The sequence below is a fragment of the Somniosus microcephalus genome, unplaced genomic scaffold (genome assembly GCF_052327205.1).
Source record: "Somniosus microcephalus isolate GS21.2 unplaced genomic scaffold, FLI_Smic_1.0 unresolved_chr4, whole genome shotgun sequence".
Classification (NCBI taxonomy): Eukaryota; Metazoa; Chordata; class Chondrichthyes; order Squaliformes; family Somniosidae; genus Somniosus; species Somniosus microcephalus.
Window position 1 is genome coordinate 15425438 of NW_028225182.1, and position 72089 is coordinate 15497526.

At 45.8% G+C, this 72089-nt stretch overlaps 10 non-coding genes across 10 annotated transcripts; 3 read left to right on the top strand and 7 right to left on the bottom strand.

Annotated features, from left to right (window-relative positions):
• The first annotated feature begins 13271 nt into the window (after window positions 1–13271).
• Window positions 13272–13343, top strand: trnae-cuc (transfer RNA glutamic acid (anticodon CUC)). The gene has a single exon. It is a non-coding gene; the product is annotated as a tRNA-Glu (tRNA).
• A 1877-nt stretch (window positions 13344–15220) lies between these two features.
• Window positions 15221–15292, bottom strand: trnaq-uug (transfer RNA glutamine (anticodon UUG)). The gene has a single exon. It is a non-coding gene; the product is annotated as a tRNA-Gln (tRNA).
• A 1960-nt stretch (window positions 15293–17252) lies between these two features.
• On the bottom strand, window positions 17253–17324 carry trnaq-uug (transfer RNA glutamine (anticodon UUG)). Its single transcript has one exon. It is a non-coding gene; the product is annotated as a tRNA-Gln (tRNA).
• A 606-nt stretch (window positions 17325–17930) lies between these two features.
• Window positions 17931–18002, bottom strand: trnaq-cug (transfer RNA glutamine (anticodon CUG)). The gene has a single exon. It is a non-coding gene; the product is annotated as a tRNA-Gln (tRNA).
• Window positions 18003–18599: 597 nt separating this feature from the next.
• Window positions 18600–18671, bottom strand: trnaq-uug (transfer RNA glutamine (anticodon UUG)). The gene has a single exon. It is a non-coding gene; the product is annotated as a tRNA-Gln (tRNA).
• A 1279-nt stretch (window positions 18672–19950) lies between these two features.
• On the bottom strand, window positions 19951–20022 carry trnaq-uug (transfer RNA glutamine (anticodon UUG)). The gene has a single exon. It is a non-coding gene; the product is annotated as a tRNA-Gln (tRNA).
• A 1285-nt stretch (window positions 20023–21307) lies between these two features.
• Window positions 21308–21379, bottom strand: trnaq-uug (transfer RNA glutamine (anticodon UUG)). The gene has a single exon. It is a non-coding gene; the product is annotated as a tRNA-Gln (tRNA).
• Window positions 21380–46815: 25436 nt separating this feature from the next.
• On the top strand, window positions 46816–46898 carry trnal-cag (transfer RNA leucine (anticodon CAG)). The gene has a single exon. It is a non-coding gene; the product is annotated as a tRNA-Leu (tRNA).
• Window positions 46899–49295: 2397 nt separating this feature from the next.
• trnak-cuu (transfer RNA lysine (anticodon CUU)) lies at window positions 49296–49368 on the bottom strand. Its single transcript has one exon. It is a non-coding gene; the product is annotated as a tRNA-Lys (tRNA).
• Window positions 49369–63676: 14308 nt separating this feature from the next.
• trnav-uac (transfer RNA valine (anticodon UAC)) lies at window positions 63677–63749 on the top strand. The gene has a single exon. It is a non-coding gene; the product is annotated as a tRNA-Val (tRNA).
• The last annotated feature ends 8340 nt before the right edge of the window (window positions 63750–72089 follow it).

The following is a 72089-nucleotide window of genomic DNA, read 5'->3' on the forward strand; positions in this document are numbered from 1 at the left end:
CACTCTCTCACACACCGTCTCTCAGGCTCTCTCTCTCACACACTGTCTCTCTCAGACTCACTCTCTCACACACTGTCTCTCTCAGGCTCTCTCTCTCACACACTGTCTCTCTCAGACTCACTCTCTCACACACTGTCTCTCTCAGACTCACTCTCTCTCAGACTCACTCTCTCTCAGAAGGTTGTGGTTTCAAGTCCCATTCCAAAGACTTGAGCACATAAAGCTATGCTGACACTCCAGTGCAGTGCTGAGGGAGCTCTGCACTGTCGGAGGTGCAGTCTTTCAGATGAGACGTTAAGCCGAGATCCCGCCTACTCTCTCAGGTGGGTGTAAATGATCCCATGGCACTATTTCGAGGATGACCAGCGGTCCTGGCCAATATTTATCCCTCAACCAACATAACAGAAACAGATTATCTGCTCATTATCACGTTGCTGTTTGTGGGAGCTTGCTGTGCACTAATTGGCGGCTGCGTTTCCCACATTACAACAGCAACTCCACTTCAAAAGTACTTTCTTTGTTATTATAGCTATTGTCATACATTCCTATCGCACTTTTGCCCTGAATTACATTGAATTTACAGCACAGAAACAGGCCATTGGGTCCAACTGGTCTATGGCGGTGTTTGTGATTGACACAAGCCTCCTCCCAGCCCTCTTCACCTCACCTTTCAGCATCTCCTTCTATTCCTTTCACCCTCAGCTGCTGATCAAGCTGCCCCTCAAATAGGCCTGTGCTGTTCGCCTCAACTACTCCTTGTGGGAGCGAGTTCCACATTCTAACCACGCTCTGGGCAAAGAAGTTTCTCCTGAATTCCCGGTGGGATTTATTAATGGCCGGCTTGTATTTATGGAGCCTAGTTCTGGTCTCCCCCCACAAGTGGAAGAATCTCTCCACATCTACCCTATCAAACCCTTTCATAATCTTATAGAACTCTGAGCTCAGCCCTCTCTTTTCTACAGGCCTGTGTTCTGCCTTTCCTGATAATTATAACCTCTTAGTTTTGGTATCAACCTCGTAAATCTATTTTGCATCTTCTTCAGTGTCTCTCCATCCTTTTTATAATATGGAGACCAGAACTGTGAAATTAAAGTTAAATGTGGTATAACCAAGGTTCAATACAAGTTTAACAAACCTTGTCTGCTTTCAATTCGATCCCTTTAGAAACGAACTCAAGGACTTGGTTTGTTTTTTTTGGCCTTATTAACCTGGGTCGCTACTTTTAGTGATTTGAGTATCTGTCCCCCAGATCCCTTTGCTCATCTGCCCCAGTTAGACTATTAATTTCCAAGCAGTCTGTGGCCTCCTTATTCTTCCTTTGAAAATGTAAAATCTCTCGCTTATCTATATTGAAATTAATTTGACAATTACACGTCTATTCTGCAAGTTTATTAATGTTCTCTTGTATTTTGTCGCAGTCATTCTCAGTATTAACTAAACTCCCCCAATTTGGTGTCATCAGCAAATTTTGAAATTGTATTTCCGATTCTCAAGTCCAAATCGTTTGTGTAAATTGTGAACAGTGGTCCCAGCACCGATCCTTGTGGAACACCACTTCCCAACATTTTCCAGTCAGGGTAGCTCCCCTTAACCCCGACTCTCTGTTTTCCATTCTGCAGCCAGCTTGCTATCCATTCTGCTACCGGTCCCCTGACTCCACATGCTCTGACCATAGTCATGAGTCTACGATGCGGTACCTTATCGAAGGCCTTTGGAAAATCCAAATCTATTACATCTACTGTATTATCCTTGTCTTCTCTTTGTTACTACTTCACAGAATTGAATAAGGTTGGTCATGCATGACCTTCCCTTTTGAAATCCATCCTGACCATTCTTTATTACGTTTTCTGTTTCCACATGTTTTTCTACTGTGGGTACATTGCAGGATATTGTCATACATGCTTAGTGGCCATATGTGGGGGTATCATAGATATTGTTGACATGAATCAACTGAGCGGCCTGTGGTTGGCGCTGTCCAGGGAGAGTATGAAAACTCGGGCACGGGCCCAACTTGCGCAGGACATACGTAACAGGAACTAGTGAAGGACACAACTGGACATCCATCTTGTAAAACATTTGATTAAAGCTTTGTTTAATGCTTAGACCAAGTGCCCAGTAGTTTTCTTACATCAATTATCATATTGCTTTCCCTGTTCAGTGGAGGTATTGTATGATATGGGATATACCTCAAACATCCATTGTCTTTATTACCTCTAGACTTGACGATTCCAACGCTCTCCTGGCCAGCGTCCCACCTTCTCCCTTCCGTAAACTGCAGGTCATCCAAAACTCTGCTGTCCGTGTCCAACTCGCACCAAGTCCCGTTCACCCATCATCCCTGTGCTCGCTGACCTACATTGACTCCCGGTTAGGCAACGGCTCAGTTTAAAATTCTCATCCTTGTTTTCAAATCGCTCCAGGGCCTCGCCTCTCCCTATCATTGTAATCTCTTCCAGCCCCACAAAAATCCCTCCGAGGTATCTGTGCTCCTCTAATTCTGGCCTCTTGAGCATCCCTGATTTTAATCACTCCTCCATTAGTGGCCGTGCCTTCAGCTGCCTCGGCCCTAAGCTCTGAATTTCCTCTCTAAACCTTTCTACCTCTCTTTCCTCCTTTAAACCTTTGAACAACATTTTGGCCACCTGCCCTTATGTGGCTCGTTGTCAAATTTTGTCTGAAATGCTCCAATGAATCATCCTGGGAATTTTTTACCATTTTTAGTACGTTAAAGATGCTATATATATACACAAGTTGTTGTTGTATTACCCTCATGTCGAAGCTTTCTAGGATATTGTCATATATCCCTATTGCCCTTATTGAGGTATTGTAGGACATTGTCATATATCCCTATTGCCCTTATTGAGGGATTAAGGATATTGTCATATATCCCTATTGCCCTTATTGAGGTATTGGAGGATATTGTCATATATTCCTATTGCCCTTATTGAGGTATTGTAGGATATTGTCATATATCCCTATTGCCCTTATTGAGGTATTGTAGGATATTGTCATATATTCCTATTGCCCTTATTGAGATATTGTAGGATATTGTCATATATCCCTATTGCTCTTATTGAGGTATTGGAGGATATTGTCATATATCCCTATTGCCCATATTGAGGTATTGGAGGATATTGTCATATATCCCTATTGCCCTTATTGAGGTATTGGAGGATATTGTCATATATCCCTATTGCCCTTATTGAGGTATTGGAGGATATTGTCATATATCACTATTGCCCTTATTGAGGTATTGGAGGATATTGTCATATATTCCTATTGCCCTTATTGAAGTATTGAAGGATATTGTCATATATCCCTATTGCCCTTATTGAGATATTGTAGGATATTGTCATATATCCCTATTGCCCTTATTGAGGTATTGGAGGATATTTTCATATATCCCTATTGCCCTTATTGAGGTATTGTAGGATATTGTCATATATCCCTATTGCCCTTATTGAGGCATTGGAGGATATTGTCATATATCCCTATTGCCCTTATTGAGGTATTGGAGGATATTGTCATATATCCCTATTGCCCTGATGTGGAATATGAGAAGCACAGGACATAGAAACAGGAAGAGGCCCTTCAGCCCATCGAGCCTGTTCCTTCATTCAATGAGATCGTGGCTGATCTGTGTCCTAACTCCATCCACCCGACTTAGCTCCAGATCCCTTAATACCCTTGGCGATGATAAATCTATCGACCTCAGGTATGAAATTATTATTTGCGCTGACTTCTACTGCTTTTTGTGGGAGAGGGTTCCACACTTCTACCACCCTTTGTGTGAAGAAGTGTTTCCTAAATTCTCTCCTGAATGGCCTGGCTCTGATTTTAAGGTTATTACCCGTTGTTCGAGACTCCTCCACCAGTGGAAATAGTTTTTCTCTGTCTATCCTATCAATTCCTTTCAAAATCCTGGAAACCTCAATCAACTCACACCTTAACCTTCTATATTCCAGGAACAGAAGCCAGGTTTATGTAATCTCGCCTCATACTTTAACCCTTGGTCCCAGTTAACATGCTCCAAGTCCAGGATATCCTTTACCAGGTGCGGTGCCCAGAACTGTACACAGTGCCCCAGATGAGATCTAACCAGGGCTTTGTAAAGCTCTAGCAATCCCCCTTGTATTCTGGCCCTCTCGATATAAAGGGGGAGAAATTGGGTGAGTAGTGCCACCTGTTAGCGCCTAAAGAGGCAGGCAGTGGCTGTTGCGCCACTGGCTGCACCTCCCGCGATATTCAGGAGGGGCGCTAGTGGTGGCGTTAGCCTGTTGCGCTGCGCCGCCACCGATGACGTCATCGATGTGCGCAGTGCCCCGTTCGCGATATTTGGTAGCACCCGGTTCACGGGGCCTTACTGTGCCGGCAGTGGCGCAAGTTAAGGTGGAGGTGCGGGGCGGCCGCCTGTCAGCACCTCCGTCCCCGGCCTCCTAACCCCACCCCCCGCGGCATTGCCAGCTGTTTCCCGAGAGCCCGGCACTTCTTGGTGCCGGGCTCATTTCCCAGCACTCGCGATTGGTGTTCGCGCTGTTGCAGGCACCTCCCCCTTAACAGTGGGAGGAAGGCCTGCAGTACCGCAGCGTGCCATGCCGCAGCGTGTGGCACTGCGGCACGTTGCACTGCGATAATCAGTTTCAGCGCCCTAAGAGGGACGCGGAGCGCCTCGAGTCTCGCCCCGTGTCCCTCGAGGGGCACTGAAACTGAATTTCTGGCGATCGGTATTACTACGATCGCTGCGCTAAATCCTGCGCTCAGGCGACTTTTGCTCCACTTTGGCGCCCGAACCCAATTTCTAGGCAAAGGCTCACATTCCATTGGCTTTGTTGATTATTTTTTGTACCTGATCACTATATTTTAGTGATCTCTTTACACAAACCCCTAAATGTCTTTGGACCTTCACTGCTCCCAGCTTTCCAACATTTAAACAATACTCACATCTGTCTTTCTTTGGTCCAGAATGGATGACCTCACATTTAACTGTGTTGAATTCCACCTGCCACAGTTTTGCCCACTCAGTTAATCTATCAATGTCTCTTTGTAATTTTATGCTCCCCTCTGCACTACTTACTGTGCCACCTATCTTTGTGTCATCGGCAAACCTGGATATATGGCTCTCTATTATGTTATCCCTGTCATTAATAAATATAGTGAATAGTTGACCCCCCAGCACAGATTCTTGTGGACACCACAAGTCACTTCCTTCCAATTCGAGTACATTTCCACTGTCCCTACTCTCTGTCTCCCACCGCCTAACCAATCTCCTAATGAGCCCAATAATTTGCCTTCAATTCCATGACCTTTAATTTTAGCTAACAGTCTCTTATACGGAACCTCATTGAATCCATTCTGGAAGTCCATATACAACATATCCACAGACATTCCTCTGTCTACTACTTCAGCTAATTCCTCAAAATTCAATGAGGTTCGTTAGACATGACCTGCCCTCTACACATCCATATTGCCTCTCTCTAATCAACTCACATTTCTCTCCGTGCTCAGTCGCTTTGTCCTTGGCTGTAGGAGATTGTCATATATTCCTATCTCCCGTGTGGATGTATTACAGGATATTGTCAAACATCCTTTATCTCCAATACAAGTTCGAGGTGAAGGGAAACAGTGAAAAAACCTTTGACTTCGTTCAATAAAGTTATAATCAATCAGATACTGAAATATAACCCCTTCCATGCAGTGTATATGAGATATCGGTACCAATAAAACTCACACACCCCAGAGATACCGGCTTTGCTCCTCAAAGAGTCGATTTGAAGAGTTCCCCTTTTTTATTACTCTGAGCTTCAGATTGCTGTATTATTATATTTTTCATATTGGGACACGTGTGGGAATCATAAACCATCACTCCCTCCCTGTGTGTACCCTGATGATACAGTGGTTCTCATTTGTTCGGGAAGCCTTGGATGTTTGATCGCTTCCAACCTTTATTACAAAGACAACGTTTGTCTCTTCTCCACACGAGCAGTCGAAATTCCTGCTTCACACTCCCCTCTGCTGTGATAAAAGTCTGTCTCTTTCAGTGTGTGTCTTTCTCTCGTGTGTTTTAAACTTGCTCCATCCGGATGGACGACCCGGCATCAAACTCGGCACCAGCTAAGAACACGGCAACGGCACACCCAGCCCCGTTGACCCTGCAAAGTCCTCCTCACCAACATCTGGGCAATTGTGCCAGAATTGGGAGAGCTGTGACACAGACTAGTCAAGCAACAGCCTGACATAGTCATAGTCACAGAATCTTACCTTTCAGCCAATGCCCCAAACTCCTCCATCACTATCCCTGGGTATGTCCTGTCCCACCGGCAGGACAGACCCACCAGGGGTGGCGGCACTGTGGTATACAGTCGGGAGGGAGTGGCCCTGGGAGTCCTCAACATTGACTCCGGACCCCATAAAAGTCTCGTTGCTTCAGGTCAAGCATGGGCAAGGAAACCTCCTGCTGATTACCACCTCCCTCCCACCCTCAGCTGATGAATCAGTGCTCCTCCATGTTGAACACCACTTGGAAGAAGCACTGAGAGTAACAAGGGCACAGAATGTACTCTGGGTGGGGGACTTCAATGTCCATCACCATGAGTGGTTCGGTAGCACCACTACTGACCGAGCTGGCTGAGTCTGGAAAGACATATCAGCCAGTCTGGGCCTGTGGCAGGTGGTGAGAGAACCAAAATGAGGGAAAAACCTACTTGACCTCGTCCTCACCAATCTACCTGTCGCAGATGGATCTTTCCATGACAGCATTGGCAGCAGCGACCACCGCACAGTCACTGAGGAGACGACGTCACGTCTTCACACCAAGAACACCCTCCATCATGTTGTGTGGCACTACCACCGTGCTAATTGGGACAGATTCAGAGCAGATCTAGCAGCTCCAAACTGGGCATCCATGCGGCGCTGTGGGCCATCAGCAACAGCAGAATAGTATTCAACCACAATCTGTACCACCAAGGCCTGGCCTGGTTCAATAAGGAGTGCAGAAAACCATGCCAGGAGTAGCAGCAGGCATACCAAAAATGAAGTGCTAAAAAGCGGAAACAGCATGCTATAGACAGGGTGAAGTGATCCCACAATCAATGGATCAGACCAAAGCTCTGCAGTCCTGCCACATTCAGTCGTGAATGGTGGTGGACAATTAAACAACTAACGGGAGGAGGAGGCACCATGAATATCCCCATCCTCAATGATGGCGGAGCCCAGCACGTGAGTGCAAAAACACGGCTGAAGCGTTTACCACCACGTTTATCACCATCTCACCCCCTCTCACTCTCTCTTCGCCCTCTCTCTCTCCCTCCCCTCTCTCTCCCTCCCCTCTCTCTCCCGCCCCCTCTCTCTCCCGCCCCCTCTCTCTCCCGCCCCCTCTCTCTCCCGCCCCCTCTCTCTCCCGCCCCCTCTCTCTCCCGAACCCGTTCTCTCTCTACCTCCGTTCTCTCGCTCATCCTCTCTCTCACTCCCTCCCCGCTCTCTCTCCCTCCCCCTCTCTCTCCCTCCCCACTCCCTCTCTTTCTCTCCCTCCCCCTCCCTCTCTTTCTCTCTCTCCCTCGCTCCCCCCCTCTCCCACCCTACGATTCACACTGTTGTCTCCCTATTAATGTGTCCAGTTTTAGATGTGGCCGTGTAATAATACTGAGTAATGTCGATGTAATGAGTACAGACTCTGAACACAAAGCTTCCTGTGGGTAATTGGGGAGAGGAACACCAGCAGACTCTGCAGGAATTCCCACTGGGAGCACAAATTCATAACATCAACTAGTTTATGTCGATTAGATTTGATTGGCTTTCAGGGATATATTTTTACATCAATTTAAACATCAACCCACAGCTGTACGATGGGGTTAATTATGAGGTCATTGTGATGAAATATTCCATTCATCACTGCCTGTGACTGTGGTTGGTTTCAGGTTCCCCCTTACCATTGTATTGCCTGTGACTGGTTGGTTTCAGGTTTCTCCTCACCATTGTATTGTGTATTGGAATGTATTGAATGTGTTGTGTGTAGGGCTCCGCCCATACCTGGCCTCTATGTAAGCCAGCTCAGTCTGGCCTCACAGCCAGTACTGCAGACCTCCAGGGAAGATACCTCTCTCCACTGCGTGTTATCTTCTAAGTTAATAAAAGCCTTGTTTTGTTTCGCTAACATCGAGTCTCGGGATGATTGAGGCACATCAATGTTATTAACTTATTTTTCAACACAATGGATCAACTCCTGAAACCCGAACGTTTGGATTTGGATCAGCATGCTCCGGACGCATCAGCACGCTTCGGACACTGGTTTATGTGTATGGAATTCTTCCTGGACAATTCCGCAGCCGTCAAAGACGCTACGGACGCTGCGAGTATGAAACTCGGAATTCTGCGGAATTGGGTAAGCCACCAGGTTTACCCCCTCATCCAAGACGCCGACACGTACCTGGCCGCCTGCGACATCTTAAAGGCGCATTACCAGCAGCCTACGAATGAGGTGTATGCTAGGCATCTGCTCGCCACTTGCGCACAGCGACCTGGGGAATCGGTGGAGGAGTTCCTAGGCACCCTGAAAATGCTTGGCAAAGACTGCAAGTGCCGAGATGTAAAAGCCGCAGTGTACACCGACGAGCTTGTTCGCGATGCCTTTATCACAGGCCTCAGCTCCACTTACATCCGGCAAAGACTGCTGGAAAAAACGGGATTGGACCTGAAACAGGCTGCGGACACCGCGCGATCACTGGATGTGGCCCAGAGAAACTCGGACGCCTACTCTTCAGCCCGTGCCATCCACGCCGCCACGTGTGCACCAAGGGCGCCGCCATCTTGGAAGCCATCTTCCCCGCCCGGCAGCCCGACACCGTCGGGGCCCCGCTCTCCCCCCCAGAAGCCCTACGACAGCCGCGACGCGTCGGGGACCCAACTGCTACTTCTGCGGGCAGCCAAAGCACACCAGAAACCTGTGCCCGGCGAAAGGCACCACCTGCTTTAAGTGCGGTAAGAAGGGGCACTTTGGGAAGGTGTGCAGAGGGAACCCCGCTGGAAAACCAAAACCCGCCACCGCCGCGTGTGCGCCGTGGGAGCGGCCATCTTGGACGCCATCTTGCCCGACCTCGTGGGGTCGCCATCTTGTGAGCAGACAGCGCGGACGCCATCTTGTCTCGATCAGGGCCCTACAGTGGCATCGGTCACAGTGGACCAGACCAGGCCCCACCCGCTATCCAAATCAATGGTGGACATCGAGGTAAACGGGTGCGGGGTTAAATGTTTAATTGACAGTGGAAGCACGGAGAGTTTTATCCACCCGGAACTGGCACGACAACTCTCCCTAAAGGTGGTCCCTACTCGGGGTACCATCTCTATGGCTGATAAAACCCAGACATCGACCATTCTGGGTTACTGCATGGTACAATTGTCCATTAACGGGACTGTATACGATAATTTTAAAGTATTAATCATGAAGAATCTATGCGCGAGCGTGATCTTGGGCCTGGATTTCCAGTGCAACCACCAAAGCATCACGCTCAAGTACGGTGGGTCCCAGCCGCCCCTCACAGTGTGCGGCCTGGCTACCCTGAAGGTAAAGCCGCCTTCGCTATTCGCGAACCTCACCCCTAACTGCCGGCCAATAGCGACCAAAAGCAGGAGGTACAGCTGGGAGGACAGGCGGTTTATCGCAACCGAGGTAGACAGGCTCCTGAAAGAGCGCATTATTGAATGCAGCAATAGCCCGTGGCGCGCCCAAGTGGTGGTGGTAAGGGGTAGCGAGAAGAAATGGATGGTGATCGACTATAGCCAAACGATCAACAGGTACACCCAACTAGACGCCTACCCGCTACCCCGCATATCAGAAATGGTGAACCAAATCGCCCAATACCGGGCGTTCTCCACCATCGACCTCAAGTCAGCGTACCACCAGCTCCCTATCAGACCAGAGGACCGCCCGTACACCGCCTTCGAGGCGAATGGACGCCTCTACCAATTCCTCAGAGTCCCCTTTGGGGTGACGAATGGGGTCTCGGTCTACCAGAGGGAGATGGATCGCATGGTCGATGACCACCACTTGCAGGCAACCTTCCCCTACCTCGACAACGTCACCATCTGCGGTCACAACCAGCAGGATCACGACTCGAACCTCGAGAGGTTCCTGAAAACCGCACAAAAACTCAACCTCACCTACAACGAGGACAAGTGCGTTTTCAACACCACGCGCCTCTGCATACTAGGCAGCGTGGTGGAGAATGGGGAAATCGGACCAGACCCCGACCGATTGCGCCCCCTACGGGAGCTGCCCCTGCCCAACACTCCCAAAGCCCTGAAAAGGTGCCTGGGGTTATTTTCTTATTATTCCCAATGGGTCCCCAACTACTCCGACAAAGCCCGCCCCCTCGTGAAAGCATCCTCTTTTCCGCTCTCTGCTGAGGCCCACGCCGCCTTCAAAAGCATTAAGCAGGATATTGAGCGGGCCACGCTACAGGCAGTGGACGAGAACACTCCATTTCAAGTGGAAAGTGATGCGTCTGACTTTGCCTTGGCGGCCACCCTCAACCAGGCGGGGTGGCCCGTAGCTTTCTTCTCGAGGACCCTCCAAGGGCCCGAGATCAGACACTCCTCCGTGGAAAAGGAGGCCCAAGCCATCGTGGAGGCAGTGCGCCACTGGCGCCACTACCTAGCCGGCAAATGCTTCACCCTACTTACCGACCAGCGGTCGGTAGCGTTTATGTTCAATAACAAACAGAGGGGGAAGATCAAAAATGATAAGATTCTTAGGTGGCGGATCGAGCTCTCCACCTTCGAGTATGACATCATTTACCGGCCAGGGGCCCTTAACGAATCCCCAGATGCCCTCTCATGAGGGATGTGTGCCAGCGCCACCGGGATTCGGCTACAGACCCTCCACAACGACCTCTGCCACCCAGGGGTCACGCGGCTGTTCCACTTCATAAAGTCCCGCAACTTACCCTACTCGATTGAGGAAGTTCGGCCTCTGACCAGGAACTGCCGCACTTGCGCCGAGTGCAAGCCTCAGTTCTACCACCCTGATAGAGCCCACTTAATCAAAGCTACACGGCCCTTTGAGCGGCTCAGCTTGGATTTCAAGGGCCCCCTCCCGTCCGTCGACCGCAATGTTTACTTCCTGAACATTGTGGACGAATACTCCCGGTTCCCATTCGCCTTCCCCTGCCCAGACATGACCAGCGCCACGGTCATTAAATGCCTCAACAGCCTGTTCTGCCTGTTCGGTATGCCGAGATACATCCACACGGATAGGGGGGTGTCCTTCATGAGTGAAGAGCTACGCCAGTACATGCTGTCCAGGGGTATCTCCACGAGCCGTACCACCAGCTACAACCCCCGGGGTAACGGTCAAGTGGAGCGAGAGAACGGGACAGTATGGAAAGCAGTCACTCTAGCTCTAAGGACCAAGGGCCTCCCTATCTCCCGCTGGCAGGAAGTCCTCTCAGATGTGCTCCATTCGATACGGTCGCTATTGTGTACTGCCACTAATGCCACGCCTCATGAACGAATGTTTAGCTTCCCCCAGAAATCCACCTCAGGCGTATCCATGCCGTCATGGCTCTCCACCCCGGGTCCGGTATTCGTGCGAAGGCATGTGAGGGGCCATAAGACGGACCCTCTCGTGGAGCCAGTGCACCTAATCCACACCAACCCCCAATACGCGTATGTCCGGCACGCCGACGGAAGGGAGGACACCGTGTCAATAAAAGATGTCGCCCCAGCCGGTAACGACAACAACCACGGCAATAGCAGCAACAACGACCACAGCAACTCTTACCCACCCACTACTCTTTCATCACCCCCAGAAGAACATCGACCAACGGCACCCCCACCAACTACCCCTTCAACAACCCTGGCGGTACCCCCGGCAGAGACCCAGGAGGCCACCGGGGACACCCAGCCGACACCCGCGACACCACAACAGCCACGTCGGTCGCAGAGGACTACCAAACCCCCGAACAGACTAAATCTATAGAAGGGGTGAATGTGATTAAATATTCCATGCATCACTGCCTGTGACTGTGGTTGGTTTCAGGTTCCCGCTTACCATTGTATTGCCTGTGACTGTGGTTGGTTTCAGGTTTCTCCTCACCATTGTATTGTGTATTGGAATGTATGGAATGTGTTGTGTGTAGGGCTCCTCCCATACCTGGCCTCTATGTAAGCCAGCTCAGTCTGGCCTCACAGCCAGTACTGCCGACCTCCAGGGAAGATACCTCTCTCCACTGCGTGTTATCTTCTAAGTTAATAAAAGCCTTGTTTTGTTTCGCTAACATCGAGTCTCGGGATTATTGAGGCACATCAGTCATCATCAGCAGTGAGGTCATCAGCTGGCAGGTCAGGTGACCGCTTGAGCCACAAGGCATCACAACCCGATCTGTGACTGGATTCAGAGCCCAAACCCTGTCACAATGGCCTTTTCAAATCAACTTACTGGCTGCTGGAAAACACAGCAGGTAAACTTTGTGTTTGACCGCGAGGAGAGCGAGTGAGAGATTTACAAAACACAATCAACTCTTGTGAAGATCAGTGAGTAAAGGCTGAGAGCTCTGTGCTCGAGCAGACCGTGAGTTTATCAATAGGAGATAGGCCGAGAAATTCCTTTCCCCGAGAATGGGTGCGGGGATCGGGATGGGCTCGCAACACAGGCCCGTTCGGAGGACTGCAGGCTGTTTGCCAACTTCGTGCTGCCGACTCTGCTGAGCACTGAGCACGGGGGGGTGAATAACGCCAAGGGCGCGGGTCCGATCCCCGTACGGGCCATCAGCCTAATTTTATGGTCTTTCCGAAAATATAAAATACAAACTTTAGAAGGAAGCCAATGCAGACAGAATCTCACGGGGGATTTATTTGGATTAACATCCACTGCACCTTTGCCACCGGGGCTGAGAGACACATCTTTCTGTTTATTTGTCTTTCTGGGTTTGCTGATGAAAGTTGAACAGGCGGCCTGTTCCCGATAATGGTCACAAGCAGGTAAGAGACAGACAGAGTGGCTCTGACCCCGCGAGATGGGCAAAAGGCTTCAGTTCAGGAGAAATGCATCAATGAATTGTTCGTCCAGCACCGAGAGAGACAACATCCAGAGAAAAACACAGGAGGAAATCGATTTCAAGTGGATGCCTACCCGCACTTGGTGCCGTGCTTTCGCGAACACGTCTTTTGTGTGCTCGTCTAAAAAATGTCATTTTGTCCGAACAGTTTGCCTGTCGCGAAAGGATCTGAATTGCAAAGGAGCAGGCAGGAAAAACTGCATTGCTGTGCTTGCTGCAGCTTCCCTGGTGGTCTACTGGTTAGGATTCGGCGCTCTCATCGCCGCGGCCCGGGTTCGATTCCCGGTCAGGGAACAGTGCGTTTTGGGGCTGTTTGAATTGCCCGATTTGTAGAGCCTCTCAATCGAGCTTGAGCGCACCACAGTCCGGAAGGGTCAGCGCGCTACCTGCTTCCAGCACGATTTGCTGGAACCACAGTCTCTCCCGCAATTCTCCAAACACCGATGGATTCTTTGGGCGGTTGCCCGTGAGATGATGCCACACTGCAGGTGAGTTCGAACTTACTCGTCGCCACTGTAAAGTCTGCACCTCAATAATACACGCACTTCGGGAGAACAGTTTAACAGGTACTTTACTGAACAAGAGGCAGCTTGAAACTGAAACTACAGAAGCCTGCTAGGGCCTTTTATACAGGGGTGGTCACTGCCAGTACTGCAGTCTAAGACCAGTTATTCCCTTAAAGGTACATACACAACGGAGAACAATAAATCAACCGTCATTGATTCAGGCAGCAAACGGTCCAGCAACCGTGGTTGGTACGCAGATGCCTTCACCCTGTATGTCCGAAATTTCCAGCAACTGGGACAACAAGAATTCAGGTTCCACAGAGATTTGAACTCTGATTGCTGGATTCAGAGTCCAGAGTGCTAACCATTACGCCATGGAACCGTTGCTGAAGATTTCATTAGCTCTTTTCTCAAAATCAACAACATTAACGTCTCCACCATTCAACTTTGTCTCGGCCTGGTCTCATCCTTAACTTCAGCTTGCCCAATTGCCCCTCTGCTAAGCCTCGGTTCTGAGCAAATCACACAGCCGCCTTGATGGATCTTGGTTCTCAAAACGCTGCTTCTTTCTCACACTGCTCAGAGCAGCTTGTATTACAGTCCTGCCTGATAAAATGTGTTTCAACCTTGCAAGGCACTGCTGCACTAAAGAAATGCAATTATTAACTTTTTTCGAGAATACGAAGTGCAATGCCTACGTTTCAAGAAGCTCTGCTTTCAATTACAACAAGTATGCCAGCCGAATGCAGCTTGCAAAGAAAATGTTGAGCAATCTGCTGTGCAGTGAAATGAAGCACTGGACAATACACATCTTTCTCCCCCGCTTATTTGGAACTGGGAATGAGAGATTGAGCCTATCATCTGATGTCCAGAACAATAAATCAACCGTCATCGATTCAGGCAGCAAACGGTCCCGTAACCGTGGTTGGTATGCAGATGCCAATCTTGTATGTCCCAAATTTCCAGCAGCTGGGACAACAATAATTCAGGTTCCACCGAGATTTGAACTTGGATCGCTAGATTCAGAGTCCAGAGTGCTTACCATTACACCATGGAACCTTTGCTGAACAGTTCCTTAGATTCTTTTCTCAAAATCAACAACATTACCATCTCCACCATTATACTTTGTCTCGGCCTGGTCTCATCCTTAACTTCGGCTTGCCCACTTGCCCCTCTGCTAAGCTTCGGTTCTGAGCAAATCACACAGCTGCCTTGATGGCTATCGGTTCACAAATCTCAGCTTCTTTTTCACACTGCTCATGGCAGATTGCATTGCAGTCCTGCCAGGTAAAATGAGTATAATCTTTGCAAGGCACAGCTGCACGAAAGATAAGCAATTGTTAACTTTTTTCGAGAATACGAAGTGCAATGCCTACGTTTCAAGAAGCACTGCTTTCAATTTCAGCAAGTATGCCAGCCGAATGCAGCTTGCAAAGAAAATGTTGCACATTCTGCTGTGCAGTCAAACGAAGCACTGGACAACACACATCTTTCTCCCCCTCTTATTTGGAACTGGGAATAAGAGATTGAGCCTATCATCTGATGTCGAGAACAATAAACGAACCGTCATTGGTCCAGGCAGCAAACGGTCCCGCAACCGTGGTTGTTATGAAGATGCCAAGCTTGTATGTCCCAAATTTCCAGCAGTTGGGACAACAAGAATTCAGGTTCCACCGAGATTTGAACTCGGATCGCTGGATTCAAAGTCCAGAGTGCTCACCATTACACCATGGAACCTTTGCTGATACATTTATTTGAATCTTTTCTTAAAATCAACAACATTACCATCTCCACCATTATACTTTGTCTCGGCCAGGTCTCATCCTTAACTTCAGCTTGCCCACTTGCCCCTCTGCTAAGCCTCGGCTCTGAGTAAATCACACAGCTGCCTTGATGGCTATCGGTTCACAAATCTCAGCTTCTTTTTCACACTGCTCATGGCAGATTGCATTGCAGTCCTGCCAGGTTAAATGAGTATAATCTTTGCAAGGCACAGCTGCACGAAAGATAAGCAATTGTTAACTTTTTTCGAGAATACGAAGTGCAATGCCTACCTTTCAAGAAGCACTGCTTTCAATTTCAGCAAGTATGCCAGCCGAATGCAGCTTGCAAAGAAAATGTTGAGCATTCTGCTGTGCAGTCAAACGAAGCACTGGACAGCACACATCTTTCTCCCCCTCTTATTTGGAACTGGGAATGAGAGGTTGAGCCTATCATCTGATGTCGAGAACAATAAACCAACCATCATTGTTCCAGGCAGCAAACGGTCCCGTAAACGTGGTTGTTATGAAGATGCCAAGCTTGTATGTCCCAAATTTCCAGCAGCTGGGACAACAAGAATTCAGGTTCCACTGAGATTTGAACTCGGATCGCTGGATTCAGAGCCCAGAGTGCTTACCATTACACCACATAACCTTCGCTGAACGGTCCTTAGATTCTTTTCTCAAAATCAACAACATTACCATCTCCACCATTATACTTTGTCTCGGCCTGGTCTCATCCTTAACGTCAGCTTGCCCACATGCCCCTCTGCTAAGCTTCGGTTCTGAGCAAATCACACAGCTGCCTTGATGGCTATCGGTTCACAAATCTCAGCTTCTTTTTCACACTGCTCATAGCATCTTGTATTGCAGTCCTGCCAGGTAAAATGTGAATAATCTTTGCAAGGCACTGCTGCACGATAGATAAGCAATTGTTAACTTTTTTCGAGAATACAAAGTGCAATGTCTACATTTCAAGAAGCACTGCTTTCAATTTCAACAATATGCCAGCCGTATGCAGCTTGCAAAGAAAATGTTGAGCAATCTGCTGTGCAGTGAAATGAAGCACTGGACAATACACATCTTTCTCCCTGGCTTATTTGGAACTGGGAATGAGAGGTTGAGCCTATCATCTGATGTCCAGAACAATAAATCAACCGTCATCGATTCAGGCAGCAAACGGTCCCGTAACCGTGGTTGGTATGCAGATGCCAATCTTGTATGTCCCAAATTTCCAGCAGCTGGGACAACAATAATTCAGGTTTCACCGAGATTTGAACTCGGATCGCTGGATTCAGAGCTCAGAGGGCTTACCATTACACCATGGAACCCTCGCTCAACAGTCCTTAGATTCTTTTCTCAAAATCAACAACATTACCATCTCCACCATTTTACTTTGTCTCGGCCTGGTCTCATCCTTAACTTCAGCTTGCCCACTTGCCCCTCTGCTAAGCTTCGGTTCTGAGCAAATCACACAGCTGCCTTGATGGCTATCGGTTCACAAATCTCAGCTTATTTTTCACACTGCTCATGGCAGATTGCATTGCAGCCCTGCCAGATAAAATGAGTATAATCTTTGCAAGGCACAGCTGCACGAAAGATAAGCAATTGTTAACTTTTTTCGAGAATACGAAGTGCAATGCCTACGTTTCAAGAAGCACTGCTTTCAATTTCAGCAAGTATGCCAGCCGAATGCAGCTTGACAAAGAAAATGTTGAGCATTCTGCTGTGCAGTCAAACGAAGCACTGGACAACACATATCTTTCTCCCCCTCTTATTTGGAACTGGGAATGAGAGGTTGAGCCGATCATCTGATGTCGAGAACAATAAACGAACCGTCATTGGTCCAGGCAGCAAATGGTCCCGCAACCGTGGTTGTTATGAAGATGCCAAGCTTGTATGTCCCAAATTTCCAGCAGCTGGGACAACAAGAATTCAGATTCTACCGAGATTTGAACTCGGATCGCTGGATTCAAAGTCCAGAGTGCTCACCATTACACCATGGAACCTTTGCTGATAAATTTATTTGAATCTTTTCTTAAAATCAACAACATTACCGTCTCCACCTTTACACCTTGTCTCGGCCAGGTCTCATCCTTAACTTCAGCTTGCCCACTTGCCCCTCAGCTAAGCCTCGGTTCTGAGTAAATCACACAGCTGCCTTGATGGCTATCGGTTCACAAATCTCTGTTTCTTTTTCATACTGCTCATAGCATCTTGTATTGCAGTCCTGCCAGATAAAATGTGAATAATCTTTGCAAGGCACTGCTGCAAGATAGATAAGCAATTGTTAACTTTTTTCGAGAATACGAAGTGCAATGTCTACATTTCAAGAAGCACTGCTTTCAATTTCAACAAGTATGCCAGCCGAATGCAGCTTGCAAAGAAAATGTTGAGCAATCTGCTGTGCAGTGAAATGAAGCACTGGACAATACACATCTTTCTCCCCCGCTTATTTGGAACTGGGAATGAGAGGTTGAGCCGATCATCTGATGTCCAGAACAATTAATCAACCGTCATCGATTCAGGCAGCAAACGGTCCCGTAACCGTGGTTGGTATGCAGATGCCAATCTTGTATGTCCCAAATTTCCAGCAGCTGGGACAACAATAATTCAGGTTCCACCGAGATTTGAACTTGGATCACTGGATTCAGAGTCCAGAGTGCTTACCATTACACCATGGAACCTTTGCTGAACAGTTCCTTAGATTCTTTTCTCAAAATCAACAACATTACCGTCTCCACCATTATACTTTGTCTCGGCCAGGTCTCATCCTTCACTTCAGCTTGCCCCTCTGCTAAGCTTCGGTCTGAGCAAATCACACAGCTGCCTTGATGGCTATCGGTTCACAAATCTAAGCTTATTTTTCAAACTGCTCATGGCAGATTGCATTGCAGTCCTGCCAGGTAAAATGAGTATAATCTTTGCAAGGCACAGCTGCACGAAAGATAAGCAATTGTTAACTTTTTTCGAGAATACGAAGTGCAATGCCTACGTTTCAAGAAGCACTGCTTTCAATTTCAGCAAGTATGCCTGCCGAATGCAGCTTGCAAAGAAAATGTTGAGCATTCTGCTGTGCAGTCAAACGAAGCACTGGACAACACACATCTTTCTCCCCCTCTTATTTGGAACTGGGAATGAGAGATTGAGCCTATCATCTGATGTCGAGAACAATAAACGAACCGTCATTTGTCCAGGCAGCAAACGGTCCCGCAACCGTGGTTGTTATAAAGATGCCAAGCTTGTATGTCCCAAATTTCCAGCAGTTGGGACAACAAGAATTCAGGTTCCACCGAGATTTGAACTCGGATCGCTGGATTCAAAGTCCAGAGTGCTCACCATTACACCATGGAACCTTTGCTGATACATTTATTTGAATCTTTTCTTAAAATCAACAACATTACCATCTCCACCATTATACTTTGTCTCGGCCAGGTCTCATCCTTAACTTCAGCTTGCCCACTTGCCCCTCTGCTAAGCCTCGGCTCTGAGTAAATCACACAGCTGCCTTGATGGCTATCGGTTCACAAATCTCAGCTTCTTTTTCACACTGCTCATAGCATCTTGTATTGCAGTCCTGCCAGGTAAAATGTGAATAATCTTTGCAAGGCACTGCTGCACGATAGATAAGCAATTGTTAACTTTTTTCGAGAATACGAAGTGCAATGTCTACATTTCAAGAAGCACTGCTTTCAATTTCAACAATATGCCAGCCGTATGCAGCTTGCAAAGGAAATGTTGAGCAATCTGCTGTGCAGTGAAATGAAGCACTGGACAATACACATCTTTCTCCCCGGCTTATTTGGAACTGGGAATGAGAGGTTGAGCCTATCATCTGATGTCCAGAACAATAAATCAACCGTCATCGATTCAGGCAGCAAACGGTCCCGTAACCGTGGTTGGTATGCAGATGCCAATCTTGTATGTCCCAAATTTCCAGCAGCTGGGACAACAATAATTCAGGTTCCACCGAGATTTAAACTGGGGTCGCTGGATTCAAAGCCCAGAGTGCTTACCATTACACCACATAACCTTCGCTAAACGGTCCTTAGATTCTTTTCTCAAAATCAACAACATTACCATCTCCACCATTATACTTTGTCTCGGCCTGGTCTCATCCTTAACGTCAGCTTGCCCACTTGCCCCTCTGCTAAGCTTCGGTTCTGAGCAAATCACACAGCTGCTTTGATGGCTATCGGTTCACAAATCTCAGCTTCTTTTTCACACTGCTCATAGCATCTTGTATTGCAGTCCTGCCAGGTAAAATGAGTATAATCTTTGCAAGGCACTGCTGCACGATAGATAAGCAATTGTTAACTTTTTTCGAGAATACGAAGTGCAATGCCTACGTTTCAAGAAGCACTGCTTTCAATTTCAGCAAGTGTGCCAGCCGAATGCAGCTTGCAAAGAAAATGTTGAGCATTCTGCTGTGCAGTCAAACGAAGCACTGGACAACACACATCTTTCTCCCCCTTTTATTTGGAACTGGGAATGAGAGGTTGAGCCTATCATCTGATGTCGAGAACAATAAACGAACCGTCATTGGTCCAGGCAGCAAATGGTCCAGCAACCGTGGTTGTTATGAAGATGCCAAGCTTGTTTGTCCCAAATTTCCAGCAGCTGGGACAAGAATTCAGGTTCCACCGAGATTTGAACTCGGATCGCTGGATTCAAAGTCCAGAGTGCTCACCATTACACCATGGAACCATTGCTGATAAATTTATTTGAATCTTTTCTTAAAATCAACAACATTACCGTCTCCACCATTATACTTTGTCTCGGCCAGGTCTCATCCTTAACTTCAGCTTGCCCACTTGCCCCTCTGCTAAGCCTCGGTTCTGAGTAAATCACACAGCTGCCTTGATGGCTATCGGTTCACAAATCTCTGTTTCTTTTTCACACTGCTCATAGCATCTTGTATTGCAGTCCTGCCAGGTAAAATGTGAATAATCTTTGCAAGGCACTGCTGCACGATAGATAAGCAATTGTTAACTTTTTTCGAGAATACGAAGTGCAATGTCTACATTTCAAGAAGCACTGCTTTCAATTTCAACAAGTATGCCAGCCGAATGCAGCTTGCAAAGAAAATGTTGAGCAATCTGCTGTGCAGTGAAATGAAGCACTGGACAATACACATCTTTCTCCCCCGCTTATTTGGAACTGGGAATGAGAGGTTGAGCCTATCATTTGATGTCCAGAACAATAAATCAACCGTCATCGATTCAGGCAGCAAAAGGTCCCGTAACCGTGGTTGGTATGCAGATGCCCATCTTGTATGTCCCAAATTTCCAGCAGCTGGGACAACAATAATTCAGGTTCCACCGAAATTTGAACTTGGATCGCTGGATTCAGAGTCCAGAGTGCTTACCATTACACCATGGAACCTTTGCTGAACAGTTCCTTTGATTCTTTTCTCAAAATCAACAACATTACCGTCTCCACCATTATACTTTGTCTCGGCCAGGTCTCATCCTTAACTTCAGCTTGCCCACTTGCCCCTCTGCTCAGCTTCGGTTCTGAGCAAATCACACAGCTGCCTTGATGGCTATCGGTTCACAAATCTAAGCTTCTTTTTCACACTGCTCATGGCAGATTGCATTGCAGTCCTGCCAGGTAAAATGAGTATAATCTTTGCAAGGCACAGCTGCACGAAAGATAAGCAATTGTTAACTTTTTTCGAGAATACGAAGTGCAATGCCTACATTTCAAGAAGCACTGCTTTCAATTTAAGCAAGTATGCCAGCCGAATGCAGCTTGCAAAGAAAATGTTGAGCTTTCTGCTGTGCAGTCAAACGAAGCGCTGGACAACACACATCTTTCTCCCCCTCTTATTTGGAACTGGGAATGAGAGGTTGAGCCTATCATCTGATGTCCAGAACAATAAGCGAACCGTCATTGGTCCAGGCAGCAAACGGTCCCGCAACCCGTGGTTGTTATGAAGATGCCAAGCTTGTATGTCCCAAATTTCCAGCAGTTGGGACAACAAGAATTCAGGTTCCACCGAGATTTGAACTCGGATCGCTGGATTCAAAGTCCAGAGTGCTCACCATTACACCATGGAACCTTTGCTGATGCATTTATTTGAATCTTTTCTTAAAATCAACAACATTACCATCTCCACCATTATACTTTGTCTCGGCCAGGTCTCATCCTTAACTTCAGCTTGCCCACTTGCCCCTCTGCTGAGCCTCGGCTCTGAGTAAATCACACAGCTGCCTTGATGGCTATCGGTTCACAAATCTCTGTTTCTTTTTCACACTGCTCATAGCGTCTTGTATTGCAGTCCTGCCAGGTAAAATGTGAATAATCTTTGCAAGGCACTGCTGCACGATAGATAAGCAATTGTTAACTTTTTTCGAGAATACGAAGTGCAATGTCTACATTTCTAGAAGCACTGCTTTCAATTTCAACAATATGCCAGCCGTATGCAGCTTGCAAAGAAAATGTTGAGCAATCTGCTGTGCAGTGAAATGAAGCACTGGACAATACACATCTTTCTCCCCGGCTTATTTGGAACTGGGAATGAGAGGTTGAGCCTATCCATCTGATGTCCAGAACAATAAATCAACCGCCATTGATCCAGGCAGGAAACGGTCCCATAACCGTGGTTGTTATGAAGATGCCAAACTTGCATGTCCCAAATTTCCAGCAGCTGGGACAACAAGAATTCAGGTTCCACCGAGATTTGACCTCGGATCGCTGGATTCAGAGTCCAGAGTGCTTACCATTACACCATGGAACCTTTGCTGAACAGTTCCTTAGATTCTTTTCTCAAAATCAACAACATTACCATCTCCACCATTATACTTTGTCTCGGCCAGGTCTCATCCTTAACTTCAGCTTGCCCACTTGCCCCTCTGCTTAGCCTCGGTCCTGAGTAAATCACACAGCTGCCTTGATGGCTATCGGTTCACAAATCTCTGGGTTTTTTTCACACTGCTCATGGCATCTTGTATTGCAGTCCTGCCAGGTAAAATGAGTATAATCTTTGCAAGGCACAGCTGCACGAAAGATAAGCAATTGTTAACTTTTTTCAAAGAATACGAAGTGCAATGCCTACGTTTCAAGAAGCACTGCTTTCAACTTCAGCAAGTATGCCAGCCGAATGCAGCTTGCAAAGAAAATGTTGAGCATTCTGCTGTGCAGTCAAACGAAGCACTGGATAACACACATCTTTCTCCCCCTCTTATTTGGAACTGGGAATGAGAGGTTGAGCCTATCATCTGATGTCGAGAACAATAAATCAACCGTCATTGATTCAGGCAGCAAACGGTCCCGTAACCGTGGTTGGTATGCGGATGCCAAGCTTGTATGTCCCAAATTTCCAGCAGCTGGGACAACAAGAATTCAGGTTCCACCAAGATTTGAACTTGGATCGCTGGACTCAAAGTCCAGAGTGGACACCATTACATCATGCAACCGTCGCTGAAGAATTCATTAGAATCTTTTCTTAAAATCAACAACATTACCGTCTCCACCATTATACTTTGTCTTGGTCTGGTCTCATCCTTAACTTCAGCTTGCCCACTTGCCCCTCTGCTAAGCCTCGGTTCTGTGCAAATCACGCAGCTGCCTTGATGGCTATCGGTTCACAAATCTCAGCTTCTTTTTCACACTGCTCATGGCAGCTTGCATTGCAGCACTGCCAGGTAAAATGTGTATAATCTTTGCAAGGCACTGCTGCACGAAAGATAAGCAATTGTTAACTTTTTTCGAGAATACGAAGTGCAATGCCTACGTTTCAAGAAGCACTGCTTTCAATTTCAACAAGTATGCCAGCCGAATGCAGCTTGCAAAGAAAATGTTGTCAAACGAAGCTCCTGATTCTTATGTAACTTATGTAACAAGTTACGGAGTTGGGGATAATTGGTGTAGGACTTCCAGACATCATTGGGTCCCCATTTTAAAGTCCCCACATTGTGGTTTACAACAAAGCTTAGAGTAATATGCCAGGCAGCTACAGTGGGTTGAACCAGAGAATGGTGGACAATGAGAAGCTGGGGCAGGTAAATCTGGACGGCTGCAGTGCCACCAACTGGTGACATAGAGAGTTGCCTTTATCATTATTATTATTGACAGAGCAATTTATTACAGAAAAGTTGGCACAGAAGTGTGACAAAATAGGGACAGGAGGTTTTGTAATAAGGAACTGGCGCAGATGAAATGTTTTTGTTACATTTTATTGAACCGATACATATATGGAATGAGTGATACAGTAATTTGATACATTTGAACATATATAAAATGCACGCGGGGATATTGAGAGTATTTGGATATAATCATTCTTGCATATTATGGACATTGTGCCCGGGTACGAGAACTAATTCAAGCAGGTTATCGTTCCCCAACATGTAAAGGAAATCAAATGTAATTAGTCCTGCCTCTCGTCAGAAGTCAATTCAAAGTGGATTTGTGTCATATATATGTGTGTATATATAAATCAATTTAATATTTACTTAATAGTTGTTTCAAGACCAGCAAAACACAGAACACTGGGCATAACGGCATGAGATCATGGGGCAACCGTAACTTACAGGATATAATAGTTAATCCATCCTAGGATCACAGCCATCTAACAACTCTGCCCAGAACTGAATACAATACTCCAACTGAGGCCTAAACAGGGCTTTGTATAGCTGCAGCATAACTTCTGCCCCGTTGTATTCTAGCTTTCTAGATATTAAGGCCAGCATTCCATTTGCCTTTTTGATTATTTTCCATACCTGTTCATGAGATTTTATTGATCTATGTACATGGAACCTCGAGTCTCTTTGGACAGCAAAGGGGTGCAAAAGCACTGTAGAAAGGGAATGCAAGAATAAACCTGTGAAAAGTTTTTACTGGTATAGTATGATAAAGAGGGAGGCGAAGGAGAATGTGGGCCCCTTAAAGACAGAGTCCTTTCTACAAAAATTCCTATCACTTTTTTGTCACACTTCTGTGCCAACTTTTCTGCAATAAATTGCTCTGTCCATAAGAATAATGGCAACTCTCTATGTCACCACTTGGTGCCGCTGCAGCAGCACAGATTTACCAGCCCAGCTTCTCAGTGTGCACTCGTCTCTGGTTCAACCCACTGTAGCTACCTTGCATATTACTCTAAGCTTTGTTGCAAACCACAATGTGGGGACTTTAAAATGGAGAACCAATGAAGTCTGGAAGCCCTACTCCAATTAACCCCAACTCCCTAACCCTGTCATGTAAGAAACATAAGAATCAGGAGCAGGATTAGGCCTTTCAGCCCCTCAAGTCTGCTCCGCCATTCAATTAGATCATGGCTGATCTTCGACCTCAACTACACTTTCCCACCCGATCCCCATATTTCCTGATTCCCTCAGGGCCCAAAAGCATTGACAATTGCAGAGATGAGAGACTTACTCCTCACTTTTATATTCCAAACCCCTTGCAATAAAGGCCAAAATGCATCCACCTTCCTAATTTTTTGGTGTACCTTCATATTGTAGGCAGGCATTCTTTACCTGCTTTATGGCAATTTACCTTCCTTTACCTGGTTTACGGTACTTTACCTGGTCAGACAGCCTTTTTGCCACTGCACTTTGACCAGCTCCAAACAGCGGTCTCGAATCGCTATAGCCCTCCTTCGAGTTCTGACGGGAGGAACTTATAATTAATGATATATTAAAACGGACAAATGGTCTGGATGCAAGAAAGTCAAACTTTATTAAAACTAAGAAACTACACCACACGATCTTGTAATCACGCTAAAATTGCTTAAAGAGGGGAGGAAAAAAACGGACACAACGAGGGAAATCGACTAAAATACAATTCTAATGAAATCCCCACCTTACTCCCACCCCTAAGCCTATCCTAAGTTGCCTTGTGGAAGACCAGAAAAATATATGCTCACCACTGCAGTGCCAGCTGCGTGTCCCACGAGATCTTCACTGTCCTGAAGTAAAGAAACACCCCAGTGTTTTAAAAGCAAACTGCTGGTGTTACTTCTTCAGACAGACTGCCACACTGTAGAGAGCACATGGAGGCAAGCCAGAGAGAGAGAGATGCCTCTGAGAAGCTATCTCTTACACCCCGTTTTGGGGCCGAAATGTTCCCGCCCAGATCCGGAAGTTTCTGGGCTAAAGCAAAAGGGATCCAACTGTCCCCATTGTCCAGAAATGGGTGCTTCAAACCCATTCATTTTAAACTGTTCCCTTCCTCAGTTTAAGTGTTTCTTTTCAAATGTCTGTGCTGAGCCTTCGAACCATCTCCATTCACCCTGATGGGTTTTGAATGGAGTTGTATTACTATGTAAACAGAAACCCATTATCTTGTGGTCACTGCAACTGCAGTCAATTGGTTTAATCCCTTGTGCAAATAGCCTTTTGCAGTTTCTGTAAACAAACATCGATTGTCTCTGCAGGGAGGGAACCTCCCCTTCTGATTGACAGAATTTGACTGCCGTTGCTTCACAGACACAGAAAGCTGCTTCCAGGCCCTTTGTCCTTGGCCACGCAGTCTGACGGCCATTTTATCCCATGGCAATTTACCAAACTCAAGAGTACCTTTTTTTAATAAAAATGTGCTGTCTTAAGGTGTGCGATTTTTTTACAAAGTTCTTTGATTCCGGTGTTGTCCAAGTGCTGCCTAGCTTAACGCAGACTTCTTGCGGTTCTGGGTATGTTATAAAAAAAATCCAACCCAGAGACAATTTAAATCACGCAAACTCTTCGTCCACGATGTGGGTTAATATTTCCCGATCTTCGGGGGCTGAGGGGATTTTGCAAACCCCTACATTCGCACCTTGGATACTTCCAACTTGCTTGTAGTATCCTCTTGAAGAAGTGAGCAAAGATTTCTGACACCCGACAAACAACCATCCCCTGTATTTACCTATAGCTACCTATCACTGATTCACCGACCTGTCTATTCCCCTCAAATCCGAGAAAACCGTGGTACGGTAGGCATCTACAGATACATCAATTACAAAATGTTACAATAAGGGTCTCATACCCCTGCACCACTTGTTACATTATAACATATTACAAAATGTTGCAATCTTGGTTATACAATGTAATCAGAATGATTTCAAGCACGTAGAGTGTCCTACGCCTCTGCAGCACTTGGAACTGTAAAACAAAATACAAAAATCTCCATTAAACATTTGAAACAAAATGCTGAAATAAACCCCGACCATCACGTGCCAATGAAGGGCCACGAAATTCGAGTGAGTATTGCTTCTCCCACCCGGGCAGTAAATGTTCCTTCCACCCCCCCTTTTAATGGTCTTAAACTTTTAAAACATACAGAATGGATTTTACAGAACAGTCTGCTCCGCCAGCCCCAAGCCATTCCCTTCTCCCTTTGTGGAGGCGGGGTACCCCTCATAGTTTCACAGACCGAGACCGGGGAGTATGGGATCGCAACTCCCAGTCCCTCCCCCTCCCATCTTCCCTTGACTGGCTGCAGAAAATGATGGGTGCCTGTGTGGCGTCTCTCACTGGCCCCACACTCAAACTTGGATCCCAGATCCGGCCACTCACTCATCCTTCCCAGCCACAGTTACACTCCAACTTTGCCTATGGGCCCCGGGTGAGTTCCTCCCTTCCCCGAATGCACCCATGTGACTCTTGAGTCTCCCCCTCCCCTTTACAATCTTTCCCGGGCCATCACCACCCAGTCCCCGGGGAACGCGTCCCTATCTGACAAGGCGCCTGTGCTTCCCCACCATGACTCCTCAATAGCGAGGTCTCCAGCAAGTGAAATTCGGTCAGGATAGTGCTGGGTTGCGGCTGTGCCCCACCTAGCTGTGGCCATCACTACCACGTAGGATGAATCACACACAGAATCTACAGTGCAGATAGAGGCCATTTCAGCCCATCGAGCCTGCACCGACACATATCCCACCCTATCCCCGTAACCCCACGTATTTAATCCCCTAACACTGAGGGTCAATTTATCATAGCCAGATCAACCTAACCTGCACACCTTTGGACTGTGGGAGGAAACCGGAGCACCCAGAGGAAACCCACGCAGACACAGGGAGAATGTGCAAACTCCACACAGACAGTTGCCCGAGACCAGATTTGAACCCGGGTCCCTAGCGCTGTGAGGCAACAGTGCTAACCACTATGCCACCGTGCCCCCCTTGAGTAGGGAGGTTCCTCCGAACTCTGTCCGGTTTCTCCCGAAGGTCACTGTGGGGTCTCCTTCTGGATTTGTCCAATGGCGAGGTGATCACCAGCATTCTGTATAACCATATCTTCATTCGATGCCCAGCTCGGGCTGGGCGAACAGGTCTGCTCCTTTGTCCACTCTCCTGCAAAAGAACTTAAAAGGACATGCAGCCAAGTCTCTCACTGACCTGCTGCCTTAGGTGGAGACATGGTCGGGTCCCTTGACCTCGGACCAAAATACAAATATTTGGCACACTTACAAGCTTAAACTTTAAACTACTAGTTACATTCTAAACTTAAAATTTAAACACCTTAAAAGCAAGCTATAAACACTGGTAACTTAACACAAAGCTATAATACAAATGCCGCCCGTCTCCGGACGGCCAGGCTAATCTCTGGTGTCACGGTCGCAGATTACTGCTGCCTGCAGTGAAGCTGGACTGCCTCCTGCTTCTGGTCCCTGGCAGCTTATGGCTGCTAGTTGGGGACCTCTGTGATCTGTTTCCTCCCGGCTCGGAAGATTGCTCTTTGTGACAGGTACCCTGGTGACCATCTTATATTAGGCTTGTGGACCCGCTGAGACTTTCTGAGGGTCGTCTCTGCGGGGAAACTTTGGCTGACAGACCCTGAGCCTGGGTCACAGCCCTAGCTGGCTAGGAACTTTCTCCCCCTGATGCAAACAGACCGCACTGTTTAATATACCTGGCAGCCTGCCAGTAATCTGGGTTTGTCTCCTTTTCCCTACCCACTCCTGTACTGGGGGCAGGCATCCCCTCACCACCCGCTGCTGGTGACTGAAAATCTTCCTCTCCAGGTCCAAAACCTGGTACCGGCTCCTTCCATATGTCCCCCACAAGAGGAATTTCAATCCTTTCCTCCCCAGAGTCCCACACCATAGGGGGAACCACTCTAGAAGCGGGCTGGGAAGTTTGTCCCTTGAAACAGGCAACTGCGCCTGCACGAACCTCCTCCCCTGAGTCCCCCGGCAGAGGCTGTGAAATCTCTGTATTCAAACAGGCGACAGCGCCTGCGCGGGAAAACTGAAGAGGAGCCGCTGGGGTCACAGGCTGGGGAACTGCACCTGTGCGAACCTGGTGTTGGGAAACCTCTCCCCGTGAACCTCCTGTTCAAAAGACTGGGGAATTCCTGCCTCCAGACCAGCGACTACACATATGCGGGCAGTCTCTTCTGGGAATGAACTCGCAGCACCCTGCAGATGTTTACTCTCAGGCGGCTGTTTCTCTGTTTCTGAACTAGATAACTGGTTCAAATTTAAACTGTGGCCAAAACTTAGGTCCCACTGGGGCGGGGAAGTGTCCCTGTTGGTGGGCCGGACAACTTTTCCCTTGGAACAAGCCACAGTGCCTGTCTTTACAGCCTGTGAACTTGAACTTGTTACAATTTACATTGGTTGGCGTGGAACTACTTTGTGCACCGGGGTAGTTTTCCTGCATTGACCATGGGGCTGTCCCTATCAACTATAATAGTATAGTCCCATGTAGAGTGGCTCCAAACTTCCCACCTGGGCATTGTATCTTACCATCACTAGGTCTCCTATCTCCCACTGGTGGCTCCTGCTAGGCTCCAGCAGCAGCCAGTTATTCCAATGCTGCTTCCTCATGCTGTCTGCTGCCTGCAGAAAAAATTCCCTTTTCCCATCTATCGCTCCTAGGGCTGCTGCGGTCTGCAGGTCTCCCATTAACTTAACAAATGCTGCCTGGCATCCCTCAACCCATGACCACTCCACTCCCTTGTGTAGGAGACGGAGCAGAGGGGCCGCTGTGGCTGCATAGTCCTCTATAAATTCCCTGCAGTACCCCGTCAATCCCAGGAACGACCTCAGCCCTCTTACTGATTTGGGAATCGGTAACTCCTGGACCGCTTCCCTCCTTGCCTTATCTATCGACCTCTCTCCTGTGCGGACAGTCAGACCCAGGAATTAAACTTCTTGCTGACCCATCTGCGCCTTCTTGGGGTTGACTTTAAACCACTTTCTCTGCAGCAGCTCAGCCAGCAGTGGGCCATGCTCCCCGACCAAGTCGGTAAATAAGAGCAGATCATCCACATACTGCAGTAATTGAGTGGTTTGACTGAACTCCTTTGAACTATCCTTCATGCATTGGTGGAAGATGCCGGGGCTGTTGTAGAAACCCTGTGGCAGACAGGTCCAGGTATACTGCTGTCCCTTAAAGGTGAAGGCAAACTTATATTGGTCCTCCCATTTTAAAGGGATGGACCAGAACCCATTCGAAATTTCCAGCACCGTGAATGTGTTCGCGGATTCTGGAATACTGCTAATAATATTAGTCACTGCTTCTACTGTGGGGGCACACACGGGGATATTGCTGTTAAGCACCCGATAGTCCACCGTGGCTCTCCATGAATTGTCCGGTTTCCTAACCGGCCAAAGTGGAGAATTAACATGAGTGGCTATGGGCCTCAACACTCCCTGTTTAACTAAGGAGGTGATGGCTGCCTCCATGTCGGGTTCTGCCTCCTTGGGGAAATTGTACTGCTTCTGTGGTCGGGTCATGGGTTCCCCATTTATTTTAAACTCAAACCCTGTGATCCTTCCGCAGGCGTGTTTATGGGTGGCAAAGGCTGTGAGGTTTGCCTGCACGACTGCCTGCAGTGCCTCCGGGACACCATTTACCATGAGCCTGAGGTCGTAACCTTCTTTGGGCTTCACAGTACACAAGGTCCCCTTACCCTCCTTGGCCGGGATGACCACTACACCTTCTTCCCTGTCTGTGCTAGCCCCCCAAAGGCAATGGTTGCGGAGATCCACGAGAATCCCGTGGCCCACCAGGAAGTCGGCTCCTTGGATCCCGTTTCCTTCCTCCTTATTCCACTTTGCCAGGATGCACGTCCACTTAGTTAGGAGCGTGCCCAGATGGACGGAGAGGGATCTGGAGTATACCCCCGCCTGCTACTGACTGGTGAATTCCGATAGTATGTTTGGAACCCCATCAAACAGAGGTGTGGTGGTGGGATTATCCGTATGGATCACGATGCATGATGCCCCCGTATCCAATAGATAAGTCCCTGTAACCTTCTCTGTCTCCATCTGTACGAGCGGTCTCTTCCATTCATCTTACCGGAGATTACACAGACGGACAGGCTGCGCGTGCTCCAGTCATTGTGGGGAGGCAAAGGTGGGCAAGGGGTTTGCAGCACCACTGATGGCTGCTACCTTTCCCTGATTGGCCCTGAGGAACGGTTTTATCGACTCCATGATGGACTCGACTGTATCGGGAGGAGTTTCTGTCTCTGCCTTCTGAGTTGGGGCTGCGGGGGTGCTGGCTTTATCGTCTCTCCAGGCTTTTTACAATCCCTGCGCCAGTAGCCATCCTCCCCGCTCCTGTAACAAGTGACCTTGTTCTTGGAGGGTCGGCTCCCCTCCTGGCGACGCTATTTCTTGAATTGAGTCCCAGGTTTAACCTCGTGGACCTTACCCTTTTGCTGGGGCTCCCACTATTCCTACTGTTCCTATATGCTACTGTGAGCTGCCGGATTACAGTCTCTTCGTTTGCTAGGGGGTCTCGGTGGTCAAACCAAGTATCAGCCTTTGCTTTTATCTGGGGCAGACAATTGGACACCAGGCAACAAAGCCATTGGGTCCGCTGCTGCGGGTTGAGGCGTGCCCTATTTTGTCCCCCTGTACATGCACTGTTGTAGACTGGCTACCGCCTGTCTGCAAATGTCTGTGGGGTCTCCCCTTCCTTCTGCGGTGTTTTTCCTATGCGATCGAACGGACTGCCGTCGTTCGCACCCATGGCTTCCAGTATTTCCTCCTTTAGGTCCTCAAAACCCTTCTGCCCTCTCTTAGCCTCATGTGAAAGGGTCTGATAGAGCTTAGTATCTACAGAGAAAAGGAACATTTTGGCTTTCTCTTCATCATCACAGCCATTAACACAGGCTGCCTGTTCTATCCCTTGCAAGTGCACTGAGGGGTCTCTCTTTTTGGAGAGCAGGGGAATATGTTTCACCAGGCCTCTGAGCTGTGGGGTATCATAGGGCACCAGATAGATATGCTGAGCAGTCCCTGGGTCTTTATCGTTCACGGGCGGCCCGTACCTCCGTTGTGGGAGGGGGTACACTGGTTCTGATCCCCGCCTGCCTAGCGGGACCTGCTGGCGTTCTGCTACCACCCCATTGTCCACCCCTTCTTGCTGCCAGAGCTCCTCAAAACTCGGTGCCGTGGGCTGCTGTCTTGGGATCTCTAATTCCCTAGCAAGCTCTGTTCTGGGTGCTGCCTGTGGGGCGGTTTTATTTGGGCTGCTGGTACTGTCCGATGGACTTCCCTTCGGACTTATGAGGCATTCCATCCCTTCAGTCCTTAATAACTCCATACCCAAACTCTCAATCATTCTGTTACATGGGGTATGATCTGCTCCACTAAACCTTTGGTCGCAGGCCAGCTTATAAGCTGCCTTTACCTCCTTAACCTTTTCCTCCTGCTCTGTTACTTCTGAGGTGAGGTGGGTATTCTCTTCCCGCAGTCTCATCTCGTTCCTCCTTGCTTCTGTAATTTGGCACTTTAGGAACTCTATCTTGTGCCTCACGCGGCTTTTGCCATCACTAGTTTCTTGGGTGAGGTGTGCGTTTTCCTCCTGTAGCTTCATCTCACTGTCCCTAGCCACTGTGGCTTCCTGTACAAGGCGCTCTATCGCAGCCTGGCATTTCATGACCTCTAGTGTAAGGCGTGCATTTTCTTCCCGCACCCTCATCCCACTATCTCTGGCCTTATTCACCTCTCTTATGAGGCATTCTACCTCCGCCTGGCATTTTTCAAACTCTGACTCCCGATTCTTGGCCTCTTTAACCTCCTCCCGCACCCTCATCTCACCCTTCTTAACCCAGCCACCTATACCATAAACGGTGAGCTTACACACTGCCGCTAACTTCTGCAGGGCTACCCACAGACTAAAAGCAAGAAAAGCAAGAGCTGGTGCTTTCTCCAGGTCCAGACCACTTATCATATCAAAAACTGCCTCCAGTCCTGCCACGGTCGCAAATTTGAAGGGGGCATTCTTTACCTGGTTTACGGTAATTTACCTTCCTTTACCTGGTTTACGGTAATTTCCCTGGTCAGGCAGCGTTTTTGCCACTGCACTTTTTGCACTGCACAGCGGTTTCAAATCACAAAACCCCTCCTTCCAGTTCTGAATGGAGGAACTTATAATTAATGATATATTAAAATGGACAAATGGTCTGGATGCAAGAAAGTCAAACTTTACTAAAACTAAGAAACTACAATACACGATCTTGTAATCACGGTAAAATTGCTTAAATAGGGAAGGAAAAAACGGACACAACGAGGGAAATCGACTAAAATACAATTCTAACGAAATCCCCACTTTACTCCCACCCCTAAACCTATCATAAGTTGCCTTGTGGAAGGCCAGAAAAATATATGCTCACCACTGCAGTGCCAGCTCCATGTCCAACGAGATCTTCACTGTCCTGAAGTAAAGAAACACCGCAATGTTTTAAAAGTAAACTGCTGGTGTTCTTACTTCTTCAGACAGACTCCCACGCTGCAGAGGGCACACGGAGGCAAGCCAGAGAGAGAGAGATGCCTCTGAGAAGCAATCTCTTATACCCCAGTTTTGGTGCCGAAATGTGCCCGCCCAGATCCGGAAGTTTCTGGGCTAAAACAAAAGGGATCCAACTGTCCCCATTTTCCAGTAATGGGTGGTTCAAACCCATTCATTTTAAACTGTTCCCTTCCTCAGTTTAAGTGTTTCTTTTCAAATGTCTGTGCTGAGCCTTCGATTCATCTCCATTCAACCTGATGGGTTTTGAATGGAGTTGTATTGCTATGTAAACAGAAACCCATTATCTTGTAGTCACTGAAACCGCAGTCAATTGGTTTAATCCCTTGTGCAAATATCCTTGTAGCAGTTCCTGTAAACAAACATCGATTGTCTCTGCAGGGAGTGGAAACTCCCCTTTTGATTGACAGAATTTGACTGCTTCACAGGCACAGAAAGCTGCTTCCATGCCCTTTGTCCTTGGCCATGCAGTTTGACAGCCATTTTATCCCTGGGCAATTTACCAAACTCAAGAGTTCCTTTTTTTAATAAAAATGTACTGTCTTAAGGTGTGCGATTTTTTTACAAAGTTCTTTGAATCCGGTGTTGTCCAAGTGCTGCCTAGCTTAACGCAGCCTTCTTGCGGTTCTGAGTATGTTTTAAAACATTGTCCAACCCAGAGACAATTTAAATCACGCAACGTCTTCGTCCACGATGTGGGTTAATATTTCCCGATCTTTGGGGGCTGAGGGGATTTTGCGAACCCCTACAATGTTACCTCTCTGTGTTTCGTGTACAAGGCAGACAAAGCCCTCTGAGCACCAACATTTAACAGTGCCTCGCCGTTTAAAAAAATGTTCTGTTTTCTGATTTTTCCTACCAAAGTGAATAACCTTACATTTCCCCACAGTATACTCCGTCTGCCACCTTATTGCACACTCACTTAACCTGTCTATATCCCTTTGCAGGTTCTTTGTGTCCTCCTCACAGGTTACTGTCCCACCTATCTTTGTATCGTCAGCAAACTTGGGCACATTACAATCGCTCCCTTCATCTAACTTACTGATATAGAGTGTTTCGCCTTAATACCACACCTAGGGGGGAAATTCAGTTGTTTGCACCTCCCGTTAGCGCCTTAAGAGGGCACTAAATGGGCGTAAAGCAACTAGTGCCCGGGCGCGGCGATGCTTGCGCCACTCGCGAAATTAACTAGACTTTTGTGGCGGCACTAAACACTACCGCCACGATCTCTTGGGCCGGCAGATCGTGACGTCAGTCAAGTGCACAATGCCCCGGTAGTGCCCCGGACCAGATATTTAGTGGCACCCCCTGCCTTACCGCCTGCCGCTAGCAACAACAGTTTGAGGAGAGCGTTATGCAGTCAGAAAGGGACTGGGGGAGCGCTACTTAAAGGCGACCGCTTCCTGCCTTTTTTTGTTGGTGACATTTTTGCACCACGCATTCTGAGAGAGAGAGCGAGAGAGACTTCTGGAGAGATTCAATGCTGTGTGAAGGAGTTTTGGGTACAGAGAAGCACTTTGCAGGTTTATTTTAGTTTGCCCTTCCTTGCTTCGCCAGCGCTCTGAGGTATCGCATCACTCCTCGGACTTTTTGCCTTAAGACTGGTGTGAAGCACCTGATTTAGCGCTCCAATCATCTCCAGGGGCAATAAAAGCCAAGTTTGCCGTCGGAGGTGATAATTAGTGCGCCAGGCACTAAATTTTGCGCATGGCCGATAATGCCGCCCCAAACGGGGTGATACTGAACTTTTCCCCCCTAGTCACAGTGCCCCGTGTGTGGCACTAATGGAGATTAACTGATAATAATAGAATGCTATTGAAAGATATAAATATAGTCAGTATCCTAAGGTACTGCACATGGCAAGGTTCCTCTTCGCTGTGTGTGCTATTTCTCTCTGTCTCCTCCTTTGCTTCTTTCTCCCTATTTCCCTTCTCTTCAATCCTCAATTCCTATGTTCGCGTCTCTTTTTCTCCTTTTCTCCCCCTACCATTTTTCTTTTTTCCTTTCGCATGGGAGCTGCTGGTTTGCATCGTGTGGTGGTGCACAATAAGCAGCCGCCAATGTCTTCCGGAAGCAATTTGTGGGTAGGACTTGGCCGGAATTCCCTCCCGACCCATCCCCAAACACTCACGCCTCCCACCCCTCATTCCCATTGCATCCCCTGTACCGTTACCTTCCCACTGACCCCGCCCATTATCTTCCCCTCTCAAGAACATGAGAAATAGTAGCAGGAGTCAGCCATATGGTCCCTCAAGCCAGCTCCGCCATTTAATAAGATCATGGCTGATCTTCGACCTCAACTCCACTTTCCCACCTGATCCCACCTGATCCCCATATCCCTTGATTCCCCTAGAGTCTAAACAGCTATCGATCTCAGCCTTGAATATACTCAACGATTCAGCATTCACAGCCCTCTGAGGTAGAGAATTCCAAAGATTCACCACCCTCAATGAAGAAATATCTCCTCATCTCAGTCGCCCCCTCCTTCTGGACTCTCCAGCCAGGGGAAACAGCTTCTCAGCTTCTACCCTGCCAAGCCCCTTAAGAATTTTACACGTTTCAATGAGATCACCTCTCATTCTTCCAAACCCCAGAGCGCATATTCCCAATCTACTCAATCTCTCCTCATAGGACAGCCCTCTCACCCCAGGAATCAGTCTGCTGAACCTTCATTGCACTCCCTCTAAGGCAAGTATATCCTGCCTTAGGAAAGGAGACCAAAACTCTGCACAGTACTCCAGGTGTGGTCTCAGCAAGGCCCTCTACAATCGCAGCGACACTGTCCTCACTCGTACATTCCAACCCATTGAATGTCGTCTGCCATGTGCTTGCACATTCCACCAGCCTGTCAATGACCTCTGTGTACACAGGGAAAAATAAACATAGAAACGTAGAAGATAGGAGCAGGAGTAGGCCATTCGCCCCCTCGAGTCTACTCTGCCATTCAATGAGATCATGGCTGATCATCCAAACACAGTACCCTGTCCCTGCCCTCTCCCCATATCCCTTGATCCCTTTAGCCTTAAGAAATATATCTAACTCCTTCTTGAATATATTTAATGAATTGGCCTCAACTGCCTTCTGTGGTAGAGAATTCCATAGGTTCACCATTCTCTGGGTGAAGAAATTCCTCCTCATCTCAGTCCTAAATGGCTTACCCCTTATCGTTAGACTGTGGCCCCTGGGTCTGGACTGCCCCGCCATCGGGAACAGCCTTCCTGCATCTAGTCTGTCTAGTTCTGTTAGAATTTTATAAGTTTCAATGAGATCACCTCTCATTCTTCTGAACTCCAGCGAGTATAAGTCCAATTGAACTCATACGTCATTCCTGCCATCCCAGGTATCAGTCTGGTGAATCTTCGCTGCACTCCCTCCATGGCAAGAACATCCTTCCTCAGATAAGGCGACCAAAACTGCACACAATACTCAAGGTGTGGTCTCACCAAGGCCCTGTACAACTGCAGCAAGACATCCTTGTTCCTGTACTCAAACCCTCTCGATACGAAGGCCAACATACCATTTGCTTTCTTAACCGCCTGCTGCACCTGCATGCTTACCTTCAGCGACTGGTGCACAAGGACACTCAGGTCTCGTTGCACTTACCCTTCTCCCAATCTATTGCCGTTCAAATAATAATCTGCCTTCCTGTTTTTGCCAGCAAAGTGGATAACCTCAAATGTATTCACATTATACTGCATATGCCATGCATCTGCCCAATCAGCCAACCTGTCCAAATCATCCTGGAGTTTCTCGGTATCCTCCTCACAGCACACACACCCACCCAGCTTTGTGTCATCTGCAGACTTGGAGGTGTTGGTTGAAGGATAAAGATTTGTCCAGGAGAACACCCCGGTGTTCTTCCAAATACAACTGTGGGATCTTTTACATCCACCTGAGAGGGAAAACAGAGCCTCGGTTTAACATCACATCCGAAAGACGACACATCCGACAGTGCTGCGCTCCCTCAGGACTATTTCACAGGAATTTGTGCTTCAGTCAAGTGGAGCTTGCACCTACGACTCACGCGAGCGCGCGAACAACTGAGCCGAGGCTGACACCCAACATCAACCAGAAAGCCCCCTTAAAACAGAATAACCTAAGAATTAGGAGCAGGAGTCAGCCATACGGCCCCTCGAGCCTGCTCCACCATTCAATGTGATCATGGCTGATCATCGAGCTCAACTCCACTTTCCCGCCCGATTACCATGTCCCTTGATTCCCCTACAGTCCAAAAATTATATCTATCTCAGCCTTGACTATACACAAAGACTCAGCATCCACAGCCCTCTGGGGCAGAGAATTCCAAAGATTCACCACCCTCTGAGTGAAGAAATTCCTCCTCATCTCAGTCTTAAATGGCCGACCCCGCTTCCTGAGACTATGCCTAGTTCTAGACACTCCAGCCAGGGGAAACAACCTCTCAGTGTCTACCCTGTCAATCCCCATGGAACATAGGAACAGGAGGAGGCTATTCAGCCTCTCGAGCCTGTTCCGCCATTCAATGAGATTATGGCTGATCTGTGATCTAACTCCATCTATCTGCCTTTGCCCATACTGTGGTGTATGTGCCTTTAAGAGCAATTGTGGTGTATGTGCCTTTAAGAGCCCCAGGTGTGCATAATGCCGGTAATTGCCACTTGGGCTATATAAGCCTGTGTATTGTGTATATCCTTTAGAACCCCCCCGAGATTTGCTGAGTAAATATCTATGAACCAACTCCTGTCTTCAGTGACTTTATCTACACACGGACACTACAGTGGCGACGAAGTGGAAACGGACTTACCTGCAATTCGGCAGCACCTCAAGGACATCGGTTCCTCCAGCGTCCAGAAGACTCAAGGAAGTAATAGAAACTGTGGTTTCACCAGCTGGCCAAGCTGGTGGCAGGTACTGCGCAAATCCTTCCTGGGCGTCAGGCTGGGGCTCCAGCGGTGGGCTCTACAGCTGAGACAGGCAGCGAAATCGGAGGCAAGCAATAACGGACTGGGAGGGTGCACTCGGGAGACGGCCGGCGCGGCAAGCAGTTCAGCGTTTAGACCTCCGTCGGGAACGAGTCTCCAACAGTGAATAAACGGAAACCACAGTAAAACAGCGTTGTTATCGGTAGCAGCGGCGGCAAAGCGCAGGAAGCGCAATATCGTTGCTCCAGAGAAGAAAAAAAAAGCGCAGGAAGCGCCATATCTTTTTTTGAAATGCCTAAGTCTGGCAATATTGATGCTTTTGATAACGAAACGGAGCCTAACTTTGGCAATATTGATGTTTTTGATAACAAGATAGAGGATTGGACCACATATGTAGAAAGAGTGGAGGTGTTTTGCACCGCAAATGGAATAGAAGATGAAAAAAAAGCTTCAGTGCTTCTGGATCTAATGGGTGCAGAAACATACAAGCTGTTACATAACTTAATCACTCCAGCCAAACCGATGGACAAGAATTTTGAGGAGATTGTTGATAACCTACACTGCCAATTCGAGGCAGGACTGGCAGATTCTCTTCAAGACAAATTCATCTGCGATCCCCTAAGTGTAGAAACACAAAAAAAAGGTATCTTCTGGAAAAGAACTAACACTGGACAAGGCTTTCAGTGCAATAGGAGCGGCAAATATACAGCAAAGGCCACAGGACTTCGGCACCCATGAAATGACGCGGGGTTTCAAGAGATGTTATTGCTGCGACAGATCCAACCATGACCAGACGGATTGCTGGTTCAAAGAAAAAGCATGCAGGTGATGCGGAAAGATGGGACACATTCCACGTGTATGCCGATCTGAAAATAAAAAATCCACTAACAGGAAAAGAATCAATAAGGAAAAGCACAGAAAGGTACAAATGATGACGGACAGTAGCTCCAAAGACCAGAAGAGCGATAGCCACTCCGGGAACAAGAGACTAAGCTCTCTCAAATTACATAATGTAATTGCCAATGAAGATTACCAGACCATTTGGGTTACCCTCATAATAGCAGGGTCCCCAGTTAAAATGGAGCTAGATACAGGATCAGCTCTAACCATAATAAATCGATGAGATTACGAGAGGCGATTTTCACATATACCTCTAAAAGACACATCCATTATCTTAAAAACATATACGGGGCAGAAAGTATACCCCAAAGGAAAAATAAAGGTGCCTGTGGTATACAACGGCAAAGAAATACAAAAGTTGTATGTATACATTCTACAAGATGGTGGTCCACCGTTGTTGGGACGTGAATGGATAAGGAAGATACGTTTAGACTGGCACTCCATTCAGGCACTGACGGTGACCAGTAAGGAAAAAAACAATGATGACATCATACCTGAACGATTAAAAGACATCTTGGCCAACTCCAAAGAAGTGTTTCAAGAGAAACTAGGAACCTTGAAAGGCATCACCGCCTCAATAAAAGTGGAAGATGCAGCAATTCCAAAAATTTTTAAGGCAAGACCGGTGCCATACGCAATACGTCCGGCAGTCGAGGCAGAGCTGGAGAATTTGGAAAAGGCAGGCGTATTATCCAAAATAGATTGGAGCGAATGGGCAACACCCATCGTTCCAGTCATGAAAAAAACATTGAAAAATAACTCTGAGGAACAGAGAAAAATTCGCATCTGTGGAGACTTTAAGGTGACTGTAAACCCGATCCTTCACATGGTACAGTATCCTCTTCCGAGGATAGAAGATATTTTCGCCTCACTATCCGGAGGAAAACGTTTCACAAAAATTGACTTGGCACAGGCATATCTACAGATGGAGGTTGAGGAGAGATCTAAAAAGTATCTCACAATAAACACACACAAAGGCCTGTACCAGTACAATCGACTGGTTTTTGGAGTAGCATCAGCTCCAGCTATCTGGCAAAGAGCTATGGAGCAAGTCCTGCAAGGGATTCCGGGGACTCAGTGCTACCTAGATGACATCCTTATAACAGGAGAAAACGACAACGAGCACCTTGCCAATTTGGAGCAGGTGCTCACTAGGCTGAAAGAGCGGGGCCTACGAGCAAATCGCCCCAAGTGCGAATTTTTCCAAAATCAGATATCATATTGTGGCCACATAATTAATAAGTAAGGGTTGCATAAGTCACCTGAAAAAATTGAAGCAGTTATAAAACCCCCAGCACCTGAAAATGTTTCACAATTGAGGTCATTCCTGGGATTAATAAATTACTATCATAAATTTTTACCGAACTTATCAACTATTCTACACCATCTTAATGATCTTCTACACACAGGAGTGATTTGGAAATGGAACGAAGACTGTAAACGTGCCTTCCATAAATGTAAAGACTTAATCACATCCGAGAAAGTTTTGGCTCATTACAACCCATCACTACCAATCAGACTGGCGTGCGATGCATCCCCTTACGGCATAGGAGCGGTATTGCCCCATAGATTCCCTGATGGCTCGGAACGGCCGATAGCTTTTGCGTCACGCTCATTGATCTCAGCTGAGCGTAACTATTCCCAGATAGACAGGGAAGCACTCAGCCTGGTATGGGGAGTGAAGAAATTCAACCATTACCTACACGGACAAAAATTTACCTTGCTGACTGACCATCAGCCCCTCATCTCCATATTCAACCCTAAGAAAGGTGTCCCCATTATGACGGCACAAAGACTACAGAGGTGGTCCCTTTTTCTAGGGGCACACCAATACAACATTGAATACAAAGGGTCAAAACAGCATGGGAATGCTGACGGTTTATCGCGCCTGCCATTGCCAACGATAGAAGAGGCACCTGCAGTAGACCCAGCAGAGATATTCCACTCTACCATAGTGGAATGTCTACCGGTGACAAATTCTGCCATTGAAAGGGAGACAAGAAATGACCCTACTCTCTCACGGGTCTACGATTTAACAATGAAGGGATGGCCAGCACATGGCGAACCACTGTTGCCAGCATTCTTGCAAAGAAGAGAACAGCTGTCAGTGTGCCGAGGAACCTTGATGTGTGGATCCAGGGTGGTGATTCCACCCAAACTCCAGGATAAAGTGCTAAAGGAGCTTCACGAGGGGCATCTGGGTGGAGTGAAAATGAAGAACCTAGCTAGGGCGTTTGTATGGTGGCCAGGTATCGATGGAGACATCGAAGACATGACCAAGAGCTGCCTCGGATGCCAGAAGGTCCAAAATGCTCCACCACAGGCCCCTCTACATCCATGGGAGTGGCCCTCATCTCCCTGGCAAAGGGTGCACATCGACTTTGCTGGTCCATTTATGGACTCAATGTTCTTAATCGCAGTTGATGCACACTCCAAGTGGCTGGAGGTAATAAAGATGTCCTCCACCACCACGGAAAAAACCATCACAGTATTAAGGACCATATTTGCCAGGAATGGGCTGCCGGAACAGATATGTTCTGATATTGGACCGCAATTTGTGTCCGAAGAATTGAGAAAGTTCTTAAAGAACAATGGGGTAAAGCACTACACGTCCGCCCCATACCATCCCGCCACCAATGGATTGGCTGAAAGGTTTGTCCAGACCATTAAGAAGGCCATAAAGGCCATGGGTAATGAAGACATAAAACTTCAGCACAAGGTGGATAACTTCTTATTTGCATATAGGAATGCAACACATATGGTTACAAACCAAACTCCCGCCATGATGTTCTACAATAGAAACCTAAGATGCCGGCTGGATTTGGTCAAGCCCAACATCCGAAGGGACGTGGAGAACCGGCAGTTTCAGGGCATGAATGAAAGGCCAACTCGGGCCTTCCAGATAGGCCAACCGGTTTTGGCCCGGGACTACCATACCGAGAAATGGCAGCCTGGAACTATCTGCACACGACTAGGACCACTGATGTATACCGTGGACATCGGAGAAAGCATAATAAGGCACCATGCTGACCAAATCATCAAGTCATCCGAAAAGGGACAACCTACACCACCACGCTATACATCTAACAATGAAATAGGGATACCCATATCTACCTCCGATCCGGTGATACTGGAACCCGATGAACCCGACACTGGCCTTCAAGCCGAATCAGCCTTGCCAGAAGAACCTACTACACCACCAGAAACTACTACACCCCCGAGGCATTATCCGGACCGAGTCAGGAAGCCTCCTGAGAGACTAACCTATAATTAATTAATACAGCAACGTATATTATTTTGCCAATAACATGTAATTAATAATTACTTAAAATATGATGTACTAGTTAGCTAGAAGGGGAGGAATTGTGGTGTATGTGCCTTTAAGAGCAATTGTGGTGTATGTGCCTTTAAGAGCCCCAGGTGTGCGTATTGCCGGTAATTGCCACTTGGGCTATATAAGCCTGTGTATTGTGTATATCCTTTAGAACCCCCCCCCAGACTTGCTTAGTAAATACCTATGAACCAACTCCTGTCTTCAGTGTCTTTATCTACACACGGACACTACACATACCCCATATTACCTTTGGTTAACAATTATCGATCAATCGCAGATTTAATATTAACAATGGACCCAGCATCAGTTGCTGTTTGTGGAAGAGAGTTCCAAACTTCTACCACCCTTTGTGTGTAGAAATGTTTCCCAAGTACAACTCCTGAAAGGCCTGGATCTAATTTGTAAGCTATGTTCCCTAACCCTAGACTCCCCAACTGGGGGAAATAGTTTCTCTCTACCTACCCTATCAGTTCCCCCTTAAATATCAAACCAAACTTGGGGGTGTGGCAAACATTGAGGTTGATACCAATCGACGGCAACAGGAAATAGAAAGGCTAGCAGAATGGGCAGATGGAATTTAATACAGAGAAGTGTGAGGTGATGCATTTTGGCAGAAGGAGCAGGGAGAGGCAATATACATTAATGGCACAGTCTTAACGAGTTTGCAGGGACAGAGGGATCTGGGAGTTAATGTACATAGGACACTATGGAGGGATTTTCTAGATTTAATATGATGATTTCTAGCAGGCATTTGAGAAGATTTCACACAAGCGACTGTTAGCAAAAATTTAATTCTACGTTAAATTAGTATCTGTTAATAATATATTGCATTAATAACTTTAATTAGGTACATCTTAGTCTTAATATTCTGTAAAGTTAGTTAATAGTCGAATAAATAAAGGCAGGGCAGCTCAGTCCCACGGAATGTGCATCCTGTGCCATGTGGGAAATCCAGGATGTATCCCATGTCCTGGACAACCACTTGTGCAGGTCGTGTCGTCAGCTGGAGGAGCTCGCGGTTTCGGAGCTTGATCAGCAGCTGGCGTCACTGCAGTGCATCCGCGAGGCTGAGAGCTACGTGGACAGCACGTTTCAGGAGGTGGTCACCCCGCAGCTAAGGAGTGTACAGGCAGAGAGGGAATGGGTGATCGTTAGACAGACGAGGAGAACAGACATGACTCCAGGATGGTAATGTTGCCTCCTTGGTGCCAGGGTCAAGGATGTCACTGAGCGGCTCCAGAATATTCTGAGGTGGAGGAGAACAGCCAGAGGTCGTGGTAGAAAGAGGGATGAGATTCCTGGGGCATTGTGGCCGGTTCTGGAGGAGGTGGGTCCGGTACAGGCCGGACGGGTTGCAAATCAACAGAGCCGGTAGAAATATCATCATGGGGAGGTTTGCTAGTGTTGTTGGGGAGGATTTAAATTAAGTTGGCAGGGATATGGGCACCAGGATGTACCAATAGAAAGAAGAAAATGGTGTACACCAGATTTGGAGAGAGGGATAACGCTAACGTAAAAAATAGTAAGGTATTAGGTGGGGTCAGACTTAGAGAGAACACAGGATGTTCTAAAATAGGGTTACAGTGCATGTATGTGAATGCACGAAGCATAGTAAACAAGGTTGGTGAGCTGAAGGCGCAAATAGTCACATGGGAATAGGATGTTGTGAAAATAACTGAAACCTGGCTCAAAAAAGGGCAGGATTGGGTATTAAATAATCTTGGATAGATGGTGTTCAGGAAGGATAGGGAAGGAATGACAGGAGGTGGTGCGAAATTATTGGTTAAGCAGAATGTTACAGTGCTGGGGAGAGAGGATGTCCTGGGGGGACAAGGACCGAATTTATATGGCTAGAGTTAAGATATAATAGAGGGGCCGTTACACTACTAGATGTATTCTATAGGCCACCAACTAGTGAGAAAATATGGAGAAGCAAATTTGCAGAGAAATTACAGAGAGATGTAAGAACTATTCAAGAAAGGCTGTAAGGATAATTCCAGTAACTACAGGCTGGTCAGTTTAACATCAATGGTGGGTAAAGTTCTAGAAACAATAATCAAGGAAAATATCAACGGCCAGTTGGAGAGGTTTAAGCTAATTAAGGAGAGCCAACATGGATTTGTAAAAGGCAGATCGTGTTTGACTAATATAATTGAATTTTTTGATGAAGTAACAGGGAACATTGATCAAGAGAATGCAATGGATGTTGTCTGCATGGATTTTAGGAAGGCGTTTGATAAGGTACCACGTAGAAGGCTGGATAACCAAATTGAGGCTCATGGAATAGGTGGGTCAGTGGCAGCTTGCAGAAGGAATTGGCTTAAGGATAGAAAACAGCGAGTTGTGGTAAATGTGTGTTTTTTCAGACTGGAGGATGGTAGACAGTGATGTTCCCCAAGGGTCAGTGCTGGGGCCACTGCTTTTTATGATATATATGTAATTGACCTGAATATTGGAATACAGAGTAGAATTTCTAAATTTGCCGATGACAACAAACTTTGGGGTGTGGCAAACAGTCAGGATGATACCAGTCAAATACAGCAGGACATAGAAAGTCTTGCAGAATGGGGCAGACAAATGGCAGATGGAATTTAATACAGAGAAGTGTGAAGTGATGAATTTTAGTAGAAGGAACAGGGTGAGGCAATATATACTTAATGGCATAGTTTTAATGAGTGTGCAGGGACAGAGGGACCTGTGAGTTAATGTACATAGGTCCCTGAAGGTGGCAGGAAATATTGAGAGAATGGTTAGCAAAGCATATGGGATCTTGGGCTTCATAAATAGAGGTATTGCGTACAAAAGTAGAGAAGTTATGCTGAACCTTTATAAAGTGCTGGTTAGGCCACGACTGGAGAATTGCGTCCAGTTCTGGTCACCACACTTTAGGAAGGATGTGAAGGCCCTTGCGAGGGTGCAGAGGAGATTTACCAGAATGGTTCTGGGGATGGGGCATCTTAGCTAAAAGGACAGGTTGGAGAAGCTGGATTTGTTTTCATTACCACAACAACAACAACAACAACCTCTATTTATATAGCACCTTCAACGTAGTAAAACGTCCCAAGGCGCTGGACAGGATGATTTTAAGACAAAGGAGGTTGAGGGGTGATTTGATAGACGTGTACAAGATTATGACGGGTTTGGATACACGAGACGGGAAAAGGCTGTTCCCACTAGTTCATGGTACAAGGACTGGTGGACACAGATTTAAGGTTTTGGGCAAGAGATACAGGAGGGATGTGAGGAAAACGTTTTTACGCAGCGAGTGGTGAGGACTTGGGACTCGCTGCCGACGGAAGTCGTAGAAGCAGAGACACTCAATGTTTTCAAGGGGAGACTGGATAGAAACTTGAGGGAAATAAACTTGCAGGGCTATGGGGATATAGCGGGGGAATAGGACTGAATGGATTGCTCCACAGTGAGCTGGAACAGAATCGATGGGCCGAATGGCCTCCTTCTGAGCCGTTATGACTCTATGACGATGAATTATAGATTAGTGATAATGGGGGCTTCAACTATCCTAATATATCTGACTATAGAGAGTTCAGATGAGAAGTGAAAAGGGAAATAAGAGGGGAAAAGAGAGGGTCTGAGAATAGAATGGCAGCTAACATAAAAGGTAATCCCAAAGTCTTCTATAGGCATATATTACCAAGTTTAACGACACTAAGTTAGTGGCAGATTAAGTAGTGCGGAAGGGAGCAGAAAATTGCAAAGGGACATTGGTTGAGTGGGCAAAACTAGAGGCATCAGATTCAAAGGGATGGAAATTCGGCAGTTTAATGAGTTTGAAAGGAACATTTTTGACTTGTGCAGTTCGGTCAGAGAAATGCCAGTCAGAGGAAATCATTGCAGAAAAAGCGATTCTGTAGTGTTCCTTCTGTCTGAATAGTGCTTTCTCGATGCTGCATTAAGCAGAGGTCTCCATAGTGTAGCGGTTATCACGTTCGCCTCACAAGCGAGAAATCCCTGGTTCGAGCCTGGGCGGAAATGTTATTTTTCTGTGAAATAAATTTAACAGGTTTCTTGTGTCAGAAGCAACGAACAATTTAAAGCAGACTCCTAAAATACACAGTGTGTAAATTCTGATAGGGTATAAATCTTCGTCAATGAATAAACTTTCACAAATTATTAAAGTTAAATTACTCAACTTTCGACTGTCCCTTACTGTGAGCATTTCTTTCATTCTGCAAAACAACGCTTTCGGTTAATGAATGTTGTTTAAACAATTAAACCACTAAACTACCAGAACACACATTAAAGAGTTGATCACAATTGCTGATATTTCTTATCTTTTTTCTGGTGTTTTTTCAGCTCTTGGTCCTTTTCAGCTCCTGACTGCGGATATTCCTCTGATTAAACGTGAACAAACTGAAATACCTCGCAGCCCCGGCCTCGGTTAATGCCAACAGATCTAAGCCGCATTTCAGGCCAGTAAACAATCCATTAATTATTCGCTTCTCCCCAGCTCCAGAGGTCAGATTGTTACTGCCCATCCCTCGAGCTGCAAAATACCAGGGACCCGGGACAAACCTCCCCATACACCGAGCACAAGCTGAGGAAAACCCCGGGGGAGATGATATCCCGGTCACTGAGCCTTCAACAGCATTGAACAAGCACCCGGACGGAAACGTTCTTCATGCGGAAAAGATGAGATGCAGAAATTAATGGAACAAGTCAGGATGGCCGAGCGGTCTAAGGCGCTGCGTTCAGATCGCAGTCTCCTCTGGAGGCGTGGGTTCGAATCCCACTTCTGACAGTCTTTACTTTTAATTACCAAGCGGAACTAATTTATTTTCACACCACTGTCAAGCACTTTGGGACATCCCTCAAAAGTGGGATTCAGCGGTTCACCTGCTCCATTCACATAGAAACATAGAAGATAGGAGCAGGAGTAGGCCATTCGGCCCCTCGAGCCTGCTCCACCATTTAATGAGATCATGGCTGATCATTCACATTCAGTACCCTGTCCCTGCTTTCTCCCCATATCCCTTTATCTCTTTAGCCTTAAGAAATATATTTAACTCCTTCTTGAATATTTTTAATGAATTGGCCTCAACTGCCGTCTGTGGTACAGAATTCAACAGGTTCACCACTCTCTGGGTGAAGAAATTCCTCCTCTCCTCAGCCCTAAGTGGCTTACCCCTTATCCTTAGACTGTGACCGCTGGTTCTGGATTCCCGCACCATCGGGATCATTCTTCCTGCATCTAGTGTGTCTAGTCCTGTTAGAATTTTGTAAGTTTCAATGAGCTCCCCTCTCGTTCTTCTAAACTCTAGCGAATATAAGCCTAATCATCTCAATCTGTCTTCATACGTCATTCCTGCCATCCCATGTATCAGTCTGGTGAATCTTCGCTGCACTCCCTCCATGGCAAGAACATCCTTCCTCAGACAACGTGACCAAAGCTGCACACAATACTCAAGGTATGGTCTTACCAAGGCCTTGTACAACTGCAGCAAGACATCCTTGCTCCTGTACTCGAATCCTCTCACTATAAAGGCCAACATTTGCATTCTTAACCACCTGCTGCACCTGCATGCTTACCTTCAGCGATTGGTGCACACGGACACCCAGGTCTCATTGCAGTTCCCCTTTTACCAATCTATTGACATTCTGATAATAAGCTGTCTTCCTGTTTTTGCCACCAAAGTTGATAACCTCACATTTATCCACATTATACTGCATCTGCCATGCTTCTGCTAAATCACCTAACCTGTCCATATCATACTGGAGTTTCTCTGCATCCTCCTCACAGCACACATGCCCATCCAGCTTTGTGTCGTCTGCAAACTTAGAGTTATTACATCTAGTTCAACCTTCTAGATCATTAATATATATTGTGAGTAGCTGGGGTCCCAGCACTTATCCCTGCCCTACCGCACTAGTAACTGCCTGCCACTTGGAAAAAGACCCGTTTAGACATACTCTTTGCTTCCTGTCTGCCAACCAGTTCTCTATCCAAGTCAGTACCTTACACCCGATCGCATGTGCTTTAACTTTGCACGCCAATCTCTTATGTGGGACCTTATCGAAAGCCTTCTGAACGTCCAAACACACCACATCCACTGGTTCTCCCTTATCTATTCTACCAGTTACATCCTCAAAAAATGTTAACATTTCCATCTGACCTGGTACTGAAAGTGGAGACGGCTCCACAGTGTAGCAGTTATCACGTTTGCGGAATCATTTTGTTGGAACTTGCTCCTTCTGCTTGTCCAGGGGCGAGATTGCTCTCCTGTGTGAGGAAATAACAACTAAGAACAAAAGAATTAGGAGCTGGAGTAGCTCATATATTGTGTAAAATGAGATATGGGTAATAGTTAACAGTTAACATGCAAAGCACAAAACCTGCTGACAAGGGTGGAGCTGTTGCTGTTTGGCGAACCGACCTCTACCTAGCGGAAGCTGTACGCCAACTCTCCAACACCTCCTCCCACCTCCGCCTGGACCATGACCACACTACCGAATATCAAGTCACCATTTGCAAGACTGTCACTGACCTCGTATGAGAAGAGATTGAGTAAACTAGGCCTGCAATCTCTTGAAATCGGAAGAATGAGAGGGGATCTCATTAAGCATGCAAAATTATTACAGGGTTTGATCGGTTGGATGCGGGGAGAATGTTTCCCTTGGCTGGGGAGTCTAGAACCAGGGGCCACAGCCTCAGGATGAAGGTTAGGTCATTCAGGACTGAGAGGAGAAGAAATTTCCTCACACAGATAGTGGTGAATCTTTGGAATTCTCTACCCCAGAGGGCCGTGGAGGCTCAGTCATTGGGTATGTTCAAAACAGAAGTCGGTAGATTTCTGACTGGTAAGGGCATCAAGGGATATGGCGTTCGGGCCGGTGAATGGAATTGAGGCAGGAGATCAGCCATGATCTCATAGAATCCCCTACACTTGCTTAAAAATCTGTTCCATTACCTCTTTTTTCCAGTTCTGACGAAAGGTTATCGATCTGAAACGTTAACTCTGTTTCTCTCTTCGCAGTAGCTGCCTGACCTGCTGAGTATCTCCAGCATTTTCTGTTTCAATTCAGATTTCCAGCATCTGCAGCATTTTCTCAGTTCGCATTTCTTTCATTGTGCAAAACAAGGTTATCGCTCAATTAATGACACTTTGAAAGCAACATAAACGTTTAACAAAATAAATACCGCCCAACGTGGGGCTCGAACCCACGACCCTGCGATTAAGAGTCTCATGCTCTAACGACTGAGCTAGCCGGGCCTAGTTGGAATTGTATTTCATTGTCGCTGATTGCAGTCAGGTACCTGGTGGCTCCGGCCCGGTCACAACAGCATGTCTGAGCCGCGTTTCTGCAAACTACGAAACAAGTTCTCCAGAAGCCCAAGGCGTATAAGGAACTCAAGCAGCAAAATCCCTTTCATTAACCACAGGGGTTCAGGCAATTTTCTGATCGCAAAGCGCTTTAGTCCTTGTCAATATCTCTTGTCTATTTCCCGGAGATTCCCGATTCTGTCTTTCTCTCTGGCTCTGTTTATTGTGTCTGTGGCCACCTGCGGGTTGATTTTGAAGGAATACCTGTGTTTGTGTCTGCTTGTTACGTTAAACAAATGAGGGCATCAGGCGCTTCTGTGCATGACACTGAGGAATCAGGAGAAGGCAGGAGGAATGAAACAGTGTTTGTGGAACGTGTGTATATAAAACAGCGCTGTCTAAATTGTAAGACATCGTGGCGCAACGGTAGAATGTTTGACTGCAGATCAGAAGGCTGCGTGTTCAAATCACGTCGGGGTCACTGTTTTTCTGGGTAATTCCAGAATTATTGTTTTCTTTGCCATTTCACAATAACCAGACACTTGCTCCAAAGACTGTCTCACTCTTTCCCCAGTGTCAGGGAGAGAAGCGCCACAATTCCTCATTTATTTAATGTGACAAGACACAAGCACAGGTATTCGCTCAAAATCAACCTGCAGGTGGTCACACAGAATAAACAGCGCCAGAGAGACAGGCAGAATCGGGAAACACTGGCAAATAGACGAGAGATATTGACAAGGTGAGAAAGCACTTTGCGATCAGAAAATTGCCTGAATCCCTGTGGTTAATGAAAGGGCTTTTGATGCTTGATTTCCTTACACACCTTGGAATTAAGGAGAACCTGGTTCGTGGTTTATCCTGGGGCCGAGCCATTAGGCGCCTGGCTGCAATCAAAGACAAGAACGTATCAGCTTCTCCAGCCCGGCTAGCTCAGTCGGCCGCGACTCTTAATTGTAGGGTCGTGGGGTCGAGCCCCATGTTGGGAGAATTATTTTTGTTCAACTTTTATGTTGCTTTCACGGAAAAGCATAATTAATTACCCGATAATATTCTTTTGCCCAATTAAAGAAATGATAACTGAGCGAGAGTCGATACTTCAATCACTTTATTTTTGCTTTGCATGTTAACTGTTACCCATATCTCATTTTACACACTGTGCTTTAGGAGTCTGGGTTAAAGTGCTCATTGCTGATGACACCAGGAATCTGGGCCAACTTTTGTCATATTGAACAGGAAAATAGAATCAGCAGTGAACATCAAATCCCATGGTGCTGATTTTCAGATTCTACGCAGCCCGAATTGTAAAAAAGTGATATCATTTTAACAGTAAAGATCTGGAAGTAAATGTTACTCGTGTTTGTGCTTTTAATTAAAGTTTGTGGCGTCTGACTCCCGTTCATGTCTCTGAATAAGGAAGGAGGGGCTTGTCGTTGACCAGACTGCACTGCGTCTGGTGTTTGTGAGCTCATCCTTTATATTGAGCGGTTTCTCGTTCTTTAACCAGTGTCAGCTTTCGCTCAGCGGTTACTTCGCAGCACCAACTTCTTTCTAATTTGGAACTCTGTCTCACTGCGGGCGCAGTTTGGGCTTTTTATTGTCATTTTCAATCCCCTTCTTCAACAACAAAACACATTATAGCAGTGATTTTAATTTAGCACTGTGACATTTTTCGAGGGCATCACAAAATTATTCAATAACGTATTCCTATCAGCGCTGCGAGATGGGTTCGATTCCCAGTTAGTGAAGAAATTTTGGTATCACCGTTTTTTATTCATGAATGCGATGTAATTTTATTAAATTAATTACATGCATCTAATGTGAATAAATAAGAACTGCTTTAATCACCATTAATTAACCGGTAACTTTATTTTGCAGAATGAAAGACATGATAATATGGTTACTGAGGGACAGTCGAAACTTCATTCATTTATTTTGCTCTTTGCATCTCCTGAACTTTTAACCCACATCTCATTTTACACATTGCATTTTAGGAGAATGGTTTAAAATGTTCATTGCTTGAGAGAGCAGCGATCTGGGGCAACAATTGTTAAATTTAACGGGACCGGCTATTTCACAGAAAAAAAACCTATTCTCTCACATGATGTTTTCAGACCACACACTGACCGATCTTTGCTCGGCCCCAAGTGAATGACCTGACACTTGCCCGCGTTGAAGTCCATTAATCACTGGTCAGGGGAGATTTAATAGAGGTGATCAAAATTATGGGGGAAACAGTTTCCACTGGCAGGAGTGTCAGCAGGTCTATGGGGGAAGAGCAGCGGAGTGGGACTGATTGGATAGCTCTTTCAAAGATGCAACATGAATTGCTCATTTTAACCTGCGATTGATAGATTTTAGTTAACCAACGGTATTAAGGGATCATTGAAGTCTGTGAGGCACTTCATAATTGTTTCTATTATCATTAATCAACCCACAACATTTTGTTGCACACTGCAGGAATTGCTAACATGTATACCGGATGACAGTCAAACTTTAATAAGTTTTTATAGAATCATAGGAAATTTCCTGAAATCCTGTGGTTAATGAAAGGGATTTTAATGATTGAGTTCCTTATACACCTTGGAATTCTGGAAAACATGGATTGTATTTTGCAGAAACGCGGCTTCGATCTGCTGTTGTGAACCGAGATATAGCTGCAGGATCCTTGAATAATCTTTCACAATTCAACTGATAGCAGCCGGAATGTGCAGCTTTGAGAGGGACTGTCTGCATGGTCAGAGCTGGAAATGAGAGTGAGCGAGTGACACTGTAGTGCTTTGATTGAGTGCAGGACTGCACAGAGAAACACAAATGTAACAGGATTTTGTTACATTGCATCAGAAATACGAATTGTTCCATTTTTTCTACTATTTAAATGAACACGATTTACAAAACGTCTCTGCCCGGTTTCGAACCGTGGAGTTTTCGCGTGTGAGGCGAACGTGATAACCACTACACTACGATAACATTGAAGTGAAAAATCGGCGTCTGTCATAAATCTCTGATTCTATAAAAAAGGCTATTAAAGTTTGACTGTCACCCAGCAAACATGTTAGCAATTCCTTCATTGTGCAACACAATTTTTTGTCGGTTGATTATAACATATTTTTTTAATGATATAAACATACATACATTTAAAATTACTTTGGCTAAATTCTGGCCTGCTTTAAAATGTTCAAATTTATATTTCATAAATTTCAATTATATTTTAAATCTTTAATTAATTTCATTACGTTTGAACAATTGACCATTTATTTTATTTCCGTGGTGTGAAATGTTCTTTATTTGGAGATTTCTAATGTGCTTATGGGGATTCCGTACATAAATGGAATCCCAATTCGCCTCATAGGAATCCCCCTTTTTGATTGGTTGGTCTGGCCCATGTGATCCCAGGGATGAAACATGGAAACATAGAAGATCAGAGCAGGAGTCGGCCTTTCGGACCCTCGAGCCAGCTCCGCTTTTCAATGCGATCATGGCTGATCAGCCAATTTCAGTACCCCGTCACTGCTTTCTCCCCATACACCTGGATCCCTTTAGCCTTAAGAAATATATTCAACCACTTCTTGAATATATTTAATGAATTGGCTTCTACTGCCTTCTGTGGTAGAGAATTCCACAGGTTCACCACTCTCTGGGTGAAGAATTCCTCCTCATGTCTGTCCTAAATGGCCTACCCCTTATCCTTAGACTGTGACCCCTGGTTCTGGAGTCCCCGACCATCAGGAACATCCTTCCTGCATCTAGTCTTTCCAGTACTGTCAGAATTTTATAAGTTTCAATGAGATCCCCTCTCATTCTGCTAAACTCCAGCGAGTACGAGCCCAATCGTCCCAGTCTCTCCTCATATGTCATTCCTGCCATCCCAGGTATCAGCCTGGTGAATATTCGCTGAACTCCTTCCATGGCAAGAACATCCTTCCTCAGATAAGGCGACCAAAACTGCACACAATACTCAAGATGTGGTCTCACCAAAGTCCTGTACAACTGCAGCAAGGCATCCTTGCTCCTGTACTCGAATCCTCTCGCTACGAAGGCCAACATACCATTTGCCTTCTTAACCGCCTGCTGCACCTGCATGCTTACCTTCAGCGACTGGTGCACAGGGACACACAGGCTTGCGAACCGTGTGCGCCCCTGGGATCCATGGGCCTTTATGCAGGCGTATGCCAGCAGGCCCAGGGCAGCAAGAGTCCGAAGCTCTGGAGACACCAGGTAAGTCGTATTGGTTTTTTGATTCGGAGGCATTAGCCAGCGGAGAGTTTCCGATCGCATTTTCCAGGCCGATTGTATTTCAGGAGTCTGGTTTAAAATGTTCTTTGCTTATGTCACCAGGAATCTGGGGCAACTTTTGTTTAATTTAATGGGACCAGTTATTGCACAGGATAAAATTTTCTGGAACACATAATTTCTGCATTTGTGGCCGAACCAGTGTTTTGTAAAGATTCATCATAACTTCCTTGCTTTTGTACTCTGCGCCTTTATTTATAAAGCCCCGGATTCTGTAAGCTTTTTAGCTGATTTCTCAACCGGTCCTGCCACATTGAACGATTTGTGTACATACACCCCCAGGTATCTCTGTTCCTGCAACCACTTTGGAAATGTATCCTTTAGTTTATATTGCCTCTCCTCATTCTTCCGACCAAAATGTATCAATTCGCACTTTTCTGTTTTTAACTTCATCTGCCACATGTCCGCCCATTCCACCAGCCGATCCATGTCCTCTTGAAGTCTATCACTATACTCTTCACTGCTCACTATACTTCCAAGTTTTGTACCATCTGCAAATTTAGAAATTGTGCCCTGGACACCTAACTCCAAATGATTAATATATGTCAAGAAGGGCCGTGGTCCTAGTACCGACACCTGGGGAACACCACTGTGTACCTTCCTCCATTCATAGAAACAACAGTTCAGCACTACTCTCTGTTTCCTGTCACTTCGCCAATTTGACATCCATGCTGCCACTGTCCCTTTTATTCCATGGGCTTCAGCTTTACTGGCAAGCCGGTTACGTGGCACTTTATCAAATGCCTTTTGGAAGTCCATGTCCATCACATCAACTGCATTTCCCTCATCAACCCTCTCTTTCACCTCATCAAGTTGGGAAAAGACGATTTGCGTTTAACAAATCCGAGCAGACTTTCCTTAATTAATCCACACTTGTCCAAGTGACTGGTCATTTTGTGCAGGGTTACCCTTTCTAAAAGCTTCCTCACTAGCGACGTTAAGCTGACTGGCGTGTAGTTGCTGGGTTGAACCTTATACACTTTTTTCAACAAGGGTGTAACATTTGCGATTCTCCAGACGTCTGGCACCACCCCATATCCAATGAGTATTGGAAGATTATGGTCAGTACCTCCGTAATTCCCACCTTTACTCCCCTCAGCATCCTAGGATGCATTTCAACTGGTCCTGGTACAGCCAGCTTTCTAGTACCTCCTCTTTATCAATTTTTATCCCATCCAATATTCAACTACAGCTCATTAACTGTAGCAGTGGGCCCGGGCGGCGCTTCAGTAGACAGTTCGAAAAGACAAATCACTGTCTCGGTCTTAAGTGCTCTGCTCATCAAGAACAACCACACAAACAAAATGGTTTTACAATGCTTACCTCTTATCTCCAGTCAAATTTATCAGTTGGCTCGTTGGTATGATTCTCGCTTCGGGGTTATTGGTTGAAACTTGCCAGAGATCCCGGACGAGCCCTTAATTTGCCCGCGAATTATGAACTTGCTGTTCGAACTTTTGCAAAAAAAAACACTGGCTTTGATACAGAGCTTTTCACGAACTCAGGACGTCCCAAAGCGCTTTAAGCCCATTGAAGTCCTTTTGAAGTGTTTTAATGTGGGGAAAAGTGTGCCCAAATCACCCCCACATGAATCTCAACTCTTTGGGAAGCAGTTCGGTGCAAAGACTCAGGCGCCTCAATGATGTGGACTTTCTTTGAATGAGTTCTGCTTGTAACTGCACTCGAGCTTGAAACAGCTCCCAGGCTTCCATCTCACGGGAGCAGAGTGTGGTCGCTGTGCAGCGGTTAGCAAGTCGGTGACGAGCTTGGGGTTGAGAGGCGTCGCTTTCAATCTATGAAATTTCACCAAGGCCCAGAGAAAAGAAATGCTGAATGGAACAGTCCCTGTGAGCGATGGATTGAAGGGGACGGCGCTCCGAGCACAGCTGGAGAACGCGCAGTGCAGCAAAAGAGTTCGCAGCATTAAATGTCAGATTTATTAATCCCGCAATAATTAGACATATAATTAACAACAGCGCTTAAACAAATCTTTGCGAATTTTAGCCGAGGATCTCCAACACGTTATAGTTCCGAGTTCGATATACAAGTTAATCAAACCTTTATCGAATTCTAAAGTATCTGTTCCAAACATTTGATATCTTTTCCTTACCTCTACTACGTGACATTTTGCACGTTTAATAGGGTAACCTAACACAACTGCCCACCTTCTGATGGAAGGTTTTCGACCGGAAACGTTAAATCTGCTTCTCTCTCCACAGCTGCTGCCTGACCTGTTGAATGTTTCCAGCACTTTCTATTATTATTACCCGACCTTGTTACCAGAGTATCACTTCCCTTATCTCCTTACCACACTCCTTCCTTACATGTAGCATTGTCCGACCAACAGGCTCCATTCGCACAACGGGATGTTCTGCTTCAGGCATTCATTGGAACTAGAAGGGGAACCAGTGGAGGCAGCATATTTGGATTTCCAAAAGGCATTCGATAAGGAAACACATAAAAGCCTGTTACACAAGATAAGGGCTCATGGGACAGGAGGAAATGTATTAGCAAGAATAGAGGATTGGTTCACGAACAGAAAATAGAGAGCAGGAATTATCGGGTGATTTTCAGATTGGCAGGCTGTAACTAGTGGGGTGCCGCAAGGATCAAGTGCACATGCTTCAGCTATTTACAGTCTATATTACTGACTTAGATGAAGGGACAGAGTGTAATGTATCCAAGTTTTCTGATGATCCAAAGCTAGGTGGGAAAGCAAGCTGTGAGGACACAAAGAGCCTACAATGGGATATAGACAGATTAAGTGATTGGGCGGGCAAGAAGGTGGCAGATGGAATATAATGTAGGAAGAATAGACAAACAGAATATTTTTAAATGGTGCAAAGCTATTAATTCTTTCGTTCTGCAAATGAAGGTTATGGGGTAAGTAATGGTAATTTATACAATTCTAATTTTTTCAAATCAGCTGAATGTAGTCAATTTCATCAGGTTGTGATTTAAAATCTGTGTTATAAAAGTCACTTTCCTGACCAGGAATCGAAACCGTGTGGCGCAGGTGAAAGGGCTGCTTTTCTGAATCATTTAAAGGTGATTGCTATGAATCACGCAGCATAGGTTTAAAATCACGGCTACAATTTGTTTCGGTGTAGAAGAAGGGGATTGAACATGACGAAAAAATCCCCATGCAACGCCCGCGGTGAGAGAGGGTCCGAGCTTACAATTAAGTTAAGGTTGTTGAAGTTACCGCTGAGCTAAACCTGACGCCGATCAAAAGTTGAGAAACCGCTCAATATAAAGGATGAGTTCACAAACAACAGGCACAGTACAGTCTGGTCAACGTCAAGCCTCTCTTTCTTATTCAGAGACATGAACGGGAGTCAGACGCCACAAACTTTAATTAAAGGCACAGATACGAGTAACACTTCCAAATCTTTTCACTGTAAAATTATTTCACTTTATTTAATGGCTGACTGCATTGAACCTGAAAATGATCACCATGAGATTTTATGTTCGCTGCTGATTCGCTTTGCAGTGGACACTAACGTGTCGGTTTCCGTAGTGCAGTGACTATCATGTTCGTTTCCTACATGGACAGTTCCCAAATCGAACCCGGGTGGATATGTTCGAGTGGAACATTTTTATTCTCTGCAATTACGGGTCCGATTATATTGAACAAAATTTGTCCCAGATTCCTGATGTCGTAAGTAATGAACATTTTAAACCAGCCTCCTAAAATACGATGGGCCTTGAAATTGCGATCGGAGGTTTGTCGCTGGCTTACGCCTCCGAACCGTGAAACAAATCCCAATTAACTGGTGTCTCCGGAGCTTCGCACTCTTGCGGTCTTGGGCCTGCTGGCATACGCCTGCATAAAGGCCCACAGATACCATTGACGCTCACGGTTCAGCAGCATCCGTTGGCCAGGCCAACCAATCACACAGGGGATTCCTACGATGCTGTGTGTACGGAATCCCATAAGCATAATAGAAATCTCCAAATTAATAACATTTCACACCACGGAAGTAAGAATAAATGGTCACATGTTCAAAATAAATGAATTTAATTAAGCATTCAATGGTCTCATTCTGTGCCGTTATGACTCCTCTCTGCCCCACACAACAGTGAGAGGGAAATAGAGGGCGAGCACGATTCCAACGAGGAACAGGTTCAGGAAGTTGTCATACAGTTATTCATATGCCAGTAAGTCTTTTAAAATTATTTCACTTGAACTTTTCCAGTTCAATTTTTACAAGGAGCATTTCAAGGAGCTGGGAAGAAGTTAAAAAATTGGGGTTGTTAAAAAAAAAAGCCTCCTCATCAGGGAATTGAACAGCGGTCTCCCGCGCGATAGGCAGGGATACTCACCACTATACTAACGTGGAACTGCAACTTGCAGTGCTGATCAGAACTAGAATGGACCTGTGAACAGAGTGAGAAAGAGACAGAAGAGACAGACAGACAGAGAGACAGACAAGGACAAAGAGAGAGGGAGAGACAGATAGAGACTAAGAAAGAGAGACACGCACAAAGAGAGAGTGGTCCCAGGGATGAGTTGACTTCAATATAATTGCAAAATACTGCAGATGCTGGAAATCTGAAATAACAACAGAAAATGCTGGAAATACTCAGCAGGCCCAGGCAGCATCCGTGGAGAGAGAAACAGAGTTAACGTTTCAGGTCTGGGACCCTTCATCAGAACTGGAAAAAGCTGGAGATGTAACAGATATTAAGCAGGTGCAGAGACAGGGGGGCGGGGTTAGGAGGGGAGGAAGAAATAGAAAGAACATCCTGTACTTTTGTAAGAGGCAGGAAAGATAAAATGTTGCAAATGGGAATGGCAAAAATCATACTGCATGATAAATGGGGGCAGGGATAATTAAGTGAAATTGTTGAACTCAATGTTGAGTCCGGCAGGCTGCAAAGTGCCCAATCGAAAGATGAGGTGCTGTTCCTCCAGCTTACGTTGAGCTTCATTGGAACAATGCAATAGCCCGAGGACAGAGAGATCAGAGTGGGAGTGAAGCGGTGAATTAAAGTGACAGGCGACCAGAAGCTCAGGGTCACCCGTACGGACTGAGCGGAGGTGTTCCGCAAAGCAGTCGCCCAATCTGCGTTTGGTCTCCCCAATGTCGAGGAGACCGTATCGTGAGCAGCGAATACAGTATATTAAATTGCAAGAAGTACAAGTAAATCGCTGTTTCAGTTATTTTGAGAGACTGAGAAGCTGGAATTGTTATCTGCAGAAGGTTAAGAGGAAATTTAATAGAGATTTTTCAATTTACAAGATGTTTTGATAAGAGTAAATAAGGAGAATCTGTTTCCAGTGGCAGGAGGGTCGGTAACTGGAGGACACCAATTGAACCTAACCGGCAAAGGTACCAGAGGGGAGATGAGTTTTTTTTTTCCGCAGCCAGTTGTTGTGATCGGGAATGCACTGCCTGAAAGGGCGGTGGAGCAGACGCAATTGTAACTTTCAAAGAGAATTGAATAAATATTTGTAAAGGAGAAATTTGCAGGACTATGAGGAAAATCAGGGGAGTGGGATTATTTGAAGAGCTCTTTCAAAGTGCCAGTGCAGACTCAATGGGCTGCATGGCCTCCTTCTGTGCCATATCAATCTATGATTCTATGAATCTATGATTTAAAATTCAAATTGAATGTTTTGAAATATAAATGTAACATTTTAAAACTTAACAAAATTTACCGAAACAAATTTTAAATGTAAGTGTATGTTTATATCACTTTTAAAATATATTTTAATATTGATTTTAACCCTTACAATGGTAAAAGAAGGCCTTTCGCCTGATATTACCAGGTATAAGGGTTTCGTGGGCATTCGCTGGGCAGCAGTTAGCCCAACTCTGTGACAGCAAAAGTGATGTTGCAGCGGATGCGGTGGATGTGTCCAAGCGAAACTTGACAGACTGCAATTTCTGTGCGTGCGGATGCCTGGCACTTGTGTAGTCATTCTGAAGGCGTACAATAGTCTATGCTGTGCATTCGCTGTCGGAAGCACCGTAAAATCCGGGCCATGGTGTAAAATAAGATCTGCATAACAGTTCATCACATAGAATGCTCAATATATGTTAGTGAAGTATCTTTAGCATTTATGTCATTCTATGAACTAAGATTATCGTTTAATTAATAATAGTTAAAACAATTTTCCAGGTTAGCTGCGTGTTAGAGCTGAAGCAAAATTAGTTTAATTTAATAAAAAACTGTTATAAAAATGACTTCCCTGACCGGGCATTGAACCCGGGCAGTAAGTGTGCCGAATTCTGATCATGAGACTATTAGGGAACACTGAAGTAAAGTGACGCAATAATTGTAATTAGAATGAGTCAATCTGTATTAGATACAAATTAATTTTGCGTGTTTACATGTATAAGCATTTCATGACTCTGCGGCTTACAGATCTATTTACAATGTATCTGAAAAAGTTTGTCATTTATTGGGGTGCATCCATCTTCATTCGAAACCGTTTTAAAGTGCTCCAGCCTCTTCTACTTCCCTCAGACCGGCTGTGCAACAGCCACAGACTCACACGGTGCACTGGCATCCTCCAGTTCTATATATGCATATAGAGAATTAATGACGAAAGGTCATCGACCTAAAGGTTACACATACATGTAAAAATACTTGAGTCAGTTGTATATTTATTTTCTTTATTTTTATAACATACTTCAGGATATTAATATATAAATATCTGTGTTTGAAACTGTGATTCTTCTAAATGGATTTTGGGTGTATCATTGCGCTGGTGATGAATAAATGTGAATGTATCTGTGTGTTATTGATCAATGTATTTGTGTGTATCGGTGTTCCGAATAAGGTCATTTGCGTGTAATTTAAAAGTAAGACAGAAATAAATAGCCAGGACATATTTTTGAATGAGACAGATTCACCCAAATCAATGAATAAATAATAGCGATACATGTAAATCTTGGATAAGCAACTGAAGGAATAAAATGTGCAGGGCTATGGGGAGAGGGTGGGGAAGTGGGACTAGCTGAAGGGCTCTTGCAGAGAGCCGGCACGGGCTGGACGGGCCGAATGGCCTCTTTCTATGCTGTATCCATTCTCTGATTCTATGATGCAGATCTGTAAGTGGTGAAAGGCGACTACAGTGTCTCACCACCACCCCAGGGATGGGCAATAAATGCTGGCCTTGCCAGAGAGACATACATCACTTGAACCAATATAAAAAACACATCTAATACAAGTTCTCATTGTTGTGAGATAACAATTAATATGTTAATTATCCAAACACATATGAGCTGCAAAGGAACCGTGACCCCGACATAATTTGAATAGGCAGCTTCCGGATCTGCAGTCAGGTGCACTACCGTTGCGACATGAGGTCTAGACAGCTCCCTAATCATATTCAGGTTGATATCTATATATATATACAGGAATCATAGCTGGTCCCTGGTGGTCGACTGGAACTCATCCGGTTACGATTGTTAATCAAGGAATTCAGCTTGACAAAAGATTGTATAAAGCACTGTATAAAAGTAATTCTAGTCTGTGAGATGAGTAATAATTGCTTGAATCACCGTTAATAAGCCCAGTACTTTCTGTTACAGATTTAGGTTACAGACTCTCTTTCTGAGGCACTTGTTCCGGGTTTAATATTACAAACTGGGTGACATCGCTGATCGCGTTGAGGCAGGGGGAGGCTGAGCGGCCCCAATGTGTGGGTGTGGAAGAGATCACGTTAGGGGTGTGCGGGGGGAATCAGTGACATTAATTGAAAAGGGCAGCGGAGAAGAGGGACTGAGAGCTTTCAGTGTGGGACAGTAGTTGTTTAAAGTGAGGCAACACATTGCCGATCAGCACAGAGGGAGGTCACTGAGTCAGGTCCCCTCTGCTGCTACTATAGAGCCGGGGGTGTCCGCAGAGAAGCGGGTGTCACGTTCGAGGTTTGGCGTACAACCAGAGGTGAATTTATCCTCCTGTCAAAAGGGGCACAGCGGCTTCTCCCTTGTTCTTTAGTTGCCCTTTATTTCACTTCACTGAATAGATAACTTCGAGTGAGAGAAAACTGATCCACAGTGAGAGCCATTTCATCTTTTGTTCACTTTTAAACACTGGAATATCCGAATCGCTGAAGTTCAGAGATGTAATCCATTAATCTGCAGGGTGGCAGTCAGTAAGAAATCGCTTCTGTCTGGATCCGGGAGAGGAGATGGCTTCAGGCTGATGATTGCCGATACTGGCGATAGATTTTTGTTGGGTAAGGGTATTCAAGGTTACGGAACAAAAGCGGATAGATGGAGTGAAGATACAGATCAGCTCGGATCTAATTGAATGGTGCAACAGGCTCGAGGGGCTGAATGGCCTCCTCCTGTTCCTATGCAGTCACTGCAATGCAATGCACCCGAGTGCTGGAGGGTTTCCGGTGTGTAATGGTTATCGCATTCCGCTAACGCACGAAAACTCAACGGTTCGAAAGTGGGTAGAGGCAATTTAATGCCCTTTACCCATTCAAGTTTAGTCATTATGAAAACTGGAATAATTTGCATGCTTGGTTCAGTATAAATAAAATACACATTGACAGGCGAATTATGCCATTCAAATGGCAGTGTTACAGTGAGTGAAGTAATTCTCAATAATATTTCCCATATAGGACACAGTTTTGGTTGCGCTACTGTAGGCAGGATTTGGGGAAAGTTTGCGCTGATTTAGGGAATCTCCCACTCGCGTGTCGCTATTTGACGAGCTGGGCCTTATTTTATTTAAGAATTGAGGCTGGGGACTTTCTCATTGAGAATGTGGAAAGCAGAACAACACAGATTAATAGGAAAACAAAAGATCAGCGACAGGACTCAAAGTGCAGTTTCAATCGGTCTGTCTGTGTGTCTTTTCAATAAGAAACAAAGAATGCGCCTCACTAAAAATGTCCCCACCCTGTTATGATTCAGGAAACTGCACAGCGATATAGAGAAGAGGAAGAGAGAAGCGAAAAATACTGCTCCACGGAGAACTAATGCCGGGACTCCTCTGCTGCGCCTGGAGCGGCCTCCTGCAGCCCGGATACATTAACATCCTAACAGCTCATTAACTGTAGGAGTGGGACCGGGCGGCGCTTCAGAAGACGTGTCGAAAAGGCAATCTCACTGTCTCGGTCTCCAGTGCTCTGCTCATCAAGAATAGCCACACACACAAAATGGTTTTACAATGGTTAGCTCTTCACCTGGCTAGGTTTGAACCGGCGTTCTCGGCATTCGATTTTCGCTTCGGTGTTTGTTTAAATTTCCGAGAAGCCCACGGTTCAAATCCCAAAGGAGCGCTCGTGTCGCCGGCCACTATTCAACTTGCAGTTGAATCTTTTGCAATCACCATTAAATAACCGATTACCATAATTTACAGAATGCAACAAAGGCGAAACACACTTCAATAACGCATTTTGCCCTTTGTAAGTAATCAACTGTTAACCATATCTCATTTTACACGTTGTATTTTAGGAATCACGATTAAATTGTTAATTGCTTATGAAAGCTGAAATTTGACGCAACTTTTGTTAAAGCCAACAGGATCGGTCACTGCATATAACGAAATCCTGGCGAATATCGTATATCTGACCGGGCTCGAACCGCAGATATTTCACGTGTGAAGCGAAATGGATAACCGGTACACTACGGCAGCCGCTGCGGCGTAACCCACCGAGAATAGAATCAGTAGTGAACAAAATATCGCCCGGTCCGCATTTTCAGATTCAATGCAGTCAGCTTTTTCATCAATGAAAGAAGTTTTCAGTGAAACGATTTGGAAGTATGTGTTACTCGTATTTGTAGCTTTAATAAAAGTTTGTGACGTCTGACTCCCGCTCATGTCTCTTCTTCCTCTGTTGAATAATAAGGAGGGGCTGACGTTGACCAGACTGCACTGCGCCTGATATTTGTGAGCTCATCCTTTATATTGACTGATGCTGTTTCAGCTGAACCAATCAGCACAGAGGGGCTTTACTGGTCAGTTCCCCTCTGTTGACGATGTGTACCCAGCGGTTCCCGTAGTGTAGTGGTTATCACGTTTGCTTTACACGCGAAAGGTTCCTGGTTTGAGCCTGGGCGGGAACATTGTGTTTAATGCTGCTGTGGATGAACAACCAGCGGGTTTATTTTAAGTGACAAAAGAAAATTATTGCAAATGCTGGGAATCGCAAATAGAAAATGAAAATGGTGGAAATTCTTAAGAGGTCAAGCAGTATATGTGGATAAAGAAACAGAGTGAACGTTTCAATTCGATTACACTTCTGTTAGAATTGGGAAACGTGAGAGATGTATGGCTAGTTTATTCTCCTGTCAATAGGGCTACAGCGGCTTCTCCCTTGTTCTTTATTTAACTTCACCAATCAGATACGTCTGAGTGAGAGAAAACTGATCCACAGTGAGGTCCATTTCATCTTTTGTTCCCTTTTAAACCCTGGAATCCCCGAATCCCTGAAGTTCAGAAATGTAATTCATTGATCTGCAGGGTGGCCTTCAGTAAGAAGCCTTTTCTGTCTGGATCCGGGAGTGCAGCTGGAGTCAGGCTGAAGATTGCCGCTACTGTTGATAGATTATTGTTGGGTAAGGTTATTACGGGTTACAGAAACAAAGCGGGTAGATGAAATGAAGATACAGATCAACCCTGATCTAATTGAATGGCGCAACAGGATCGAGGGGCTGAATGGCCTCCTCCTGTTCCTATTGAGGCGCTGCAATGCAATGCACCCAAGTGTTGGAGGTTTTCCGGTGTGTACTGGTGATCGCTTTACGAAAACTCAACGGTTCGAAAGTGGGTAGAGGCAATTTAAGGTATTTTCTCCATTCAAGTTTAGTAAATATGACAACTGGAATAATTTCATGTTTGGTTCAGTATAAATAAAACGCGCATTGTCAGGCGAATTATGAAGTAATTCTCAATGATATTTCCCATAAAGGACACAGTTTGGCTTGCGATACTGTAAGAAGGATTTGGGAAAAGTTGGCGCTGATTTAGGGAATCTCCCACTCGCGTGTCGCTATTTGAAGAGGTGGGCCTTATTTGACTTAAAAATTGAGGGTGGGAGCATTCTCATTGAGAATATGGAAAGCAGAACAACACAGATTAATAGGAAAACACAAGGTCGGCGACAGGATTGAAATTGCAGTTTCAATCGGTCCGGCTGGCTGTCCATTCAATAAGTAATAAAAAAGCGCGTCTCTAAAAATGTCCCCTCCCTTTAATGATTCAGGAAACTGCACAGGGATATAGAGAAGAGGAAGAGAGAAGGGGAAAATACTGTTTCCACGGAGAACTAATGCAGAGACTCCTCTGCTGCGCCTGGGGTGGCCTCCTGCAGCCCGGATACATTAACATCCTAACAGCTCATTAACTGTTGGAGTGGGCCCGGGCGGCGCGTCAGAAGACAGGTCGAAAAGGCAAAGACACTGTCTCGGTCTCCAGTGCTCTGCTCATCAAGAATAGCCACACAAACAAAATGGTTTTACAATAGTCAGCTTCTCATCTGGCTAGGTTTGAACCGGCGTTCTCGGGGTCCGATTTTCGCTTCGGTGGTTGTTTAAGTTTCCGTGAAGTCCTCGATTCAAATCCCAAACGAGCGCTCGTGTCGCCGGCCACTATTCAACTTGCAGTTGAATCTTTTGCAATCACCATTAAATAACCGATTACCATAATTTACAGAATGAAAGAAAGGCGAAAAACATTTCAATAAAGCATTTTGCCCTTTGTAAGTAATGAACTGTTAACCACATCTAATTTTACACATTGTATCTTAGGAACCTCGTTTAGAATTGCATTGCTTATGAAAGCAGAAAAATGGGGCAGCTTTCGATAAAAATTAACAGGACTGGTCACTGCACAGAATAAAATACTGGCTATTGTAATGTTCCCGCCCGCCTTGGCTGGCACGCGGGACTTTTCGCATGTAAAGCGAATGTGATAGCCACTACACTACGGAAAACTTTGCATTGCTACTCACAGCTAATATAATCAGTAGTGAACAAACTATCCCACGGTATTCATTTTCAGATTCAAAGCAGTCAGCGTTTACATCAAGTGAAAGAATTTATCAGTGAAACGATTTGGAAGTAAGTGTTACTCGTATTTGTGTCTTTAATTAAAGTTTGTGGCGTCTGACTCTCGTTCATGTCTCTGAATAAGAAAGGAGGGGCTTGACTTTGACCAGACTGCACTGTGCCTGATGTTTGTGAGCTCATCCTTTATATTGAGTGAAGCTATTTTAGGTGAGCCAATCAGCACAGATGGAGTTCCCTGGTCCGTTCCCCTCTGTTGATTGGACAAGGCTACATGGAAGGAAGGAGTGTGGTTTGGAGAAAAGGGAATTGATACTCTGGTTACAAGTTCCGGTAATATAAAGAGAAAATGATGGACGAACTCAGCAGGTCAGGCAGCATCTGTAGAGAGAGAAACAGAGTTAACATTTCCGGTCGATGACCTTCCATCAGATGTTGGGCAGTTGTGATAGGTAACACAATTAACCGTGCAAATGATAAGGTAGAAAAGGTGAGGAAATGATGTAAAAGTGGCGTTTGGAACAGATATTTTAGAATCCGATCAATGTTGGATTAACTTGTATATCGAAATCGGAACCATAACGTATTTGAGTTGATCGGTTAAAATTCGCAAGGATTTGTCTAAATGCTGTTGTTAATTATATGTCTAATTATTGCATGATTAATAACTCTGGCATTTAATGTTGCGAACCCTTTTACTGCACTGCGCGTTCTCCAGCTGTGCTTGGAGCGCCGTCCCCTTCAATCCATCGCTCACAGGGACAGTTCCATTCAGCGTTTCAATTCTCTGGCCCTTGGTGAAATGTCATAGAATGAAAGCGACGTGTCTCACCCCAAGCTGGTCACCGACTCGCTAACCGCTGCACAGTGACCACACTCTGCTCCCGTAAGATGGATGCCCAGGAACTGTTTCAAGCTCGAGTGCAGTTACAAGCAGAACTCATTCAAAGAAAGTCCAAGACATTGAGGAGCCGGAGTCTTTGCACCGAACTCCTTCCCAAATAGTTCAGATTCATGTGGGGGGCATTTCGGCTCACCTTTCCCCACATTGCAACACTTCAAAGGTACTTCAATGTTTATAAAGCGCTTTGGAATGTCCTGAGTTCATGAAAAGCGCTGTATCAATGCAAGTCATTCTTTTCAACAGTTTCAACTGCAAGTGCAAAATCCGCGGACAAAAGAAGGGCATGTCGGGGATTTGAACCCAGAATATTGGCCCAGAAATTCGTGTCTCCGGCACTTCCGTTCCCCTGAACGAAGAGGTTCAGAGGTCGAACGCGTGCGCGGGAGAGGCTGCGCGTGCGCTTTGAACTTAGGTTTTTTTTGCAGGTTTTCCCGGGATCGTAAGCCTGCAGGATTTAGAAATGTCAAAAGCAGGTGTAAGGCCTGCTTTTTACAAGGTAAGTGGTCAATTAATTAAAATTAAAACATTTTTTCCACAGGTTTATTATTTTTAAATACTTTAAAGCAAGGTAAGTTTATTTTTAGCCCTGTTAGAATATAAAATTATTTTTTTCAAAAACTTAAATTATTGTTTTAAATAGTTATTTAATGTAATTTATAGTTTATTTTAAAAAGTGTGATTTTTTAAAAATTTATTTGAAGGTTTAATGCTATTTTGGGGCCGTAGTATTTATAAGTCTTGACAGGTCTTCCTGTCAGATTTATGAATGGGCTTTCCCTCCTCCGATTGGCTGCCCATGGCTCACGTGATCCCAGGGGACGCATCGCACTAACTGCACCCCTGCGATATGAAGCACTGCGCGCCGGCAGCTGGACCAGTCCCCGGATCGGAATTCCACGGGGCCCTACAGCTCAACTGCCGGCGCGCTAGCTAAGTGCAGGTCGGGGGCTTACACCCACGGGAAGCCCCCGACCCGAATTTCTGGGCCAATATCTCGCAAGTTTCAACCAGCGAGAATCATACCTGTCTTGTTTTGCACACTTTGTTCAAAATAATAACTTGCAGGACAATGGAGTATTGCAGTTTAAACTCTTTTATGAAGCATTAGCTCTGATCGTACTCACAGCAGTACCGTGGAGACAAGATGGAGTAAGGACCCCTAGCCTGGGTCTTCAAAACAATAGCAGTGCTTACAGATGCCTGCAGGCCAATGACAACTCAGCATGTGATCACATGTGAATATACTATGTATTCCTTACAGATGCCTGCGGGCCAATGAAAATTCAATATGCAAATGTTACAGCCCCTTTCTTTTCAAAGAAAAATGTTATGCTTTACTTTTAAACTTTTCTTCTACATAATGTTCTCAGTAGCATCAACATATAAGTAAACTCAGCATTTAACTAACAGTGAAAACATCTCAACGTTTCAATAATGATGTACAGTTTTTTTAAAGGCAACGATCCGCCTACACCCTTTGACAGTTCACAAGTCAAGGATAACTCTAGGCTTGACCTTTTGTCACGACCTTGTGTGGTATGGAACTGAGCATGCCTCTGAATCGGTCAACAATTCAGGTTCAGGTTTAGGTTCAGGTAAATATGATTTGTTTTGTGTATTGCTCTGTTCATCACACTCTGTTGAACTGATCCTCTCGTCGGAATGACGGTGTTGTTCCTTGGTGTTCAGGAGGTGCCTGCCATTGCGGCGGTACACCTGTCCTTCTGGGGTGCAGACGTGATACGATCCCTCAGTGTCAGCTGGCTGGATGACGACTGCTGGCTTCCAGTAGTCATGCTCCTGGATTCTGATGGATTCTCCATTTTGCAGTGGCGGCAGTCGTCTAGCTGACCTGTCATAATATTTCTTTTGGTGTTGCTGTCTCTGTACACGTTTTGCATGCACTTGCTTGCAGCTGGCGAGCTCTGGCTGCAGCTGCTGGTTGGTGCGTGGAAGGATTGAGCGAGGTCTGCGGCTCATCAACTGATGTGCTGGTGACTTGAAGTTGTCAACCGGAGTGTTGCGGTACTCAAGGAGACTGACGTAGGGGTCTCTTTTGCCCGCTTTGGCTTTGTCCATGAGTGTTTTTGCAATCTGGACAGTTTTTTCAGCAAGGCCATTACTTTGAGGGCAATGTGGCCTTGATGTGACATGTGTGAAATCCCATGCCTTGGCAAACGACTCGAACTCTTTTGATTTATATTGGGGGCCATTGTCTGAGACTAAAGTCTCTACCATGCCATGCCTGGCAATGGCTGCCTTTTGCATGTGGATCACAGCTGCAGATGTGGTGCTGTGAAGCTTGTCCAGTTCAACAAATCTGCTGTTGTAATCAACAGTCACTATGTAGTCCTCGTTGTTCCATGTGAACTGATCAATTGCTGCGACCTGCAAGGGCCTGTCTGGGATACGGTGAGGTATCATGGGCTCTTTCACATTTGATGGGCGGCGTTCGAGACAAATGGAACATTTTCCGACAATGTCCTCAATATGTTTGCACATTCCGGGCCAAAACATAATGTCACGTGCTCTTTGTTTGCATTTTTCCATGCCCATATGTCCAGCATGAACTTCTGTCAACATCTCTTCTCTGAGACTGGTAGGAATGACGATTTTCTCCCCTTTGAAGACGATTCTGTTGACTTGTGACAGTTTGTCTCTGTGTTTCCAGAATTCAGAAATGCTCTGAGGGCGTTTCCTCCTTTCCTCAGGCCATCCTTCATGTATGACTTTGGTCCTGGTTCTCTGGTGATTAGGTCTTTCATTTTCTGAAATGCTGTGTCGTGTTGTTTGTCCCACAGGAACTCATTGGATTGTTTGAGCAACTGACGCATGGGTGCGTTGATTTTGGAGAGACTCGGGGCAAACTTGGCTAAGTAGTTAACCAGGCCTAGTACTGTCTCTAGCTCTGCGTGGTTCTTTTGGCGTGTAGACTTTCTTTTACCATCGTAAGAGTTAAAATCAATATTAAAATGGCTGATCATCCAAATTCTGTACCCTGTCCCTGCGTTCTCCCCATACCCCTTGATCCATTTAGCATTAAGAAATATATCTAACTCAGTGAAGTGAAATAAAGAGCAAATAAAGAACAAGGTAGAAGCCGCTGTGGCTCTTTTGACAGGAGAATAAATTCGCCTCTGGTTGCTCGTCACAGCAAGTTTAAAAAATATATGTTTCCAGCCGGGCTCGAGCCTGATAACTGCTACAATCTGTAGCAGCAGCAGAGGGCTACTGAGTCAGTTAACTCCCTCTGTGCTGATCGGCAATGTGTTGCCTCAATTTAAACAGCTTCTGTCCCACACTGAATGCTCTCAGTCCTTCACCCCCGCTGCCCTTCATAAAAAATGTCACTGATTCCCCCACACGCCCCTAACGTGAATCCTTCCACATTCTGACGGTGGAGCCAGCTGAAGCTCCCACTGTCTTCCCGCGATCAGCGATCTCACCCAGTTTGTAAAATTAAACGCGGAACAAATGTCACGCAAAGAGCGTCTGTAACCGAAATCTGTAACAGAAAGTAATGGATTTATTAACCAAGATTAAAGCAATTATTACTCGTCTCACAGACTTGAATTATCTTTCTGCAATTTACTGTTCCCAAATCTTTTGTCAACATAAATTCCTTGATTGAGAATCGAAAGCGGGTGAGTGTCATTCGACCACCAGGAACCAGGTATGTTACTTCTGTATATATGAACTTGAATACACAATCGAAGCTGTCTAGAGCTCGTGGCGCAACGGTAGCGCGTCTGACATCAGATCAGAAGGCTGCGTGTTTAAATCACGTCGGGGTCACTGTCCTTTTACAGCTCATATCAGTCTGGATAATTAATATCTTATTTGTTAACTCACAACAATGAGTACTTGTATTAGATATATTTAATTTATTTTGTTCCTGGGATGTAGGTCTCGCTGGCAAGGCCAGCATTTATTGCCCATCTCTGGGGTGGTGGTGAAACACTGTAGTCGCCTTTCACCACTTACAGATCTACACCATAGAATCAGAGAATGGATACAGCACAGAAGGAGGCCATTCGGCCCGTCCAGCCCATGCGGGCTCTCTGCAACAGCCCTTCAGCTAGTCCCACTCCCCCGCCCTTTCCCCGTAGCCCTGCACATTTTATTCCCTTCAGGCACTTATCCAAGATTTACATTCATCTGTATTATTGATTTATTTATTTGGGTGAATCTGTCTCATTTAAAAGGCATGTTCTGGCTCTTTATGTCTGTATTCCTTTTAAATTCCACGCAAATACATTTATATAGAACACAGATACACACAAATACATTGAGATATAACACACAGATACATTCACATTTATTCATCACCAGCCCACTGATACACACAAAATCCATTTAGAAGAATCTCTCGTTCAAACACAGATATTTATATATTGATAACCTGATGCATATGATAAAAGTCAAGAAATTAAATGCACAACTGACACACAAAGGGAGACTGGATAAGCACTTGAGGGAAATAAGCTTGCAGAGCTACGGGGATAGAGCGGGGGGAATGAGACTGACTGGATTGCTCTACAGAGAGCCGGCACGGACTGGAAGGGCCGAATGGCCTCCTTCTGTGCCGTTATGATTCTATGACTCAATGACATGCAAAGGATCGCACTCAGAACACAGACACTCGCTTGATATAGAAACGTGCCACCCATGTACACCCACTCACAGCTCATATTTTCACAGTAAGCTGGTTCCATTTCTGTGAACAGTCTACACGCCAAAAGTTTAATTGTTTTTCAGAAGTTGCCCGCCCTGTTGTGTATTTCGAGCAGTTTCCTACTTTCACAGTGGCGATTCTGGGGCTGGGTGCGTGTCATAAACACTCAACATTATAAACCAAGGTTCCTAAAATACAATGAGCTAGGGATAAAGGCTCATCACATGCTCAGAGCTAAATAAATGATTGAATTTCTACAGAATAACTTTTCACAGAAATGGAACCGGCTTCGGGTGACAATATGAGCTGTGACTGTGTGTACATGGGTGGCATGTTTCTATATCAAGCGAGTGTTTGTGTTCTGAGTGCGATCCTTTGCATGTCATTGAGTCATAGAGTCATAACAGCACAGAAGGAGGCCATTCGGTCCTTCCAGTCTGTGCTGGCTCTCTGTGGAGCAATCCAGTCAGTCCCATTCCCCCCTCTCTATCCCCGTAGCTCTGCAAGTTTATTTCCCTCAAGTGCCTATCCAGTCTCCCTTTGTGTGTCAGTTGTACATTTATATTCTTGACTTTTATCATATCCATCAGGTTATCAATATATAAATATCTGTGTTTGAAAGTGAGATTCTTCTAAATGGATTTTGTGAATATCAGTGGGCTGGTGACGAAGAAATGTGATTCTATCTGTGTGTTATTTCTCAATGGATGTGTGTGTATTGGTGTTCTGTATAAATGTATTTGCGTGGCATTTAAAGGTAAGACAGACATAAATATCCAGAACATGCTTTTTGAATGAGACAGATTCACCCAAATAAATG